The sequence below is a fragment of the Beta vulgaris genome, chromosome 4 (genome assembly GCF_026745355.1).
Source record: "Beta vulgaris subsp. vulgaris cultivar EL10 chromosome 4, EL10.2, whole genome shotgun sequence".
In the NCBI taxonomy this organism is placed as follows: domain Eukaryota; kingdom Viridiplantae; phylum Streptophyta; class Magnoliopsida; order Caryophyllales; family Amaranthaceae; genus Beta; species Beta vulgaris.
Window position 1 is genome coordinate 45904774 of NC_079205.1, and position 72089 is coordinate 45976862.

The 72089-nt window shown below is 36.0% G+C and overlaps 3 protein-coding genes across 5 annotated transcripts; all 3 read left to right on the forward strand.

Annotated features, from left to right (window-relative positions):
• The first annotated feature begins 12310 nt into the window (after positions 1-12310).
• Positions 12311-31943, forward strand: LOC104891143 (uncharacterized). The gene is made up of 14 exons (XM_048643200.2): positions 12311-12438; positions 18548-18598; positions 18687-18749; positions 18838-19008; positions 19746-19877; positions 20111-20250; positions 25279-25365; positions 25591-25716; positions 29007-29159; positions 30098-30160; positions 30708-30809; positions 31009-31179; positions 31260-31339; positions 31428-31943. The coding sequence occupies exons 2-14, from the start codon at positions 18568-18570 to the stop codon at positions 31477-31479; spliced, it is 1371 nt and encodes a 456-aa protein (XP_048499157.1). The 5' UTR covers positions 12311-12438; positions 18548-18567; the 3' UTR covers positions 31480-31943.
• A 1820-nt stretch (positions 31944-33763) lies between these two features.
• LOC104891142 (peptide deformylase 1B, chloroplastic/mitochondrial) lies at positions 33764-39808 on the forward strand. Of its 2 annotated transcripts, XM_048643202.2 has the most exons (7): positions 33764-34045; positions 34155-34293; positions 35479-35671; positions 37335-37445; positions 38862-38924; positions 39377-39539; positions 39671-39808. In XM_048643202.2, exons 1-6 carry the CDS (start codon positions 33775-33777, stop codon positions 39497-39499), a joined length of 900 nt encoding a protein of 299 aa, XP_048499159.1. In that variant the 5' UTR covers positions 33764-33774; the 3' UTR covers positions 39500-39539; positions 39671-39808. The 2 variants fall into 2 exon arrangements, with proteins under 2 accessions (XP_048499159.1, XP_010675096.2); XM_010676794.4 differs by having other exon boundaries at positions 39377-39808.
• Positions 39809-47569: 7761 nt separating this feature from the next.
• LOC104891140 (protein PALE CRESS, chloroplastic) lies at positions 47570-58512 on the forward strand. Of its 2 annotated transcripts, none has more exons than XM_048643203.2 (7): positions 47570-47963; positions 48054-48139; positions 55509-55703; positions 56046-56132; positions 56776-56826; positions 57660-57839; positions 58037-58512. In XM_048643203.2, the coding sequence occupies exons 1-7, from the start codon at positions 47840-47842 to the stop codon at positions 58268-58270; spliced, it is 957 nt and encodes a 318-aa protein (XP_048499160.1). In that variant the 5' UTR covers positions 47570-47839; the 3' UTR covers positions 58271-58512. The 2 variants fall into 2 exon arrangements, with proteins under 2 accessions (XP_048499160.1, XP_010675095.2); XM_010676793.4 differs by having other exon boundaries at positions 48057-48139.
• Positions 58513-72089: the final 13577 nt, after the last annotated feature.

Below are 72089 nucleotides of genomic sequence, written 5' to 3' on the forward strand. Positions count from 1 at the left end.
AATTGGCTTATGACCCGTTAACATTGTATAATTATGATTTTTGTAAAATGAACTTCATATCTGAAAATTTTGTTAACTACATTTGAATTGGCTATAATTACTAATTACATATTACTATCAATGTCATTCACTATAGCCAATGCCTTTAGATTTTGGGAACTCCATGAAAATAATTCTATCTAAATTTCAAAACTCGTAACTTGTTTAAATTTACGATCTCATATTGAGAATAACTAAAATTGACTTATGACCCATACATTGTACAGTTCTGGTTTTTTAAAAATGGACTTCATATTTGAAAATTTTGTTTAATACTTTTGAATTGACAATATGAAATATTTTCTACATACTACTATCAATGTCATTCACTATATTTAATACTTATAGACTTTGAGAACTCTATGAGAATAATTTTATCTAAATTTCAAAACTCATAACTTGTGATTTAAATTTTATGATATTATATTTAAAATAACTAAAATTGACTTTTTGACCTGTACGTTGTACAATTATAATTTTCATAAAATGAACTTGATATTTGAAAATTTTGTTCATAGGATATATATAGACTCATTCCCATGTATCAAGCCCCAAACCTTAGAGTTGCATTATACATTAAAACACTTGTGAATTTGTGTTGCTACTAATACTTATAATACCGATGTATCTTATTTGCAAAATATATTCTCAATGTAGTGTTTACCTTTTCATCCTTTATTCAAGTTTAATTTGCTATATATTTATATATATTCTATAATTCAATTTTGTTCTTCTATTGTAGCTACTTATAATTACCCATCTTTTGTCTTAATACTTTATACTCCCTCCGTCCCATAATAAAGTGCTTGTTTCTTTTTTACACGATCTCCAAGACGTAACTTTGACCTTTAATATCTTCAATTCCGTATTAATAGAAAATATAAAAATTTGATATTATGAAACTACACATTGAGACGAATCTAACAAGATTATGTTTTTTTTATATATACAAATGAGAATATTCGGTCAAAGATTTTAAAGTTTGACCCACTAAAAATGAAGTAGACACTATATTATAGGACGGAGGGAGTATTATATAGTCTTTGTTGGATTGTAGTCTGCTGCAATGCACTTGGTATTAGCTTATGTTGCTTTACATTTGTAAACAGCTTGAACTTTGGATCTCTTACCTCCATAAGTTCTTGGTGCTCAATTGCTTATACTCGGATTTGAACATTGTCTTGAGTAATATTGGTGCTGAATAATAAAAGGAACGGACCCCAACATTCCTTCTCTTTCTCAATATACATAAACTTATTAATTCATACCATGATTTGTCCTGCAGATATTAGTAGCTAGTCATTAATGGAATTTGAAGTCATATAATTACACCCTTAGCTGATTATATGATCTAGTGCTTGGGCTTTGAAACTTCAATTTTGCTGCTTCCTTATTAGTAGAAGTGTTTTAGGGCCTTCTAGCTAAAGATTTTCCGTTATTGTATTTGGTGTATTTTTTTTAAAGGGATTGTATTTGGTGTATTTTTTTTAAAGGGATTGTATTTGGTGTCTTAATATCTTTTAGAAGTGGTTTGTTTTTTGTTTTTTTTGGTAGCAAAAATCATTTCCAATTATGGTTTGAAAATTACCCATGAATTTCAAATTCTGAATGCAGACAATTAATTGAAATTTACCGGCTACCATAATGAAAGGAATGATTTAAAACTTACCAAATTTATGTGATTGTAAGTAATCTCTTTTCTATCTATATATATTCTAAATCATTCCTTTTAAAGCACTTGTTATTGATTTCCGAAAATTATTAAGCAAGTATGCACACTCATACTTTATTTGTGGAAGCGACACATTAGCCGATTTGGAGCTGGACATTACACGTGGCATTGAACATGTGAAGATCATTTTAGAGACAACATTTGGCGAAATAAATAATAGCTTGACATGTAGGATTTATGTACCTAGTTATATATATATAGAAAGATAATCATATACTCAAAAAGGGAAAAGCATAAATTGCATAGGAAGAATGTCTTATAATATAACAACACAAACCAGAAAAAGGATAAATGAATAAAGGAAGCAAAACAAAGTAGGAGGTTGTAATATTGAAGAATAGTTTCATCCAAAATTGAGGACTAGCTTCAAAAATTAACCATCAACCACTATTATTAGTATTTACTAGCATTTTTTCCACGCGATGCGTGCTTCGATTGTTTCGAGACAAAACTTCAATTTTATTTGACGTAAGAGTCAAAATTCGAACATTAGACATATGAAGTATAATTGTTTTTAGTTGCAAAATTTGATTGGTTTAGTCTCTATCACTTAAGTCTCTCACCAGTCTTTTTTTTTTACTTTTCAAAGTCAAATTCTATGAACAATATAGAAATTTTATTGAATTTATTTATAATTTCTAATATTTTAATTTTTTAGTTGATTTTCGAATTAAGTACACTACTCATAGATTGTGAAGAAAGTGGACACTTTCATTTCAAGTCAATTTTTTGTGAATATTTTTGTGAGTATGTATTGACGTTGTAGTGTATTGGTTGTATTTTGTAAGTGAATTTTTTTAGTTTTGTAAAATTTCCTCATTTGAGTGATTTGTATAATGTAAATTATGCAGTTCTATGATTTTAGTTCACTTGTGAGTGATTATTATAATTTTATTTCCAGTATTTTTGTTTGAAGCCCCTTTTCGTCATTTGTAAGTGAAATTTGTAATTTAGAAAGAGAAGGGGGTAAAATAGTCTCTTCATTCAAAGACACTATAACTCCCCTTCCCTTATACTTCCTCCGTTTAGAAATAGTTGCACCATTTCTATTTTGTGCACTATTCACATCTTACACTTAGATTGTCTTTGGTGATTTATATTTTAGGAAAAACATAGTTATGTGGGATCTTGTTAGATTTGTCTCGATGTAAAATTTTTTAATATCAACTTTTTATAATTTTTACTTATTGATAATTAAAGATATTAATGGTTGAAATCATACATCGGCATGCGTGAAAAGTAGAAACGGTGCAACTATTTCTAAACGGAGGAAGTATAATAGAGATCTACACCAAACGTGATCAAATGACTTTAGTCAAATAAAAAAACGACATTTCTTCGGAAAATTGGCAATACGTCTGCTAGCAATTCAAATCAAATTCATTTAATCTAACTTAGTCGCAACTTGTAAGCATGTTGTTCCTAATAAAGTATGTACATAGTACACTTACTGCAACATCCACAACCAATTTCATTAGAAAATAACATAAGCTTCCAAAAAGCATATATTACAGATTTGTTATTTACAAATTGGCTTAATAAATGCATCTTAATTGTTTGTAAACATCTCGAATAGAATTCCGAGATGTTCAATACACCACCAGTAGCTCTTTATGCCTACTAATGAGTGACCCGATATAGCTGGCGCAAAATTTATAAATTAAAAGTAGCACATAAACTAAGGACAACTTTTTTGCATATTGAACAAAATGTCAAAGGTTTTTTATAAATCATACAAAACAATACTTTATCTACCAATGCTGAAAGTGAGTTTTAGGATGATAAATCAACATCTCTCTCCACATTAGACCTCTTAGCTTTATCTCCCCGATATTTGAATCAAGATCAATATTAATTTTCAACAGTTTTGGAGCAAGAGAAGGTTCATACAATGCTGAGATGTAAGGGTGTTGAAGTGCTTCAGATATTGTAATCCTTTTATCTGGGTTGAATACAAGCATTTTTTCTAGCAAGTCCAAGTCCATGTCCAAAGCATCACACTTAAATAATGTTGTGTTTTTATGTAGTTTATTGTTCTTAAATCTTCAATAAAATCAAGATCATAATTATCACGAGGAGTTCCAAAAATGTTGAGGATGGGTTTCAGTTGAGTAAGACTATCTCGACTAGGGATGGGTCTGCACCCCCGACATTTTAGCGAAAATACATCTAACCACCCACATAAATTGATGCAGTGTAATTATCACCAACGGGTTACAACATATTCAGTCATAGATTCTAGTTCTTGCTAGGCCGAAATCGCAAATCTTCAGGGCATAGTTTGAGATTACTGGGAGATTTGCAAGTTTTAGATCTCCGTGTAGGATGTTAGCTGATTGGAGATGATTTAGGCATCAGAGTAACTACAAGAGGGGAAAAAACGTGGATCAATTTGGAAAAAAAAAATCAAATTATAACATTCTTCCTTCAAGGCTTTTATAAACTTGCAAATTTTTTAACTTTTATGATTGTCAATACACAACTTTGACAATAAGTATCTTGAATTATATATTAATGAAAATAATCAAACAAATTTATATAATGTAAAATTATATATTAATGAAAATAATCAAACAAATTTATATAATGTAAAATATGTGTAGTGTTAAGTCCAACATGTCACATATAAAAACTTGTTTTATATATGAGTTAATTCTTTCCAACTAAATTTAATATATGAATAGTGCAAAAATCAAAGAGTTGCAACTATTAAGAAAACGAAGAAGAAGAAAAAAAATAAAAACGAAGCAAAAATCAAGAACTAAGAATATAATACCTTAACCAAAAATAACTCGCAGTGATTATTGGTGAGAGGTTGAGGTGACCGAATAATCCGATCAAGATCAATCTCCATAAGCTCATAAAACAAATAAACATTTTAAAGGAGTGTTTGGGAGAACTAATCACAACGTTCTTTCCTCCCTTAGTGTTCTCATTCCATTAATTCGATTTTCAAAAACATTTATGATGTTTTTTATGGTAATCTTCCATTAGTTTTTGTATAAAGAGAAGAACAAACAATCTCATAAGATTCCTTTCCGGTAAGTTTTATTCATACTTATCGTCAACGTCAAATATGGTATTCCATATTCTAAAGTATGTCTCTCGTTGAATATCATCCTTAATAAACTTTCTTACAAGATTTGAAGAAGATGAAAATTCAATGAATAGATGAATCGGACAACTAGAAGTAGTGTTAGTTCCTTCTGTGTAACTTTGCCTTTACATTTTGCTTTTACGTATAAGAATGACTTTATTTGTAATGTGTACTTCCGAAATACATACCTCACACTCAATCTGACTAGGTTTATGATTATCTACTTATTTTTAATTGGTTTAAACTTAAATAGAGATAATGATACATTGAAAATAAAATAAAATAAAATATTTAATGCATATTTAGAGCTTGAGTAATATCAACCATAGAATAAAAAAAATCAATGTTTCATATACATTTTTCCAAACCCCTTTATTTTTCTCATTAAAATTCACACTTTTATTTTCCCCTTCCCACCAATATGGTCCTTTGACTTTGTAATATAATGACTGATCTAATATATGATATATTAATAGGCATTTATAATCAAGGAATTACACCACATGGCGCTATCTCTTGTAGTATTTACACACTAAAGTATTAACCACCAAATTAAGTAATGTTTTGGTGTTATATTTATAAAGTAAAATATTAATAAATGTAAAATTATAATTACTTGTGACATAGGGTCTGTTCACTTCAGCATAAAACAGCTGAACAGAACTGAACTGAGATGAGCTGAACTGAACTGAACTGAACTGAATTGAATTGAGTTAAACTGGAATGAACTGAACTAAATTAAATTGAATTGAATTAAACTGAATTGAATTAAATTGAATTTAATAAATATATAAATAATATTTAAACAATAATAATATGAATATTAAATAATTATTATAATGATAAGTAATAATAATAATTAATAATGAATAATAATAATAGTCTTTTGGATATTTTTAAATGATAGTTATAAATAAATAATATTAATAATCATAAATTAATAATAATAATAATTAATGATAATGATGATGATTAATAATAATTATTTTTTATTATTTGTATTAATATATTAATAGTTGATGATGATTATATAATAACAATAATATCTAAGAAGTAAATTAATATTACTATTTTAATAATTAGATCTAATTATATAATAATATTTAGTAATAAAAATAATGATGGGTCGGACCGCGCAAATTGCACAATAAACCATTTTGACGCGATTTGATTGGTTTATGGTCTAAAAAATGTGGGTTTTTTTTTGCTTTTGACCTATACCATGTTCCTCCTAATAATAATAGTAATAATAATGAGTAAAGCTATAATAAATAAAATAATATATAATCAACACTTAAAAACTCATATTGAAAATATCCTCTCAAGGCGCACGTTAAGGTGAACCGCTAACGTGCACCTCCCTGAGCTCCATGGGGAGAAAGAAGAAGGCGATGACGCCGATTTTAAGTGCTCCAGGATCGGAAGATCCTGTAGATGACTCTCGCAGCAATGAGGTTGAGAAACAAGTTTCTACGAGCAACGATATCAATGGAACAGTAACTTACACTAAAGTGTTACACCCAGAAAATCTGCCATTAATGGTGAGCTCCAAGCTGGTGGAAAATGATGCGATGCTAAAATGGAAGACATTCACAGCACAAAGTAGAATCTCTAATAAAGGTATGGGCCTTAAATTCATTGCTCCAGTAGTTATGAATGGTACCCCTGTTGCTGAACTGGATAAAACTGAGGTGAACAAGCTGAGTGAAATATGGATTAACTCAATCATTGTCTATGTTATTGGACAATTTCCTACATTAACAGCTATGACTTCATATATTAGAACTCATTGGAACGTTTCTACTGAGCCTAAAATCTTTAAACATGAAGAGGGTTATTTTATGGTGAAGCTTGAGTCTAAAACTGAAAGAGATGCTATATCGCTTGTTGGGCCTCATCTGTTTTATGGAAAATCAATTATAGTTAAACAATGGGCACCTAGCTTTAACTTTCATAGTGGAGTATTGAAAATAATCCATATTTGGGTCAAATTTCCTAACCTTCCACTACACTACTGGAGCAGTGATTCTCTTAGTAGGATTGGTAGCTTGTTAGGGGTCCCAATATATGCAGATGAATGTATTACTTCTAAGGCATTAAGAGTCTCCTTTGCTAGGGTTCTTATTGATATGGATGTAATATAAAAGATTCCTAATGAGATTCATATTGAAGAGCCTAATGGATCCACCTTCAATCAGAAAGTGGTCTATGATTGGTGGCCTCCATACTACAAAAAATGTCTCAAAGTTGGTCATAATTGTGAAGTTCATGTGGGTAAACCTAAGGGTGTGCCTAAGACTGTGCAGAAGTGGGTGCCAAAAGTTCAAATAGTTGCTGATAAAGGGCCTATTACAGAACAAAGTACTCCTATTGGTGATCCTCCAGTATTAGTATATCCTAGTGAACCTATTGAGGTAACTGGTGATCCTAATATTGCAGTAGATCTAAGTAGTGAGATTACTCCTGTAACTACCCCTATTACACACCACACAGATAACAAAGAGAATGAGGAGGAAGGAGTATGGAAAGTGGTTACTAGTAAGTCCAAGGACAAGGAGAACTGCTTATCAAGTTGTCAAGGTTGTAAGCTTTTATCAAAGTGGACAAATTTCAGGTGGTCTTGGAGGTGCTAAGGGACCTAATCATTATTTGTCTTGATGATAATTGCCACTTGAAATATGAGAGGGCTGAATGACCCTCTTAAGCAGAAAGAGGTTAAAAGCTTCTTAAATAAATATCACATTAGTTGCATTGCTCTTTATGAAACCAGAGTTAGAAAAAATAATGTTTACAAAGCTAGGAAAATGTTTGGATTGGCTTGGAAGTGGGAGGATAATAATGATTATTCTCCTAGGGGAAGAATTTGGTTTGGATGGAAACCAGGAGAAGTTAATGCTCAGGTCGTGTCTAAATCTGAACAACTTATTTTCATGAATGTTGAAAACATGCTAGGCAATATCCAATTCCATATAGCTGATGTATATGGTCTTCACACCATTCAAGATAGGAATGGGCTTTGGAGGGAGCTATTGCAACACACTACTGAGTGTAATACTCCCCTAATTCTCATAAGAGACTTTAATGATGTAGGTCATGCTCAAGATAGGCTTAATGGTGCTCCAATAACAGACCATGAAACACAAGATCTTACAGACTTTATTATGGAAGGGCAGGTGATGGAAGCTCCTAGCAGTGGATTGTTCTATTCATGGTTTAATAACAGTATTAGCCCTGATAGAGTCTCTAGCAGAAATGATAGCGCTTATGTGAATGATAGATGAGCCTTCAAATATCCTGAAGTTCATGTGAAGTTTCTTCCTAGTGGGATATCAGATCACACTCCCCTACTGCTTGACTTTGGAGGAAATGAAACTAGAGAAGGTAGACCCTTTAAGTTTCATAATATTTTAACTGAGCATGATCAGTTCCTTGATATAGTTAGTGCAGCTTGGCACTCAACAACAGGAGAGTTCCATATGTAGAAGGTGTGGAAGAAGCTGATGGCGGTTAAGAAGGCAATGAAAGAGCTTCATTCTAGATCTTTCTCTCTGATGATTATAGACAAAAGCTAGCTCATCTACAAAGTCACTCTGATATCCAGTATAAAGAGCAGTTGCAAAATGAAGAAAGGTAGACCTATAAGCAATACAGACATTGTAATAGAATTGATGATAGCATCTTGAAGCAAAGGCAAGAATTGATTGGCTTACTCATGGGGATACCAATTCTAGGTTTTTCTTCACTGCAGCAAAAGTCAGAAAAGTTAAGAATAATATCACCTTGCTTTATAGTGATCAGGGAGACTTGTTAACAAGGCCTGATGAGATTCAAGGGGAACTTGTGGGGTTCTATAGAAACCTCCTTGGCACTGCTGCTCCAGTTTTACAAGCTATTGATATGCAGACTGCAAGACTTAGTCCAGCTGCTGGTATAATGTTGATTCAGCCCATTACTACTCAAGAAATTAATAGTGCTTTGAACAACATCAAAGATACTAAGGCTCCAGGGATAGATGGTTTCAACTCTTTCTTCTATAAGAAAAGTTGGCATATAATCAAAGATGATGTTTATAGAGCAGTGCATGAATTCTTTAAGAAAGCTAATCTCCATAAGCCTATTAATGTTACTGCTATCACTCTTATCCCTAAAATAGAGAATGCTACTAAGGCAAAGGAGATTAGGCCTATAGCCTATTGTAATGTCATGTATTAAATAATCTCTATGATTATTACAAGGAGTCATAAGTGAAGTAGTTGTTGATTCACAAACAGGTTTCATGTCTGATAGACACATCTCTGAAAACATTCTTCTTGCTACAAAATTGATCAGGGGTTATAACAGGAATGGTGTGTCACCTAGATGTTGTCTTAAAGTGGACATCAAAAAGGCTTATGACTCAGTGGATTGGCCTTTTTTGAGTAGTATGCTAGAGGAACTAGGCTTCCCTAGCAAATTTAATGGCTGGATAATGGCTTGTGTGCAAAGTGTGAGCTACTCTATCTTAGTTAATGGCGAGTCATCTACCCCATTCACTGCTAAGAAGGGTCTGAGGCAAGGGGACCATCTCTCTCCCTTCCTCTTTGCCCTTAGCATGGAGTATATAAGCAGGTGCTCGGGCGAGTTCAATAATAATCCAGACTTCAATTATCACCCCAAGTGTGAAAGATTACAACTTACACATTTGATGTTTGCAGATGACCTGCTCCTATTCTATAGAGCAGATCATAGTTTTGTTTCCAAGATCTGTACTGCTCTTGAGAAATTTTATGCTGCTTCAGGGCTTCATGCTAGTCCTAAAAAGAGTAATATTTATTTGGCCGGAGTAACTTCAGAGGAAGCAACAAACCTTGCAAAGGTCAGCAATATGAATTTAGGCACTCTTCCTTTTAGGTATCCGAGGATACCTCTGAGTGCAAAGAAGCTCACATACTCTCAGTGCAAACCTTTAATTGAGAGAATCACATCTAGAGCTCAGAAAAGGATTGTCAAATTACTCTCTTATGCAGGAAGACTTCAATTGGTTAGGAGTATCCTTAGTAGTATGCAAAACTACTGGGGGCATATTTCTCCCTTACCAAAGAAGATGATCAAGGCTGTTGAGGCTACTTGTAGAAGATTTTTGTGGACATGTAATACTATTGACTCAAAAAAGGCTCCTATAGCTTGGAACAAATTCTATGAGACTAAAACATGTGGTGGATGGAATTTGATCAACATGGCTATATGGAACAAAGCAGCTATGCTCAAGCTATTATGGGTTGTTGCTTTCAAATCAGATAGGTTGTGGGTTAAATAGATTCATGCCTATTATATTAAAAGGTTAACCTACTCTACTGTGAATATCACTGCCACCTCTTCCTGGTTACTAAGGAAGATTATTGACAGTAGAGACATACTGAATCTTATGGGTGGATGGAATGCCATTAGTAAAGATGGCAAGTTCAGTATCAAGCAAGCTTACAAGATGCTACAGGGGAGACTCAAAGTGTCAACTGGAAGAGGCTAATTTGTAATAACCAGGCAACTCCTAAAAGAAAGTTTATCCTATGACTGGCATTACACAATAGACTTGCTACCACTGATAGGTTAAGCAAGTGGAATGTCCCTTGTAGAATCACTTGTAGCCTTTGTGACTGTGCTGATGAGAGTGTCCAACACTTGTTTTTTGAGTGCTCTTATGCTGCAACTATCTGGAGAGGTGTTTGTCATATCTTACATGTCACATATCAGTGTAACACTTTTGAGGAAGAATGTAGCAAAATCGTTGCTGAAGCAAAGGGTAGTACTAGACTTGCCAGGATCTATACTATGTGCTTCATTGAAACAGTTTATGCAGTGTGGAAACAAAGGAACCACAAGATTTTTAATGGGAGATGTGCTGATAGCAATCAAGTAGTTAAGGAGATCATTTATAAGGTAGCTTGTTTATGTAAAGAAGATGATAGAAAACTGTTAATTTACTAAGCCTTCTGTTGAAGCTTTTCTCTTGCCTTCATGTAGAAATTTGTTCTACAATTGGTTGTAGAGCCTGTTCTACAGTGGTTGAGTTCTTGTGACTGGTTGTAACCTTACCATATTTTTTTGGTAGTCAATAACAATTTTGAATTGCCAAAAATATATATATATAAATAATGATAATAATAATACTTAATAATAATTCCGCTCAAAAAAAAAAATAATACTTAATAATAATGATATAAAAATAAATAATAATAATAATAATAATAAGTAAAATAAATTAGACCAACATAATAATAATATTTAACAAAATGGTTGTAAAAGAATGATAGCTGAACCAAGCTAAAAATAAATTGGGGAGAACAGACCCATAGCCCGAACCTAAAAACTATTGAATTAATGAAAAAAAAATTGTACTTTATATAGTACTCCATAATCTATAAACATTTAGGGGGCGTTTGGTTGGTTGAGTGGAAAGGGAAAGGGTTTGAGAAAGGGTTACAAGGAGAATGGAAAGGTTTACCCTTTGATTTTCAAAGTTGTTTGTTTAGATATTATCAAAGGAAACCCTAGTATTTCCCACCACCACAACTTTTCCCCTAAAACTACCACCACCCATGTAAAACTACTAACTTTCCCCCTCCTCCACCTTCCCCTCCCCGCCGCCGCCGTCGCTCTTCCCCTTCCCTGTCGCCGGTGCGCCGCCCCTTTCCCTCCTCCGTCGCCGGCGCGCCCCCCTTTCCCTCCTCCGTCGCCCCTTCTCCTTCCCTTCGCGGCCACTGATTTTTACGGTAAATCATCTTTTCTCTTTCCTCCTCTCTTGTAGATCTAGACTTTTTCGGCAAGGAAGAGGTGTTTTCCATGGATGGTGGTGGTTTTCGTGTGGATTGTGGTGGTTTTCGTGTGGATGTGGTGGTTTTTCGGGTAGTGGTGGTTAATTTCGGGTTGATGGTGGTGCTTTTAGGTGGTGGTTTTGGGTGTGGATTGGTGGTGGGGTGGTGGTTTTAGGTGTGGAGCGGTGGTGGGCTGGTGGTTTTGGGTTGATGGTGGTGGTTTTAGGTGGTGGTTTTGGGTGTGGATTGGTGGTGGGGTGGTGGTTTCGGGTGTGGAGCGGCGGTGGGGTGGTGGTTCAGGTTGATGGTGGTGGTTTTAGGTGGTGGAGTGGTGGTTTCCGGTGGAGGGGTTCTAGGGTGGTGGTTCCCGTGGCAAAGTGGTTGTGGTCAAATATGATGGTCAAGGTTTTCCATGCCCCCATTTAAGTGGAGGGGGAGTGGGGAATCAAAATAGAAGGATTTGGGGTAATGGAGAGGAAAAGAGGGGAAACAAAACCCCCAATCCAAACAAGTTTTAAGGGAATGGAATCAACTAATTCCCTTACCCTTTCTTGTAACCCCCTAACCAAACGCCCCCTTCCAAACAAGTTTTAAGGGAATGGAATCAACTAATTCCAAACAAGTTTCTACCAACAAAGTAACAAAAGCTGAAGCTGAAGCTGAAGCCCTCAAAAAAAAAAGTAGCAAGCTGAAGAGTACTCTACCCACGTCAAAATTCCCTCTTCAAACTCAAAAATCTTCTTTTTCCCTCTTCTCATCATACCGCTCTACTCAGCTATGTTGGATAATTTAGAGTATTTGGTTGATTGAGTTCATGTAACGTATAACTTGAATAACTTGGTTAAGGTGTCGTTGTTCAAGTTACGTTAAATATACACGTAGATTGTTTATGGTGTAGTAAACAATAAGATTTGAAGGAATAAAGAAACCGCAAACAAGTACAAATGTTACTTGAATCAATATGTATAATGCATACTATGCTTGGTGGTTATAGCTAAGCATGGTGCAGCAAAGCAGTAGCATGTATACTCGCACATACTAGCACAAGCAGCGCACAGGCAGCGAGCAACATCGCAGCGCACAGGCGAGCAGGCATCGCAGCGCACAGGCGAGCAGCATCGCGACTCGCGATGCTTGTCGCGACTCGCGACAGGCCCGCTCGCGACTCGCGAGCTCTGTCGCGGCTCGCGACGAGAGCCTGTCTCTTGTCGTGGCTTTGTGCGGTTTTTGACGGTTTTGTTATTTGCGTGTATAATAGTGATTAGTACCACAGATGAAAGCGAGAGTTTTTCAGAATATTTCTCTCAAAAACAAGCACTCTCTCTCAAGTCTAGAGAAGATTAATCATCAAACACAAACACAAATCTTATTCTCATTTTGACAAGATTCATACGAGCGTGACTCTTGTTGTTCTTCTTTGTATCTCGAAATTGAATTCCGTGCAACCCGTGCTTCGTATAGGGTCGGAATATCACTTTTGGGAAAGTGTCTACACACGCCTAGAAGATTCGTATTTCATAGTATTCATCTTCTTCACCCTTTTTCTAGTTCTAATAATCCAAAAGTGATATTCGTTGAAGATGGCTACGGTACGTGAAATGACTTCGAATTTTCAGAAACTTGAAAAGTTTGAGGGTGTGGGATTCCGTAGATGGCAAAAGAAGATGCATTTTCTTCTCACTTCTCTTTCGGTGGCATATGTTTTGAGTACTCCAAAACCCGAGTTTGTGGAAGAGGAAACTTTGGAGGCCTCAAGGAGAAGGAACAAGTGGGAGAATGACGATTATATATGTCGTGGTCACATTTTAAACGGTATGTCTGACACTTTATTTGATGTTTATCAATTTTATGAATCCGCTAAAATGCTTTGGGATGACCTTGAGTCAAAGTACATGGCCGAAGATGCATCTAGTAAGAAGTTCTTAGTTAGTAATTTCAATAACTTTAAGATGAATGAAACAAGGCCTGTGATGGAACAATTCCATGAAATTCAAAGGATTTTAGGAAGTTTTAAACAACACAATATTAGTATGGATGAAACTTTTATTGTATCTTCAATAATAGACAAATTACCACCAAGTTGGAAGGATGTTAGAAATACTCTTAAACATAGGAAAGATGATATAAATGTGGAACAATTGGGTGCTCATCTTCGGATTGAAGAGGGCATTCGGGTTCAAGATGGACAAAAGGAGGTAAATCCTAATTCTTCTACCATTAACATGGTGGAGGATGGAAAGTTCAAAGACTCAAATCCTAAGAAGAGGGCTAATAATTTCACCAAAGGCAACAACTTTAAGAAGCCTAAGAATGGTGGAGGTGTTCAACAACGTGGTTGTTGGGAGTGTGGCAAGCCCGGACACTTCAAAAAGGATTGCTTCCTATGGAAGAGGAAAATGAACAAAAAGAATGAGCAAGGTGGAGGGAAAGGCGAGTCTAGCCAATCCCAAGCCAAACAAGGTACTTGTACACAACTTTCATGTAATTCAAGTTTGAATTATATGTGTATGATTTCTGAAATCTTTTGTGTACAGGATGATTGTTCATGGTATATCGATTCAGGAGCTTCAAGCATGTGTGCAAGGAGCGGTCTTCATTCAAAACCTTCAAGGAGGTGGACAATGGAGAAGTTCTATACATGGGGAATGACTCTACAGCTCAAGTTCTCGGTGTAGGACAAGTAGAGTTGGTCTTTAGTTCCGGCAAATCTCTAGTGTTAAGAGATGTTGTATTTGCTCCGGAACTTAGGCGTAATCTAGTGTCAGGAGCTATCTTGAATCGAATAGGTTTTAAAATGGTTTTTGAGTCGGACAAATTTATATTATCTAAGGTGGTTTGTTTGTTGGACTTGGTTATTTGTGTAATGGTATGTTTAAACTTAGCATTTCAAATGCTTTAGTAACAATGTGTGTGTTATTAATGATAATTCTTCTCTTTGGCATTTAAGACTTGGTCATGTTAATTATAGAAAATTATATTCTATGGCTAAGGATGATTTAATTCCTTCTTTTGATCCAAGTATTGAGAAGTGTAGAACATGCATGCTTACCAAAATAACTAGGTGTTCTTTCCCTAATAATGTGGAAAGAGATACTAAATTGCTTGATTTGGTACATAGTGATCTTTGTGATTTTCATAGTACACCTTCTTTAGGAAACAAAAAATATATAGTAACATTTATTGATGATCATTCACGATTTTGTTATGTATATCTATTGTCTACTAAAGATGAAGCCCTAGAAAAATTTGAGATCTATAAAAATGAAGTAGAATTGCAACTAAGTGACAAGGTTAAACGGTTTAGAACCGATAGAGGTGGTGAATTTCATAATCCTAGTTATTTCCAAGCTTTAGGAATAATACATGAAACAACCGCGGCTTATACACCACAACAAAATGGTGTAGCGGAAAGAAAAAATAGAACTTTACAAGAAATGGTAAATTCTATGTTATCCTACTCGGGTTTGAGTGATGGTTTTTGGGGTGAAGCGGTTTTAACCGCTTGTTACATCTTAACGTGTTCCTATGAAAAAGAACAAGTTACCCCTTATGAATTATGGTACAAAAGAAAACCAAATCTAAGTTACATTAGAGTTTGGGGATGTAGGGCAATAGTGAAAGTGCCGGAACCTAAACGTAAAAAGTTAGGTGAAAGAGGAGTTGAATGCATCTTTATAGGATATGCTTCTCATAGCAAATCCTATAGGTTCTATGTTATAGAACAAAACGACTTTTGGTCGGTTCACACTATTGTGGAGTCAAGGGATGCAATTTTTGATGAAAATAGATATTCATCGGTTCCTAGACCAAAGGATATAACTCCAAGTACCGAAATTCAAGAGATTGATCAAAATGATGATCATAGTTAGATGAACAAATTCTAGATGAAAATGTTGCATCTACATCAACTCAACCAAGGAGAAGTAAACGGGTTAGGAAAGAGAAATCTTTTGGCCCGGATTTTCATGTATATTTGGTTGAAGGATCAAGAGATAGTGTTTTGACTAAATTTCCATATGTCTATAATGTGGAAGGGATCCTTTAACATATGATGAGGCCATGCAATCTCAAGATGCTTCATTTTGGAAAGAAGCTATTGATGATGAAATGGACTCAATCATGGGGAATAACACATGGGTTTTAGCGGACCTACCTCCTAAATGTAAACCAATAGGGTGCAAATGGATTTTCAAGAAGAAAATGAAAATCGATGGAACTATTGACAAGTTCAAAGCCCGGTTAGTGGCACAAGGCTTTTCTCAAAAGCCGGGTATCGATTATTTCGATACATATGCACCTGTAGCTCGAATCTCCACTATAAGATTATTGATTGCCCTTGCAGCAATTCATAATCTTGTGATCCATCAAATGGATGTCAAGACTGCGTTCTTGTATGGAGAATTAGATGAGGAGGTTTACATGAGACAACCGGTTGGATTTGTTGTCAAAGGTCAAGAACAAAAAGTTTGCAAACTAATTAGATCTTTGTATGGGCTAAAACAAGCACCTAAGCAATGGCATCAAAAATTTGATGAGGTAGTGTTGTCTAATGGATTCAAATTGAACAATTCAGATAAGTGTGTATATAGCAAATTTGATGACAATGGTCATGGTGTTATGATTTGCTTATATGTAGATGACATGCTAATTTTTGGAACTGATTTATCCCAAGTTGAGTGGACTAAATCTTTTCTATCGTCTAAGTTCTCAATGAAAGATTTGGGGGAGGCGGATGTCATTCTAGGAATTAGAATTAAAAGAAGCAAAGGTAAATTGAGTTTGTCTCAATCTCACTACATCGAAAAGGTTCTTAAGAAATTCGATGTTAGTGGTTGCTCTTTTGTGTCAACTCCAATGGACCCTAGTGAGAAATTACTACCTAATGTGGGTAGTGCTGTATCTCAACTTGAGTATTCAAGGGTGATTGGATGTTTGATGTATGCTATGACGAGTACTAGGCCGGATATCGCATTTGCGGTAGGCAAACTTAGTAGGTATACTAGTAATCCTAGTGTACAACATTGGCAAGCTATTCGTCGGTTTAAGGTATTTAGGAAAAACCAAGGACTATGGTTTATCCTACAGTGGATATCCTTCGGTTTTAGAAGGGTATTCGGATGCAAGTTGGATCTCTAATAAAGAGGATCACTCTCCACAAGTGGATGGGTATTTCTACTTGGGGGAGGTGCTATATCTTGGGCTTCCAAGAAACAAACTTGCATAGCGGATTCCTCCATGACTTCGGAATTCATTGCTTTATCTTCCGCAAGCAAAGAGGCGGAGTGGTTGAAGAATCTCATGATTGAGATTCCTTTGTTGCCAAAACCATATCGCCCATAGCGATTCATTGTGATAACGATGCTGCTTTGGCAAGAGCATATAGTCAAGTCTATAATGGTAAGTCAAGACATATTGGTGTGCGGCATAGCTACATCCAAGGACTTATCAAGGATAGTGTAATCACTGTTGACTATGTACGTACAACGTATAATCTAGCGGATTGTTTTACAAAGGCCTTGGCTAGAGATAATGTAAAGAGGATGGCAATCGGTTTAGGATTGGAGCCCCTCGAGAATCACGAATGAGGGAATCTTAACTTAACGCCCAATATGACGTTGGGTCTTAAGTTCAATAAGATTAATTTCTTCATTTAGATGATTGTAGAACTTTTATTCATCCTAAGTTTATAGTTCTATAACTGTGTTGTATAAGGAGGTTGTATAACTTAATAGGTCTCTTGTTTATGCTTTTCACAGTAGCATGTATTTTAGAGATCTACCTATGTAAGTGTGAAGTTTAGCCGCTTCAAAGAGCTATTGGGGCATAGCTTTGATACACTTATGAATAGATATGGACACAAGGCTTTATATGTCGGTTTATAATGAGTTTAAGTAATTTATCTTGTGTGTATTGTATCTTCGGGTTTCCATTATGTATTGAAATTGGTTCAATCGTTATCGACACCAATTGGATACGGATACTTGGAATGTGTACTTTACTATATGAAAGTTCAAGTTTTATACACTTTCATTTATGCATGAGATGTTTGTTTGATGATGTTTAGTGCTATTATCTTTTAGAATACTCTAAATGGGGGAGGATTGTTGGATAATTTAGAGTATTTGGTTGATTGAGTTCATGTAACGTATAACTTGAATAACTTGGTTAGGTGTCGTTGTTCAAGTTACGTTAAATATACACGTAGATTGTTTATGGTGTAGTAAACAATAAGATTTGAAGGAATAAAGAAACCGCAAACAAGTACAAATGTTACTTGAATCAATATGTATAATGCATACTATGCTTGGTGGTTATAGCTAAGCATGGTGCAGCAAAGCAGTAGCATGTATACTCGCACATACTAGCACAAGCAGCGCACAGGCAGCGAGCAACATCGCAGCGCACAGGCGAGCAGGCATCGCAGCGCACAGGCGAGCAGCATCGCGACTCGCGATGCTTGTCGCGACTCGCGACAGGCCCGCTCGCGACTCGCGAGCTCTGTCGCGGCTCGCGACGAGAGCCTGTCTCTTGTCGTGGCTTTGTGCGGTTTTTGACGGTTTTGTTATTTTGCGTGTATAATAGTGATTAGTACCACAGATGAAAGCGAGAGTTTTTCAGAATATTTCTCTCAAAAACAAGCACTCTCTCTCAAGTCTAAGAGAAGATTAATCATCAAACACAAAACACAAATCTTATTCTCATTTTGACAAGATTCATACGAGCGTGACTCTTGTTGTTCTTCTTTGTATCTCGAAATTGAATTCCGTGAAACCCGTGCTTCGTATAGGGTCGGAATATCACTTTTGGGAAAGTGTCTACACACGCCTAGAAGATTCGTATTTCATAGTATTCATCTTCTTCACCCTTTTTCTAGTTCTAATAAGCTAGGGTTTACATCTTCTTCATCAATGGCTGCCGATGGTACTGTTGCACTCGCAGGTCCGCTTTCTCTTCTTCTTCTCTCTTTCTTCACACTATTATTGCTACTATACTTAGTTCCTTCCATTTTTTATTTTTTAATTTATAGTGAGGCAGAAGGTGCAAGATTTTCTAAATGCTGCCATTACTGGAAATCTGGATTACTTGAAGAGTAAGTTTTTCCTTAATTTAGTTGATATTTCTTTTGTTTTAATTTGTTGATGATGTGAATTAGAGCTGGAAGTTAATGTTAATTGTAGAAATGGCGGAACAATTGGATGACGGGGAAGGGTTATCGAAGACAGTGAGCAGTGTTAAGGATGCCAATGATCGAACCGCCCTTCATTTCGCGGCCCGAGAAGGGCAAACTGAAGTTTGCAAGTACTTGTTGGAGGAAATGAAGCATGATGTTAATGTGAAAGATGCTGATGGTATGTATAAGTTATATTCTCAGTTCTCACATTGCAATTCTTTGAATTGGAGATTTTTTTTTATGTTTTTGAAACTTATAGTGGAGTTTTTGAGGAAGATTACAGTAGTTTAGTTTTGATTAATTACTCTATTAAGTGAGTGTAACTTAAAAAAAGATCGCAGTTTATCATGATTAGAAAGAACAGATTGTTGGGTGATTTGGTCACATTTTAGTAGCTAGGCTGGTTGATCAAAACTTAAGCTTGTGATATGGTGCAATTTTTTCACAGGTTACGATTTCATCTAACCACATGTACTTTTCGCTGATTTCCTTTTTTTTTTCCTTAGCAACTTTGCAACGTTTAATACTATGTGGTATAGATGAAATTCATTTTGGCTGATGTTGTTTTACATTGTTTTCTGTTGCTGATAATATGGAATCAGCTTTACTTTTGACTCTTGAGGATGTGCCAAGTATGTAATATCACATAGCATTTTGTTTGTGTATGCATTTTATTACATTTAGCAGAGTACATTTTGTGCTGCGTCTTATATGTAAGTAATTCATGTGCATTATGCCATTTGTGTTTGTGATGAGTACGGATAGAGTAATTAGAGAAACACGAAGAAATTTTGCAGTTAGGACGAACGATTGTAACCAAAATTACATAGGTAGTTGGGCGCTGTTCCTCTAAAAATGAGCAATTATTGGAGTTGAAGAATGCATAATTGATGTTGATGTTTTGACGGTTTGCAGGAGAGACTCCTTTGATTCATGCTGCCAGACAAGGACATACTACTACTGTCAGTTATCTTCTTGAGCATGGTGCAGATCCTGCAATTTCTAGTGATTTAGGGGCTACAGCTTTACATCATGCTGCTGGAGTAGGTATGCTGTTTTAATATTAATGAAACTATATATTGTGGTGACATGGGGGAAAATTGCCTACAAACTCTGGAAATTTTCATATTTTAGCGGAATCGTATATGAACTATGAAGGAGTCTGTGGCTTGACTAATGGATCTTTCAAAAGTATGAACCTGTCTGCTGCCTGTTGAAGTTTCTAATGCTTCCATGATTTCTGTAATAATATGCTCAGTAGAAAACTCACTTGCTTGCAGGAAATATTGAATTGATAAAGTTACTACTTTCAAAGGGTGCTGCTATTGATTCGCAAAGTGATTCTGGCACTCCTTTGATTTGGGCTGCTGGGCATGTACAGGAAAATGCTGTAGAGGTTCTGTTAGAGAACCATGCTAATGTAAGTATGCAGCTGCCTAGCATTTGAGAAAACTTTTCTAGTTTACAATAGTTGGATAAATGCGTTGATAGTTTGTTAGCTTTCTCCATTGGTTTGATATGTTGTTGTGCATGTTATGCCTTTTGTCTTCTGCTCATGTTTTCTTCCCCAATGTGTTGCTTTCTAGTAACTGAGACGCAATCTAGGTAAGATTTGCTAACAATAACTTACACAGATCGACACTTTCAATATCAATATTTTAGGCCCAAAATAGCATTTACTTTTTGCTTATACTCAGCATTATGAGCTCATATATAATTGAACCTGTTTTGCTAGTAAGGAAGCCCGAAACTGAAAATCTCTGTTTCATATAGCTTTTCTATTTTAAAATAGTGATCCTTAGCAGAACACTAAAATTGAGTAGAATTTTTTTGTCAAAAGGGACCTTTTAAAACATTTTAGTTGTGAGCAAGGACCCATAAAAGAATTAATTGAGACCTAATAACATAAGTACTTTGTTTGTTGTTTAGGACCCAATGGTCATATTCCGAGTCCAGCAATAAAGTCAACTTTCCGGCGGTTGACTTTATTTAATCACCTCTTCTCCTCCTCAATTTCTTGTGTGAGATACTGATAGGCTAAAGTCGTATCACCTAATCAAAAATAACCTAAGGTCCACTAACTAGTAGTCAGGGAAGTCAGGATCGAATCCACAGGGAGAAGTTATAATATCGTATCTGAACTCTAATATTACACTAACGAAATCAGATGAATGGTTGTGTTACTAAACTAAGCAGATAGCAGAATTAAATATGAAGGTGTAAATATATAATAAAGTACTAGAATCATGGATCACTATGCATACAATTCGGAAATCAGGGATAAATAATAACCACCTAGTAAGTCAACTGTCTAGGGCACATGTAATTTCTCTCGAACATTACCTCCCTCAAAGATCACCCAGCCGCTCTCGCATAGTCAAGGGTCACTTTGCCTAATAATTGAAAGCCTATACGGTATCTCTCCTCTCGAAGTAGATTCAGTATTGCAACAATAGAAATATAAATCAGGCCTAACTTATAATCCTAGCATGAAGAATCAATCAAAGGAAACAGTTGAAATACAAGATAATCAAACTAATCTATCAATCCCTCATTGCATACATAGATCTCCACAATTCTAGATATAGAACTACTCACTCATAATCATGAAAACAATAACAAAAGTCATATAAAAACTCATACTTTGAAACATGGCAAACAAAGAAAATAATCTAATTAACAATGGAAGAAATAACAAGAAATAATGAAGAAAGATTACCGAATTATATTGAACTATGAATAAGCAAAAGGTTTGATCTTGAATTGAAATCACAAAGCACTAAATTAAGGTTCTTGAAACATCTCTAGAGAAAACTAATAATAAAAACAAAGAAGCTAATAATTCTGATTTTTCTATTTATACAAGCCCTAAAACAATAGCCAAAAGTCTCGAAAAAGGGCCCGCATTCATTAAAAAATCGCGTCTCGTCAGTCGCCCGATCGGGCCGGAGATGCCCGATGCAATCGGGCTCCAAAACTGAAGATCCTGGCCAAATTCCAGAGGCACCCGATACCATCGGGCGGCCTATAAAGGTGGCACCACAGCAGTTGGCAGAGGCGCTCGACGTCGGGCCAGGTCGCCCGATCGGGCGAGACACCGAATCACGACTGGGCGTCTGACGCCCGATCGGGCCCGCAACAGAAATATGGAACCTGCTTCTTCACCCGATCGGGCTGGGCCGCCCGATGCTGTTGGGCCGATCAGTTTAATCTCGTTTTTTGTTCTTCCTCTGCTCAAAGTCCCGAAAAGCATCCTCGGGATCTAGAAACTCAGCGTCCAACCTCTCTAATCCAGTGTGCAATCATATAAAGTAGGTAATAACTCCCTAAAACCTACAATCCAATACAAAACAGCAAACCACAACTAGATAGAGCGAGTTAGTACCAAATGGCTCCTAAGAGCACCATAACCATAACTTTAGCACATAAATAGGGGAGAAAACTCTATATAAAATCATAACATCAGATACACCCTCGTGATCCTCCTAACTTTCATTTTTTCCCCCTTAATTCCCCCCACGTCTCTCTTGACTTCAGCTTCCTTCATAATGAAAATGGTGGCTTCAATTTGTCGCATACACTCAAAGCCCCCGAAAAGGGCCCAACAACAATTTCAACACCTCCAAACTCAACTGCAAAAACGGCTTAATCTCGTCTAAAAAAGCAAATAAAATATGATAAGTAACCCCATTACCGACCCATTATCCCCCATTATGTCATCATCCTCAAAGAAAAAAGCCCTCTTCTCCAAGCCCCAACAAATTTACCGAGACAAATCCCGATTCAAATTCTTCACAAGAAACAAATTCCTAACAAAATAACAAATTAAATGGTAGGTTTATCTAACCAGAGGTGATTGATTTCGGGCCATTCCCTTCGCATGGTGAGAAGAAGGTGGGAGAAGTAGGAGAGAGAGACACACTGAAAATTGGAGATTGGGGAGGAGAGAGGAAAGACGTTGATGAGATTGGTTTGATCTTGAATCTTGTCGCAGTGGTAAATGTACTAAGAAGAATTTCCTTAGTTTTTTTTTGTAATCACCTACTTTCCCACTTTCTTCGGACTTTGTACATGTGCACCATTGATGATGACTGCTTTGCAAGTTTCATTTGATTTTTTTTTGGACTCTTTTCACTTGGGTTTGTTAGATTTTGAGTAATGATGTGACGGTAAAATTGGGATTTTTTTCCCGAAAAAATTCATAAATGATACCGTGAGCGCGTTAAGGCTCCCGCAAGATATGTTTTCAAATACTGCTATACAATTACAACCTGTCTTCGCTCAATGGATACAAAACACCCATGCTTTAGCGCCGAGAGCAATGGCTCGGGTGCAACAAGCACCAGTTTGATTTGGGGGGTGGTAATTTAGTAGCAGTGAGTGGAAAACTAGCTTCTAACCCATTCCATTAGGGACTAGCCTCACCCCGCCTCCAGGGAGTATCATCAAATAAGAACGGTGCATTCCAAGGTGTGAAGTGGGAGAGAAGGGATGACATAATTGGGGTTCTGAATAAGATGAGCTTTTCGTTTTTTTTTTTTCTTTAGAGGGGATTTGAGGGAGAGGGAGAAAGATGATGAAATCTATGGTTGCAGAAGAAGAATGGAGGGAGATGGAGAAGGAGATGAGTTGCGAAATAGAAGATTTGCCATGGCTGAAAGAGGAGAGAGAAAGGGGTAGAGGGGTTTGTGATTAGAAAGGAGTGGAGGGGTTTGTGATCTTTCATGAGATTGAGGACAGGAAGATGTGATTAAATGAAGTCCAGCGTCGGAAAGTTGACTTCATTGTGTGGATATGACTATTAGGTCCTAAACAACAAAGAAAATGTGTTATTGGGTCCCCGTTCACATTAAGTTTTTTTGGGTCCTTGCTCACAACAAAAATGCTCTAAAAGGTCCCTTTTGACAAAAAATTCAAGTAAATACTAGAAGGAGCTATAATTTAACATTGACAAATTATTTGCCATAGTTGAAACCAATATTAGGTATTAGAAACCGGAACTTAGTGTTGGAGATATTAAAGTTCTCCCTAAGCAAGATCACAAAGCTGGATTTGGTCGACCTAAAAATAAGAATGAGACATTGGTTCTACGTTCTCTTGTTTCTTGGTTTGCTAAAAGTTCTTCACATTCAATCTACGCAATAAGAAGCTCAATTACAACTTAAAGCTTCGATATGGAATTTTCTAAAATCTTGAAGATGAAGCATGTTAGCCGACCCCAATCACCTTGGGAATAAGGCTTAGTTGTTGTTGTTGTTGTTCTTGAAGATGAAGCATAAAATAATAGGAAAAATTGATATGAATAATCCCAACTTTCACCGGACTCTTCAAAATAACCCAACTTTGAATTATTTTAGAATAATCCTAACTTCAGGGTGTACCTTCTCAAAATAATATGAACAATTAAATTTCTACATATTATAGACCTAAAATGGATTAGTGCGGGCAAGGAAGAAGATAGTTTGGCTTATTTTGAGAAGGTCCCCTCAAAAGTTGGGATTATTTTAGAATAATCTTAAGTTGGGAGTATTTTGGGAAGAGGGATGAAAGTTGAGATTATTCATGTGGATTTTTCCAAAATAATATCCCTAAGTTGGATTAATAGAGGAAACAATAATTTTGCAAGTTGGCAAATATCGAGGTGGATATAACCTTTGTTGTTTTCCATATAAGCTGAAACACTCACTATTTTTTAATAGCTATATCTAAATTAGCTTGCCTGCTGCTCTATCGGTGGCAAATCAATTCAAGCTTCAACTAACCAATTCATCTTCTTTTCATAATCAAACTTATGAAGGAAGCCAATGATATTTTTCTTTTTTTTTTTATTTTTTTTTTTTGGGGGGGGGGGGGGGGGGGGTTTGATGTGGTTGACACTCTTAGTAAAAAGTCATTGGAGAAAATTTTAGTGCAATGATTATGATCTCTTAGATGTAGGTAAGGAGGGAGAGGCGGTGGGTATTTATTATTTGGAGTTCGCAGATGATTCTATTCCTTCCTCTTGGATGACATTGCTGTCTTCAAGGCTTACTTTTCTCTTGGTTTTTTCCTTTTAGATTAACAAAAGGTCCAACTTACAGATTTGCAATATGAAAAGGATTAGTGTTTCGTATGGAAGGTCGAAACCTATTTAGTCCTCTCAATGTGCTTGCTTAAACAATAGGACAATGTTGAACTTCTTATGATATTTGGCTCCTGAAACGTTTCAGGGATGAAGAAGAATGAGTGACAGTTATTGGTTTGTGTTTATGGCTGTACTGGCGATATTGTTGTATATATTCACTGTAATATTTCACTGATGAGATTATGTCATCTTTTCTATACGTTTTTTGTCTTTTTGTTTGCTATATCATACATCCATGAGTCATGACGATTGAAGAGTGACTTGTGAGACTAAACTTTATGGATATTTGGGTTAATCAGTATCATTTGTGTATTCTTTTTGCAGCCAAATTGTAAAACTGATGAAGGTATAACGCCCTTGTTGTCAGCTGTGGCGGCTGGTGCACTGGCATGCCTAGAACAATTAATTCAGGTCCGCTTGTTAATCATTATAATATTATAAATTTGGTTGTAATTTAGTATTCTTTTTTTTTTCTCTGCAGCTTCATGCAATATGTCTACTCTTTGAAAAAGATATTCAAAAAATAAAAATAAATAAGTGCTAGTTATCTCCAAATAACATAATAGACATACAATTGTTTTTCATTCATACCATTATTGTTGTTCACCAGCTAACATTTGCTTCTGTTTTGTTCAGGCAGGTGCAAATGTCAATATCTTTGCAGGTGGCACAACGCCATTACATATTGCTGCCGATAATGGCAGTACAGATCTTGTCAATTGCTTGTTGAAAGCTGGGGCTGATCCAAATGCTACAGATGAGGTCAGATACTCAGATCAGTTATACTTGTGTAGTCATATCATATAGTTGTGATATAACTTTTTTCACCACTCTTGGCACTTGTGTTTCTTTTTGTCTAGATTGTGACCTTGTCATATGTCTTTTATTCTTTCTCCATCCGCTCTTCCTCTTGGCTTCTAATGATGAGAAATGACAAAGTCCAAATATAGGCCCTCCTTGCTGATTTTAGAATTGATTATAGTTGTTCAATATTGGCCTCCCCGCCTCTTCAACCAGTAAGAAAGGAAACTTAATGTACAAAATGAAAGAACAAAAAACAACAAGCGAAATCGTTAAGGAGATACCTTTTAGAACAAATTGAACAAAACACAGCATATCTGAAGCTGGATACTAGTGATTTACATCATACTGAAAAGGGACAAAGTTAAGAAGTAACTAAGCATATTACTTCACTATCATCCTCTATGTGCTCTAACTTTTTAAAGGATAATCTTGAATTGGGCAGCTTAATAACCTGTTCAACTTTGTCACGTGCTTGCTGCAGTAAGGTGCTGAAGCTTGCTTTCTAAAGCTTCCTTCTTTTGCCTCCAAAATTGTACATGCGAAGAAGACACACCAGAAGCTTCATTTTTTGAACCCAGCTGCCGCAAAATCTTCTCTGTACTCATCTGCTGCACTTGAACAACTTACAGACTCTGCTTTTGTTCTATAACTAATTCTGAAACGCATAACAACATATGTAGCTATAAGTGAAATAAAAGATGTGATCAATTATGCTAGTTTTATAGACATACAACTACAAGGGTGTCGGTCATCATCATAGATCTTAATTGCTTTTCTATCTAATTCTCAAGTTTCAGTTTATTTTATACACAGTGATGCAGATCTATCTATGAATAACTTGGGGCCCGGCGGACAGTTAATTATATTCACTGGACATCTTAATTCTTAAATACCTTGAAGGTATGTTTTGTCTTAACCCCCTTGAAAGAGGTCCCTGGCCTACCAGTATCACATGCCAAGCTAGCATTTGCTACTGTGCTCAAGCTCACCGTCCTTGCCTTGCAGAGTTTCATGCCATGTGATCCACTTATCTCATCTATAGCATGTCAGTCTTTAGCAATGTTGCAGTCCGAGCGTAATCTTTTCATGGCTGCTAAGTTCTTTGCTGCTATTAGGTACAATGTTTAATCCCAAGAAACCATAAACTTTCAACTTGTCTACTAGGTTTCAACTCCCAATCTACATAGCGAGATCTAGGACTTATAGACTATTGCTTTCCCCACACTATAAGAAGTTCCTGCAAATATTCTTTTTTTTTTAGCCTTTGAACCCTATATCTTGTTCATCAAAATGGAACAATCTGAGGCATTGTTTTTTGTTTTGTTTGGATTTTTATTTGCTAAAGAAAATATTTTAGGTACCTGAAAGTAAAGGTACCTAAGGCAAATATAGGTGTATTACAGATCCTCGTCATCTTATAATCCTTCACATTGCATCAATAGAGGATAGATTCCAGAATTGACATCCAAATCACTGTAGACAGAGGGAGAGAAAGTAGCAAAGCCTCTCATTTAAAGCTAGACAGAATGACAGTGACTTTTGCAAAACAGTAATTGTTCATGAGCAAAACGCAAACTGCACAACTTAAGAGGAACTCATGTTGTTTGAGATCAAACCTGTTTCCTTCATTGCTGTAGAGTCTAGCCTTTTACAGGACTCGTACAAATACTCATGCAAAGCACAGGAAGAGTGTGATTGTCACCATGTCTCAAAACGTTTTCTTTTGGGAAAACCCATAATGCAATAATTCATGCTCGGAGAAATCCTTAATACATGAATGAGTGAAGCAAGAAAATGTTGAGAGTAGTGATGCAACTTATTATCCATTCTATGCAGGAACTTCAAAGTTCAGACCCTGCAAAATTTTCTCAGGGGAAGCTCATTTGAGGTCATTGTATCGTAATCTTTCTTGAGTTTACTTTTGATTAAGGATTTGGCTCACATATTTTCATCCAAAAAATTAAGTAGATCTTCTAAATAGGCATCTTTAGAGGGAGTGATGAGACCGCAAAGTAAATCTTTAATCTGCTACAAAGGATTTTCTTTGAACATTGGTATATGATAACGCACCATGTAAATAATAGGTCTATATTCAGAGAAAGGGGTATGCTGATTAGCTATGGCAACTACCGAGAGTTGTGGTATTAATCTCTCTCAAGAGCTTGGGGGTTTGAAAAAGCGTTCACAATAGCAACATAAAAATCATTACCCACAACTCACAAAGTAACTTAGTAATTTGGCTATTTAACCTTTCTGGAGTTGCAAAGGTTTTATATAGCAATTTTTACATCCACGTACGAAAAGGGGGTCATATATTACAAGCTTGAACATAAGAGACTTAAATTTTTGTAGAGAACTGTAGTACACATGAAATATGTTGTTAGCTCTCCCCTGAAAAGGATTAGTAGTATCTTTTGGAGTTCTTATCATTTGCCTAACGGCATCTGTGCAAAGTAAACAAAATTCTGTTACTTTCTCATCTTTATGATTTTGCTGAAAATCGCAGTACTACAACGCCCCTCCTCCAGCGAATAGACTTACTCTTATTGGGATAAGCAGCTGTCACAGGCCTTTCTCATGACTCTGAGAGCTTCTCTGCAGCCTTCTCTTTTGCAGCTGAGGTGGCATCCCTGGTTTATCATGGAATTGCTTTTAGCTCATACAGATTGTCCTTTGCATTTATCTTCTGCCAAAATGCTAGAAAGGCCTCTTCTCCCCCCCTCCCCCTCCTCTCTCTCTCTCTCTCTCTCTCTCTTTCTCTCTCTGTCTTTAAACCGAAACTTTAAATCTTTTTAGCTTTATCACTAGTTAATGTATTGGGACAACTGGAACACCGTTTGGCTACTCTTTTTCAGCAGTGTCAAGAAACCCAGGATGATAAGTCCAGATGTTTGAACAGTCTTGAATGTTCGAGGTTTCTACGCTGCAACTGTATGATTGTTAAAGTAGGTAAAGCTTTGATGATGATTTAAGGATGATGGATTAACTAAGACCCATAAGGGACTGAATTACTGGAGACAGGGTAGAGACAATTCCTACCTCGATCCAGCGTGCCCTATAAATTGACATTTACAAGGGGAGCCACAGCTTTGCAATAGTATAGAAAAACATAAGTTCGAAGGAGAGGAGTCCTTTTTGTCTCCAGCACTATGGGTGATGTGCATCTTTTTGTGTACTATATTTAATTACTCTATTTTATACATAACCCATGTGCCTCATTCTGAAATTAATTTTTATTCAACAAACAGGATGGCCAGAAGGCAGTAGAGGTTGCTGCTACAAGAGGGAATAGAGGTGCAGTTGAGATACTACTTCCCTTGACCACACCAGTTCCATCTGTTCCTGACTGGACTATTGATGGAATAATCCAATATATGCAGTCTGAAACTCAAAAACAAGAGGTATCCATTTATTTCTTATTAACTCTGGTCCTCCTGCAGAGGTTCAGGGCAAGGCTGTGTACATCATAATTCGTACCCAAGTCCATAGGTTTTTTTTTTCCCGTAATATTAACCTGTGCAACTTTGTGATTCGGAATCGTCAAGCTCCTTCGGCATTACTATATAGGCTTTAATTTTGTTAAAAAAAGGCTCTTACAGCTGTCTTTTTTCTTTGAGGTGCAATATGAACTACATAAGAGAATGAAGATTTTTGGGTCATGGGGGCTGGGAGGAGTGGGAAGACTAGTGTGGATATGGAGTTTTTTCTGTACATCTTCTCTTGCAGTTGTGTGTGTGCTCTAGATGCTTGCTTTCTGTTTTTCTAGCTGTATTTTATGCAATAAATATCTGGTTAAGGTTATAGTTTTCCAGAAAAGTTTGATGGCAATGCTATGAATAACTCTATATGGTCCAACTGATATTTAAGTAAGATAAATATTAGGGATTGCAAATAGCCCATATACTCATGCATCAGGCATTTATGCTTTTACCGTGATGTGAGGTCTGTGCAGTTTCTGTAGGAGTTTGGCCATATTGATCTAGGGTATAACCTGTTACCAAAACTGCAAATTACATGTGGGGCATCAGATGTTGGAAGAATCATTAACTTGTGTTGTTTTATATACCTTGCTTTTGTCTTTGTATAATGAAGCTAATTGAAATACGTGATATCATGTTGTCCTTGGTCTTACTTGATGTAGTGTGCTGTATAAGGAATGTAAGTTCCTGCTGTTGCATGATATTGCTTAGGGTTTGTGATCTTATTTCATCCATCATTTGCCTCTCTATCAAGTTTACTCTAAATTTTTTCAAGGTGTGGACTGTTGTTAGCTTTCTTGTTCTGCTTCAACTTGCTGCCTGTCAAGTGATTTTATTTATTTTTTGAAATGGAATTGTAGGAGCTCGCGAGAAACATAAAAGAAGTTAACCTTACAGACTTACCAAGACAAGATCTGCCGGAGGTACATTTATCAGTTACCACTTCCTGCTTTACTTACTCTATTGTGATGTTATGGTGGACCTTCATTAAAAAAAAATTATTAGAATTGCTCATGAGTTGACTTGTATCATTCTTTAACTATAGAATAAGGTACAAACATACAGATTTCTCATCTTTCCTGTTAAAATCAAACTCAGGAGGTTTTCAATTGATTTAGGGAATTATTGCATGTTCTGCTGTCATCTGAAAAAGTTCAGTTGTAAAAACTATTTTCTGGAACTGTGTTAATATGGTTACTGAAACAGGATTTGTACATTGTGCAACTTGAAGATTATGTTTCATCTCAAATCTAAGTTCAGTTGTAAAAACTATTTTGTGGAACTGTGTGTTGCTTAAAATCTGAGATTTGTTTTTGTTAGAAGTTGGCTTATTACTTAAAACCTTAGTGCTGCACTGAACTTACCTCTGTAGATTGATTTTGTGGTCATATATGAATACTGCATCTTGCATGAATCTAGGCTAGCTGTTTGGTTCCCTAATGATACTGACATTGTGTTCAAATTATACAGGTGACACCTGAGGCAAAGCAGAAAGCTGCAGAAGCAAAGTCAAGAGGACATGATGCTTTCAAGAGGAAAGATTATGCATTAGCTATAGATGCATACACTCAGGTAAATAGTGGCTTCTTTTTGTTGGTTTCTGCTCTATGATGATTCTAAAAGTTTCTTTGTGCAACATGTCTTTGAAATGTATTCAGCTGCGGGGGGATGGGGATTTGTCTGTTTCTTCTGTTGTTCCATCTTATCAGCGCTTGTAAAAGCATCCTTGTCTATATCATTGCATAATTCTTGGTTTTTGATTATTGGACAGGCTATTGATCTAGACCCTACTGATGCAACATTGTTCTCTAATAGAAGTCTCTGTTGGATTTATCTGGGTCAAGCTGAGCAAGCGCTTTCCGACGCTAAGACTTGCAGATCACTAAGACCAAACTGGGCCAAGGCTTGCTACCGTGAGGGTGCAGCACTACGTCTGTTGCTGGTATGGCTCTATATTGTATGTTCTAATTACATATACTAAAGCTTGTAAGATTGTTGTAATCCGTTCTTTATGTATTTCAGAGGTTTGAGGAAGCAGCCAATGCATTTTACGATGGTGTGCAGCTTGACCCCGAAAATAGGGAGCTAGTTACTGCTTTTAGGTAAATTTTGAAGTTCATTCTTCCTCTTCCTAATATATTGCTTCTCAAGCTTGATGTTGCCAAATTATTGAATTCGTAATTTTCACAGGGAGGCAATTGAGGCTGGCAGGAAATTTCACGCAAAAGATCAAGCAAAATAAGAGGGCATTTCAGCATCCTGAACAAGGAAATAGTTTGAGAGAGTTTACAGATGGAGTTTTGTGTAGCTACCACCATTTTGCTCATAGGGAGAGAAACTTTGTCAAAGATTCAATATTTTTCTATATATGTGCAATAGTTTCTCTTGTTCAGCTTCTCCCATCCTGATCTGTTCTATAAGCTTTTTTGCATTTCTTTCTTCTTTTTGGCTGAATTTTGCATATTTAGGAAAATGGTTTGGAGCTCATTGAAGACACGGATTTTTCAATTGAAAAGTTCATTAGTAATGTGAGTGATCACCAAAAACCAAGATTCTTTCCAAGGCTGTAGGAGCAATGTAGTAATACACTGTCAACTAGAATTGCCTAGGAATTTCGAAGCAATGAACAATGAACATTCAGCCTTTGGAATATTATTTCCTATTATAATTATATTTGTCTATAGTGGCAAAGCCTGATTTCATTTATACCGTTTTGTTGGAGTTTGGGGGTGACAATTCATACAATAGCCCAGTAGGCAGTAGCTAAATTTGTAATTCGTGATAGTTAAGGATACAATGATGATATAACTGTGTGAAGGTCCATGGAAGCAACTATGGGTGGAGAATATGATGATAATAATAATAAATGATTATTATTAGGGACATGTATTCTAACTCCTAACAACATGATAATATAAAGTCCTTTCTAGCTTGTTTCACAAAATTAGCCATAGTCTTTAGTTCATGTGCAACCGTTTCTTATGACATACTACCATTTTATAGGACGATACTTGGAAAAACGATTCATATTTGAATATCGTTGTTTCTGGATTATATGCCATTTTTGTAAATGTCATTTTTTAAGCAAAATTTGTCATTTGTACAAGTGTTAGTTTTCATAACTTCAATTTCATTTTTCTAGTTATGTGTCATTTTTACGAGGTATCATTCTTATAACTTATAAGGTACCATTTTCATAACGTATTCCTTGTCATTATTCAAACATTTAGTGTCATTTTTATAAGGTGTTGGTGTTTTTTTAGTTCGGTATCAGGTTTGTTATAATGTGTTTTGTATCATTTTTCAAGCATTATGTGTCATTCTAATGAGATGCCACTGTCATTTTTTCAATTTTCTAGGCTATTTAAAACTTTCAATATAATATCAATTCTCTACATCATGCCATGAATTAAGAAAAATACAAGTATCTACAATCTTGTCATCATTGATATAAGGTGAATAAAACCATTGCATTTAGATGATTTAATACTCCGTAATGCTTCTCACTCTTTATAGAATTGATGACCATTCGACATCGACAAGAGAATGATTAACATTAGATTTGAAAGATACACCTCAATTTCTTTGACATCTATCCATTTATTGTTCATGTGGTAAAAATAGAAAATTTTGATGGTATGTTTCATTTTATATTTGATTAAAATGATTTGTACATAACATCTTGCTAAATATATTGTAATATTTACCAAAAAGAAACAAATGTCCATAATTTTTGTTAGTATGTAATTGGAAATATTAATGATCATAGATGTGCTTTGAGAAGACCTTGAGCGAACAAATAGGTAAAAGTATTTATTTACACCAAAAAACTTGAAACACCTAATTATATATTTAATTTACACCCAAAACTTAAAAAGCTAGAAAATATGAATATAAATTGACCTAGTCGTCACTCGATCTAACTTAACCTAGGTTTGATTAAACCCAAATTACATCAAATAAAAATAAAAATAAGCCTATGTCGATATTCAATTCAAGACATAAACCAAGAAATCATGAAAAGGCAATGTAGAGGGAGAGGAGCTACTTCATCCTAAAAATAAGCTCAGTGAAGTACCACCTCGAATTTCAGGACATTGCCCAGAGTTCGAATCCTCATCACAACAATATATTGGGCATTTACTTTTAAGTTGTTTAGCCTTATACACAGCCTTTAAATTACCCTGCTCTGCAGGCTAGTAGCCTAGCAGAAATTGGTTTCCGGACCAATTATCTTTGATGATATAAAAACTAAAGAAAAAAAGAAAAGGAAAGGCAATGTAACATCTACTCCCAAGTCCCAACAATATATTGGGAATTTACTTTTAGGTTGTTTAGCCTTATATCCAATTTCTAAATTGACCTGCTCTACAAGCTAATAGCTTAGCATAGATTGGTCTTCGGATCAATTATCTTTCATAATAAACAAAAAACTAAAGAAAAAAAATGAAAAGGCAATGTAACATACTAACATGTACTCCAGTCCCAAGTCCCAATTCCTAACCATAAAAGCAAGTCACCACATAAACATGAGAGCATGTTGCACCAAACAAAAAAAAATAAACATCAGAGCATAAGAAAGCAGCGAAGAATGCTTAGCTCAAGCAGACTCCATCATCCACTTCAATGGACACAATTTTACTCTCTCTCCTCCCGTTTTGCTCTTCTCTCCTTCCCCAATTCTTCCTTCTCCCCACTTCTTCGCCCTTCTAACAACCCTTCACTCAAACTTCACTCCATCACAAATCCCAAAGTTCATGCCATGGGAAAAACAACTTTATCCCCCAAAGAAACCGACTTTGCTTCAAGTATGTCTCATATTACCCCTCAAATTTCATACTTCAATTGCAATATTTTGTGGGTTTTTTGTTTTTTTTGAATTGTTTTCTTTTTCTTTGTTCGTATGATTTTGCGAAGGTGCTGATTTGCAGTTTGAGTCACCGTTAAAAATAGTGGAGTATCCAGACCCAAGACTTCGAGCGAAGAATAAACCAATTGATAAATTTGATGACAATTTGAAGAAGTTGGTTAGTGAAATGTTTGATGTTATGTACAAGTAAGTTTTCAGGATTAGTTGTCATAAACTGCTATGTTTTTCTTTTTTGTTTTCAATTTTTTTTGGGTAATGAATAACTAGAACCTACTTGATTATGGTCTTTCCTAACATTAAGCTTGCAATTATTAGAAATTGAGATGAAGAAGCTACATTATTTTATCTTCTGCTTCTGGTTTTTGTAGAATTCTGATTGCTTGTTTAGAATATGGGATTGTCTCGATAGATGACTTATATTTGAGTTGTCCATAGGTCTTTGCATGACTTAACATGTCTGGTTGTCGTAATTTGCACTTGGTTGGCGTCGTTTTTGAACGTATATATGCAGAGTTGGACACTTGGACACGTACCCTTGTCTGATAAGAATACCCGAGTCCAAGTATCGTTGTATATGTTTCATGTCGTAATACACTTGTACTACTAATGTTATGGTGGGTGGAATGAGGACCCAATGAATCAATGATCAACATGTGTGGCTATGTAGCATGGGTACTTCTTCTAGGTCGCGTACTTGTACCCGCACCCGATACGATAGGTATCCTGTATGGGTACGCATACCCTTTCGTAAAATTTCAAAATCTTGCCGTTTTCTATCCCCGTACCCGAATCCGCATCCGGACTTGTATCTGTCTATGTGCAACCTAGATGTGTGGTAAACTTTATAGGATGAATTGACAATGTACAAACTCACACATTCTGTCCAGGTCTATGATCAGAGTTATTGGGAAGCTCAAATTGTTGAAGGATGAGGATTCATTATAGTTAGTTTACGATTTTGAGGGGCTTTTGACTTTTGTGAAGTCTTTTCATAACTCAAATGCTTAAGTGAGGGAACCTTGGAGTGGCTCAAGGTAGGAGGTGGTAGTATCGTTAGACTTCTTTTATAAATGGAATGATTGTTTAGTGGCTAATATAGAGATGATGTTATTTATCGCTAGAGCTCTAACCTTCTTTGTCTTCTGAAGGTCACTAGTATCGCCATCCCACTTGTGTGTATAAGGCTAGTCTAAGGACTAATAACGTTTGATTACTTTTTCTTACCACCATTTGGTGCTGTATTTTGACTTGTGACGTGATAGATTCAAGAAAAGGAGTATGTTCTTGTAAGGAGGTGAGTAATTATAATTTTAGGTCATGACTTCAATATATAGGGTTGTGAACAATACTTGATTGCTTCGTTTTCCACAGAACTGATGGGATTGGACTCTCTGCTCCTCAAGTAGGCATTAATGTCCAGCTCATGGTATTTAATCCTGTTGGCGAACGTGGTGAGGGGGAAGAAATTGTTCTTATAAATCCAAGTGTGAGCAAGTACTCGCTAAAGACGAGAGATTTTGAAGAAGGCTGTTTATCATTTCCTGGATTATATGCTAATGTACAGGTACTTTCTCCTACCTAGATGATGCGGTTTCTTGTGCTATACTCTAGTGGTGCATTTGCGACTTATATTTTACCATTGAAGAGTTATTCAACTGGTGTAACAAACTATCATCCAATTAACCGATACAATTGCCTGTGAGAGGGTCATGCCTGGACTATTGATCTTTTTCAAGTTGGGAAAAGAATTTAGATTTCAGACTAGGAATGATAATGAATGTGGGACATCCTAAAATTTGTTATCACATTTATTCTATTCATTGTTACTCAGTGATAATAATTAGGATATCTACTCGATCACGTATTAGAGCTCCATGGCAAGTTTCTTAGATAGATTGTACAAGTGTTTGATGAAGCATTATAAACCATTTTGGTAGTTTGTCGAGCTAGGTTTAGAAATTGTGGTGTGACAAGTTGTGGAGTAGTGAAGGGTGTCTTCTTGCACGCCATGTAGTGTGTGAATTCTACAATGTTTCTCTAGGGAGGCAGAAACTAAATGAATGGTGTGCAAGCACTCATATGGATGAGCAAAACTACCTTGAATAATGCTAAGCTTGTTTGAATCTTTTTTTCGGTTCACCTTTGTTTCATTTCTCTATAGAGGTAAAAGTGGCTCCTGGTACAGTCAATATCAGGCCTTTGATCTTGGGCTAGGTTGGCACTCAGTATGGTGTTTTAAACTCGCACAAATATAGAGTTTCTCCAACCATGAAAATGCAAGTACTTGACATTAACGTCCAACCTCATGGTTGGAGCTTTGAAGTGTGGCAGCTCTACTACTTGGTCTTGCATGAAATCCCCCTATGCTCTTTCTGGAAATGAGAGCATGTGCTAATAAACTGGCAGGAAACTGAAGCATCAAAGGCACAGGTCAATTAGATAGAATTTCTAATTCAATGGCTCTAGGAGAAACTAAGGCATTCTTAAAGTTTCTATGCAAAATCAAATCTTAACTACAGCTGGTGAGCAAGGTGATAAAACAAAGAGCTAAAGTTGATTGGTCATCACAGCTTGGTGTGGTTAGTTCTAGAGCAAAATGCAGCTGAGCAGTGGAGACTGGCATGGCTTACTATATTGCTATGCAGATCTTAATTCATGTGCAGTGTCTGTAGCCATAAGCCAATATTATGTCCTTACTGCTTTAGAATACAGCAGAATGAACTTGTTAAACCTTCTTGGAGTTACATATTAGCCTCAACTTCTATCATCTGCTGTAAGGTAAAATTGTGGTGGTTGAGCATTATTAATGGAGGGAATAGGCTGTCTAACATCAGTAGAACTAAAGTTCTAGTACTTACCCGTCAACCATCTGCTCTTATGAAAAAAATGGAAAATCAGATGGCAACCATGTGTCTTCCTAGTCTTTCTTATTAAAGACTTCTTATGTTTCTCTTCAAGAATTTCTTCTCTTCCCTCTTCTAAATGATCAAGTTGCATGAGAGAAACATTTGGACATGATTTGATTCACAATCTTTGTACCTTGTACTTCAGGATTCTTTACCTGCCTTGGTAAAACAAACTTTTTAACTACCAATGGCCACTGAATGGAATGTATCTGTCTCTACATGTTTTAAGTTGTCGTATTTCTGCATTGCTTTATGCTATCATTTTTTTAAAGTTGGCCTATATATTGATCTGAATCGAATGACTATGATATTTGTTTGCAGAGACCAGAATCTGTCAAGATTGATGCCAAGGATATAAGTGGTTCAAGATTTTCAGTTACTTTGTCAAGCCTTCCTGCTCGTGTATTCCAGCATGAGTTTGACCATTTGCAGGTGGTCCATCTTATCTGTTGCTGCTTTTCCTACTGTTGTTGATCAATGCAAACCTTCTTCAACTTATGAAGCATGTAGCATTGTTTAGAAGTAAATAGGAAAAAAATAATCATATGGGAATTTGAATGAGGAGTCTCCAGGGCCAAGTCAAACATATAGATAAATGAGCAACTGATATCAATTATTGGTGAGAAACAAGTGTCGCGTGCCCTGCTACCCTATATTTTTGTTGGACTACCTGCCATATCTTATTTAATGGATTCTTTAATGTAACTCATTAAGAGTTTCCATGTCTACCCAGCCTTTTTTGGAATTTACTAATTTGTATCACTTTTGATCAATGATTAGTTATTAAACAAACGTTTTGATGCCAGAAGTCCAGATTTGTTCCTGGTAAGGTACAACTCTGCCACATCTGAAGTAGAAGCATCTGTAAACTTTTTATGTTTTTAACCAATAATCCCTTGTTTAAAACTCTTTTTTTCCGCTGGCGTGGTTAGATGATACTCTGAGTTTTCTCTTCAATTTGTCACATCAAAGTCTCTGAACTTGATCTTTTATTCTGACAGCATTAAGGATTGGTATCCTCTTCTTTCTTGCTATATCTAATAAATTTCAAGCATTAACTTCATTCAATTCATACCTTCGACACTTACCATCACTGCCATATTCTTTTCTACGAGCTGAAGACATTTTAAACACCTTGAGTTGCCTCTTCTATCTTCTGATATATAATCATATATATTACAAAGATAGACATTCATGCAGTTCAACTACAGTCTTTTGAGTACTGCATATGGTATTGGTTGGACATGATCCACTATCTTTCAGATTATTTCTTCTGATTTAACTGCTTTATGACAAAGAATCCCTACAGTTTCTCTTCTCACATTCTTGGGTCTCGACTGAACTTTGATGCCTCTTATCTCCAAAATGTTTGACAGTGGAATGTTGCAATGAAAGAATGGTTAGAGAGTATACAACACATGCTGTGATTGCCTATAAGTTTGCATACATCTAAGATACAAAGCAGAGTTCCAGCCTCGTTGAGTTTCTAGAAATTTCCCTCTTAATAAAGATTGGTTTATATCGGTTAAATGGTAATAACCTTTCAAGTGAAATATCTAGGAGTTCACCTCCCTGCACTGAAAATACAAGCAAGGTCTTAAATAGATATACTTAGTGAGAATGAAGAGATGACAATTTTGTGAATATTTTATCTTCGGTACATATCTACTTGGGGAAAGAGCTTTCTTAAAGCAAACAATTATTACCATTTTTCAAATTGTCGTAGATATCAGGATAGAGACTGAGCAGCTACTTGCACTTGTTCTTTGAAAATTTACTTTTCTATGTAATACTATTGTTTTCTATAGTTGTATCTTACATTCTCTAAACCTCATAACAAAATTTCAGGGTGTCCTCTTCTTTGAGAGAATGACAGAAGAAGTTCTTGACACTATACGTGAAGGGTTAAAGGTAATCTGACCTCTGAACATTCTTCGTATCTCTAAGCTCATGGGGCTTTTCCTATGTTGTCCTTTCCAGAAATATCTGTTTTCAATTTGGTTGACTTTTAGCCCCCTTCTATATGTTTTATGGTAGTAGAAACCCTTTAAAGTATGATGAAATATGAGGCGTTTAGGCTGTTAAGACTCTAGGACTACTAGAAGTAGACGGTGTTCTGGTTTATTAGATTAGAGATATGTCCAGTTCATATATGGTACTATACTAGTACAATTTTGGGTTTGTTTTGGTACTTTAGCATTATATGTGGAATATATTCTGATGGATTTCTATACGCGTAACACTCCAAGTGCTGGGTCTTGTGGTAGGGCTGGCCAATGGACTTCCTTGTAGCAAATGGGCGCTGAAAGAAAAAAATATTTCAGTAGTGTTTTTTCATACCCATTCTGTGTTTTTGTTACCAGGCATTGGAGATGAATTATGAGAAAAATACCGGATTGCCAAGTCCTGAGAAAATTGAAGCTCGTCCCAAGAAGATTGAAACTCGGATCAGAAGGAATGCCGGTGTTGGCTTTGGAAAATCTTGATTATAGACATTGTCCGAGGGATCTCCGTCAAATTTTGAAGGTTGATTATCCTTCATAGCCTAAGTTTCCTTCTCTTCTAAACCTCTTTTAGCCAAAATTATGTTCTAAGCTTAAACATTCTTATAATCCACTACCAGATAAAGTACTAAGCTAATGTTGTTAGGTTTTTAGGAGCGGGTGTTGGTGAAAAAGTGTATATCATATGGTGCTCCTCCAGATATAGACTGCCATAAGTTTGAGATTCAGCAATTGTACATTTACTATAGATTTCAATTCTTTTTGTTAATATATGCTTATTTATTTGCCTTAGTTATATATTGACAGGAATTGTGAAACATAAAGCAGTGTTTTTCTCCTGCCAATTCTTGTATTTTTCATCCTGTTTAACCTCATTCTCCTGTCCAAAGAAGGATTTATTATAATTGACTTTTAAGTACACTTTATGTACACATTTTAGCAACTTTACTGTTAAGCACCAATACAATGGTTAGACTAAATCTTGGGACCTTTTCTCTCCTCTTTGGGACTAAGGATTCTCACCTTTGGAGGTCCTCTTATATCGACCAATCTACTATCATAGCAAATGAATAAAAAGGGAACTAACCAATAACTAGTTTAATATACCAATCTAATTTTTCGAGATGTTTAACTATTGATTGGTAGTTGTTTTACTTGGGTGGTTTGGTTAGCGTGTTGCATTGGTTGGTTATATTATATATCAATGTGTATTTGTGAAATCAAGTGTTGATAATGGTTGTTTAACGCAAAACGAAAGCAAAAAAGTAAAAGCCAATATGAAAAATCTAGCAGTTCCAAATTTTCAACTTTCGGTAAACAATCTAGCTTTTTAGCTATATACAAAATTATTCACCTCTAATCTATCCAAAAAGTCATTTGACATACATTTTTTAGCTATTCAAAATTACTTACCATGTACTTAGATCACATGAAAAAGGCTAAAGGCTGATACAAAGGCCATCCAAGAGCCATTAACTAAAATCCTTTTGTCTTCCTTCTATGTCTTCATCCCAGTAGCCTATAAAAATCCATTATTCATAGAAGATTGTGAAAAAAAATAACGCAATGGAGTGAGATAGTAAGTTGATGTTACCCTAGTGAAATAAAGCATGTAACAAAATATACTCATATACCTCCATTTTTTTTATATGGACACATTATACATACTTTTAATGATATTTCTTTCCCCGAAAACTTACATACTTTATACAAGGAAGAATTGTGGAGTGCCAGGGTTGTCCCAAAATTTCAAAAGAATGGCCGTCGTGTCGGATTTGGTCAAGCCTTTGCCGTGCCATGGGTCCCGCCATAAAATTTTATATATCTTTCTTATAAGTTGAAATTGAGCAAGTCGAGAGGCGGGCCAGTCAGTCTTGCCTGTGTTGGGCTCATGCCAGATTATGAGAATGTTGTCCACGAGTGGCCCATGACCCATCACCAGACCTCTTGTGTCGAGCCAAGCTAGTAAAAGGCTCTAGTTGGATCAAGCAAAGTTATGTCATATCAGAAGAAGAGGCAAGTCGATCAGGCTTGACGACCAGAACAAGCAATGAATTCAAACTTCTCCTAAATAGTCTGATCATTGACCTGTGAAGAATTGTATTACTGCATTAAAATTAGCGGGGAAAAAAAATCTTCCAAAACTGTAGCTCCGGTAACAACACCAGGTTTAGACAACAAAAAATCGTAGCATGGGACCATGTCTGCCGATCGAGTTAAATGCACAACTCTATACCTAGATATCTTTGACTTGAAAAAATAACTTAAAAATAGAAAAGTGAGCTAGCAATTCCATGACGAGCAACAACACCTTGTAACTTGACTTGACACATCAACTTTTTAAACAATATTGTTTTCTTGCTACAAAGTCTGCTAATGGTAGGCTACAAAATATTGTTGCTTGTATAGTCCCACGTGTCAATTAATATTTTCAACCTTAATTTTTTTTATTCAATCATAATTAGGAACAAAACAAAAAACATTTGTACCTTTATTGTTGATGGAGATGCACTTACCAATCATATGTAAGTGTGAACATCAACTCCCTTTTTCCAATCTCAAATCATATTGCCTTTTTGAAGTCAAACAACTAGCTTGGTGGAGTAGGTTCAGCTCTCAAGCAGGTATCAATTATCTCGCTCCATTGATTGAACAACTTGCTTACTTCTTTCAAACATGGAATTTTCACAAAAAACTGAAACTGAAAAATCATACCGAAAAATCGATCTAGATGGGTGGTACTCGTACCGATAAAAGAATGTTTTACCGGTACAGTTACCGAACTGATAAAGTGACGTTTAAACGACACGTTATAGTTATGATTTGTGAGTGAATGATTAACTGAAATACCGACATATATTTTTTCTCTATTTAATAATTGACTTATGGTGAAACATTTTGCAATGATTACATACATTCTAATAAATGTTACTAAGTTATGACAATTAGAGGAAGTATGTGATTATATGGACACTCTAGTACTAAAATAAACATTATTAATTAGGAAAATGGAGTGAATTATTAGTATTAGTTATGTTTTTCGATAGATGTATTATACACTTTAAAATACATTTTATATTAGAGTATATATATATATACATATATATATACATATATATACATATATATACATATATATATATATACATATATATATATATACATACATATATATATATACATACATATTATATATACATATATATATATATACATACATACATATATATATACATACATATATATATACATATACATACATATATATATATATATATACATATATATATATATGTGTGTGTGTGTGTGTGTGTGTGTGTGAAAGAGGCGAGTATTATTAATGTAAATCAAGATCCACCAAAGTAGAATTTCATTGTTTGGTTTACATTCTCATCTAACTAAAAAATTAGCAACTACATTACCCGACCTCTTAACATGAAATCTCAAAAGAACTACAAGAGTATGGGATATTAATAATATCCTTGTAAATAAGAAAGATTGGGGTCATGGGAACATATATATTTTTCTCTATTTAATTATTGTGAAATATTTTACAACGATTACATTCATTCTAATATTTGCTACTAAGTTAAAACAATGGAGTCAAGTATGTGACTATGTGGAAACTCTAATAATAAAATAAACACTATAATTAAAAAATGGATTGGATTATTAGTCTTAGTTAAGTTTTCCAATGTATTTATCATCCAATTTATCATCCAATATATATATATATATATATATATATATATATACTATTATTATTATTAAAGTATATGCACAAAAAGTAGAATATATATATGCATATTAAGTAAAATATAATAGGATAACTTAAATAACGGTTAATGGTTAACCGAAAAATCATACGGAAAAAAGGTTGGGTTAGCCGTTTAGGTGGTAACTAGTCTAAACGGTTACAATTTATGTTCACAAAAAAAAAAAAGCGAACCGAAATATTAACTACCTATTACCGAACCGAAATGTTAACTACCTATAAACTCCTCTAGCCACAAGGTATAAATTAAAATTTTCAAGATTTCATATAAAAAAAAATGAAAAATGTAACACAACAAGATTCTATTTGGAAGTTTCATATAAGGATAGATATAAGATAGAGATAATCATGTAAAATCTTTTTAGTTTGACTGGATTTTGAAATGAAAACTTTTTATATAGTGATTTTTGATACTTAATTTATATCTTGTGGCATAGATTAGAAAAATACTTTAAATGGCCGTGTGGTTTACATGAGAAGTCAAAATTCTCATGAAATCGCAACTCATAGGAAATAAATTACTTAATCAAATTCACGAAAAAATGGTTAAATTGTTTGTTTAACAATGAGGGAATTAAATTTTCATAGGAATTGTTACTTACCTAGGGGACTTAAGTAAGTAATTCCTCCATTTTGTGATCAAAATTCATAAGAATTTCTTACTATTTTGCTATTTTATTGTCAATCAACTTAGCAAATTTTAAATTTCAAAGAATTTCTATTTCTCATGCAACCACTTAAACATTAACCTATCACTATTTGTCGTCCGTATTTACTAAAAATCGACCGTACTTTTTCCTTTATATTCCCCCCTTGCCCCTCCCACTTCACTGCACTCATCCACTCTTACTCACTTCCCTTAGTTTGTCACTTGGCCGACCACCACCTGACCACCACCACCACCATCACCACTATTTCCTGGGCGTACTTGAACACCACCACCACCCGTGAGCAACACCACCACCGAAGCACTACCACCATTTTCTGGGCGTACTTGAACACCACCACTACTTGGGGCCAACTTGAGCACCACCACCGGGAGCCAACATCACCATCATCGGAGCCACCACTATCGTGACAATATCCGACGAAGAACCGTCAACACTGCCATCAACATCTAGACGTAATGTGGTTAGCATTGATTTTTTTTTCCGGCCATCACGCTTGGTAACATTCCAAAATTTCGTTTCCTCCACCGAGGAAATAAAATTTTTTTCGGTTTCCTCCACGGAGAGACGAAATGTTTTTTGGTTTCCTCCATGGAGGAAACCACAAAACATTTCGTCTCTCCGTGGAGGAAAGTTGGGATGAAGAATCGGACCAGGAATACCCTGGACATAACCCAACTGTCGTATTACCCTGTCTGGGTTGTACGGCTCAATAATGTCTCGGTAGCGTATGCAACCGACAAACAACTTCATCAGCACCGTCCTAGCAGGATCATCGTCGTATAGCATCTAAATGACTCGAAAATTGAAAATATGAATTAATTTGAATAGTTTAATGTACTAATAATATTAGACTACAGTAATAAATGAACAAATTGCGTACCTCTGAAGCTTGAAGGGTGTCCAACCGTATGTGTATCAAGTGGAGTCGAACAGGATCCTTGTTGACGATGTAATAATATAATCCCACTTCCTACACCGTGGATCGTGATCAGAAACCGCTAGACTATCTCTCTGAGGCCGAAAACACGGGAAGTACTCGTATATCCAAGCATGTAAAAGTGTGAGACACCCAGCAATCTATTTGGCCGATTGCCTACTCGCCACTCCTAGATGACGATATAGAAAGGCCAAAGTCGCTGATCCCCATGAATAAGTATGTACAGAATCAAGGTCATCCAACTCTATGATGTTCTGCAAAGCGAACCTAGTACCACTCTTATCAGTGAACTATGTACATCCAAGTGTGATGAACAGAAGAGCGCGGATCTTCACATCAGCGAGACAATCAGCACGTCCGCATCTGTCAAAGATCTCGCTAACAATAACACCACTGTTCTTCCAAATAGGTGTTGGGTCCTGAAATAGCTCATCACGAGTAACCTAGAGTAACTCCTCAAAGCGAACATACAACTCATCATATGACAAACCACCCCTCACTATCCGACCATCCACATGAACTCGTATAATCTGCCAAACGTCATGCAACATGATCGTTATCTCCCTGAAAGGCAAGTGGAACGTGTTCGTGTCGGGGAACTAACGTTCTATAAACGCTGAAATCAATGGAAAGTCCAAGTGCGAATACATGGTGAATGGGAAATTGGCAATACAAGACACATGTATATGATAATGCGACTGGGGATCGAAGTTCCAGTTCCTCAAAGTATCAACCACACCAGCACGGTTATGGCACATCATCATTTTAGCAGCATACAGATCATCGTAGATACGTGCACTAAGGTGAGCCGAAAACTCAGAATCACGCTGCCGTCCAGAGGTCCGCAAGGCATAAACTCCATACTAACCAGGAAGTATCACTAGCAGCTTTGGCCCTGATCGAAGTCCGACTAAGTGCGAAACCTGACGATTCCGAAACGAACCTCCCTCCTTTACCCTTCCGTACAATCATACGGGAAGTGGCTTCCGCTGCACCACCACTCAGGGCATTTTCCAACTCCTCCTCATCCCGGGTATCCCAACCCGGACTATGAGGCGCATCCTCTGGAATAGGTTCTGGTATAACGCGCTCTTCTGCCCTCGCCTTCCTACTCGAGGCATTGACACCACGAGATCGAGTCTGTCGGGGCCCAGAGCCCTCAAGACCCACACTCTCGTCGCCTAAAGCCCTTGACTGAGCATAATTTTCAATTTTTTAGTCATTATTTAATTAATTTACACTATTTAATAGTGATCGTAGCACATTCGTCGTTAATTTAATTATTAACATTAATATAACATGCTAATTTCACAAAATTAGTAACATACTTCATCTAATTAATATAATTATCCATTATTAACATACTATATTTAATTAATATAATTATAAAATTATTAACATATTATATTTAATTAATATAATTATAAAATTATTAACATATTACATTTAACTAATACATCTAATTTTACTACATCTAACTAATACATCTAATAATTTAACTAATACATCTAATATGTTAATATATCTTAACTATTAACATACTACATTAACATATATAAAATCTAACTAATTATAAAATTATTACCATACTACATCTAACTAATTCATCTAATAATTTAACTAATTACATTTAACATGCTACATATAATTATTATATAAAAATTCTAACATAGTAATTAACATGTTAATATTACTAAATATTCGAAATTAAAAAAAAAAATATGTAACAAAAAATTACATATAACACATAATAATTACTAAATATTCGAAATTAAATAAAACATGTAACAAAAAATATAAAAAACAAAACGCATGCAACAACGAAAACAACCACGCATAACAAAAAATATTCGAAATTCATATCTGCTGGGGAAACGAACCAATTTTTCGGTTCCTCCACCAAGGAAACGAAGATCCACAGAGGAAACAAAAAAACGGTGGAGAAAACGAAAAAAATTCGTTTCCTCAATAGCCAAGGAAACGAAAAGGACTTTTGATGGCCGGATGTGATGGCGGGTTTTTCCGGCGACATTACAAAGAAAATAATAGGAAAGATTCATTACCTGGCTTGATGATTCTCCAACTTCTTTCACCTTCTTTCTTGGACCAATGCTCCTCGCTAGCATCCCGTCGATGGTGGTGGTTGAGGTGGTTTTGTGGTTAACCGGATCTCCTTGCAATGGTGGTGGTGGAGGGAAATTCTGTTGGTGGTGGTTGCGGTGGTGGCAGTGGTGTGGTGGTTGTGATGGTGGTGGTGGTGATGGTTGTGGTTGTAGTGGTGGTTGGTTGGGAGGTTAGAGTGAGGTGAGAGAGAATAGTGAGTGTGAGTGAGATTGAGATTGAGATTGAGAGTGGGGGTTAGGAATGGCAACGGGTCGGACTTGGACCGGATTATGCATAATCCGATTCCGACCATACAAAAAGTCGGATTTTAAATCTGAGTCCGAGTCGACTCAGACATCTGACTTTGAAAATCCGAATCCGACCCGACTTAAAATCCGAACATCCGACTCCGAGATCCGACCCGACTTAAAATCCGAACATCCAACTCCGAACCTGATCCGACTTATTTTTCTTCCAATTTTTTTTATAATAGAATAGTCTTCTATAATACAATAATTTAATCATTACAATTTATTCTAATCATCATATGGAAATCTTATATAGTACAAATAATTTGATTATTACTATTATTTTTAACAATTTTTTTTTTCTATGGGAAAATCCTATATAATACAATTGGCTGAAGTCGGAGTCAGATTATACATAAATAATACATTACATAAATAAGAAAAAAGGATTGATTGACTCAAAGTCGGAGTCGGATTCGGATGTCGGATTCGGATGTCGGATTATTTTATGAGATCCGACTCCGACCCTTCTCCGACTCGGAGTCAGATTTTTTAAACGGAGTCGGAGTCGGATTACTTTTTTGCCGGAGTCAACTCGGATTTTTTCCTTAGGATCGGAGCGGACTAGGGTCGGATTCTGGTTGGATTGCCATCCCTAGTAGGGGTGGATGGTATTTGTAATGATAGTTTATGAACGTGTGAGTAAAATACGAATGATTTTTAATATTATACGGACAGTAAATAGTAACTCCCTATCATTACTACAAGTAGGTCTAAAATTATAACCATACAGTTTTGGAATCGAAGTAGACTGTAGAGTGAAGACTGTAGTAGAACTACTTAATTTCTCTCTCGCACCGCAACGCAGCCTCGCACTTGGTAATGTGACTACTGCTTCCTCCTCGGTGGAATATCATCTTTCCAGACTTCGCTCCCTCCAAATTCCAATAGTCAAATCTTCAAAATTTCTCAAAACTCAACTATCCAATTCTAAAGATAACAAAGAAACACGGGTTTACAACAGATAAAATCGGGCAGATTTTGTACACATAAAAAAACACCCCATTTAAGCTTCTGAATCCAGCAGTAATGGCAGCAAAAGGGTTCCATTTGACTTACCCATTTCTCTCACACCATCAGATTACACACTTTGCTACGCCACTCATTACAATCAATCTCTCTCCTCTTGTTAAGCAACAAATTTCTTCTCCTGGTGAGTAAAAATCCTACTTTTTTAAAAAACTTCTCTTTTGCCTTTTTTTTTTGTCTCCAATTTCTTATACACTGTTCTTAAAAAAAAAAGCAGCACTTTTGAGGTGGACAAAGAAAAACGAAGAGCAAGATTTGCAGGAATTACCCCCAGGTTTATCTCCAGAGTTTTATGATGATGTATGTTTGTGCTTTTTCCTATCTGGGTATCTCTTACTTTGCCTTTTTTTTTTATATATTGAAATTGTATAATTAGAATTATTTATCTTTAGTTTTACTGAAAAATAGCTGGCCCCTGTTTGAATTGGCTGTAAGTTTAATTATACTTAACATGTTCATAAATAATCTGAATTGAACATGAATTGCATAGGCGGAAGCTTTAAAGTAGATGAGAATTACCTCCAGCCATTGCTAACTTGTTGCCTGCTTCTTCTTGCGCGAACTAGTTTACCCAATTGATTTTGATTTTCTGAATTTCGGTGCCAAACCCTCACTCTCTCTGTATAGATGGTGTTCTTTTTATTTTTAGAGAGTAGATTTAGTGACCTCTATTTTCAAAATAAAACCCTATTTTTATATTGAGTCTTGCCATCAAAGGCCCTAAAAAATGGTGAACGTTGTGAGTGGTTAGCAGAAGTGGGGAGAGAATCATGGGAGTTCCTTGATCATGGGTAACTATCCACATAAAATGGACCACTAAATATTTTGAAAACTAAATATTAATTAACAAAATATATTTAATTTTTTCAAAATTTCCAACATTCCCCCACTTGGTCCATTTTAACGAGAAAACTTCATATATGAATCATGGCGATAAAATTCCCTTTAGAACGAGAATCTATCTTCCATATATCACAATATACTTTGTCTTTTACCACTCATACTAATTAATGAGTAAACCTTATGTTTATGACATAATGATATTTTCTCGAATAACAAAAAAAACATGTACATACATAACTTGAATAGAAATATCAAACTGAATGAAAAGTTACAACATAACTCAAGTAGTGTTTTAAATGATAGGACTAAGTCCCATGCTCTCTACATGACCCTTGAAAACTTTAATTTGCATGCCTTTTGTCAATGGGTCAGCAATCATTAATCCAGTGTTAATATGTTCTATGATCACTTTCTTTTCTTGAACACGTTCTTTTATGGCTCGAAACTTAATGTCGATGTGCTTAATTCGACTTCCACTCTTATTGTTCTTAGCCATAAAAACAACAACTGAATTATTACAAAACATTATTATCGGCCGACAAATAGAGTCAACGACTACAAGTCCAGATATGAAACTTTTCAGCCATACACCATGTGAGGTAGCCTCAAAACAAGAGACGAACTCAGTCTCCATAGTTGAAGTAGCAGTTAAGGTCTGTTTTGCACTCCTCCAAGAAACTGCACCATGGGCTAACATAAACACATATCCAGAGGTGGATTTTCTTGAGTCAATGCAGCCACCGTAGTCGGAGTCAGAATAACAACTACTTGGAGATTATCAGTCTGTCTGTACATAAGCATGTAGTCCTTAGTACCCTAAAGATATCTCAACACTTTCTTTGCAGCCTTCCAGTGATCAGGACCTGGACCTGGATTACTCTGATATCTTCCCAATACTCAAACATCATATGTAATGTCAGGTCTAGTGCAAACTTGAGCATACATAATGCTTCCAGAAGCATAAGGAACATTTTTCATTGGTCTAAACTGAACCGGTCACCTTTCACAATGGGTGCTACACTTGGTGAACAATTTTTCATATAAAATCTATCAAATACCTTGTTGATATAGGTCTCTTGAGACAAATCCAAAATGCCTCGGAATCTATCTCTATGGATCTTAATGCCAATGACATAAGATGCCTCACCCATATCTTTCATATCAAAGTTACATGAAAGAAATTGTTTCACTTCATATAACCCTTTATCATTGGTTGCTAGCAAAATATCGTCCACATATAACACAAGGAAACAAATCTTACTCCCACTGACCTTATGGTATATACATTGATCCATGATGTTTTCTTCAAAACCGAATGAAGTTATCACTTGATGGAACTTCATATACCATTGACGAGAAGCCTGTTTCAATCCATATATGGATTTATTTAGCTTACAAACCAAATGCTCACCCTTTTTAGAGAAGAATCCTTCGGGTTGTTTCATGTAAACTTCTTCTTCTAAATCACCATTGAGAAATGTCGTTTTCACGTCCATTTCTTCTTCTAAATCACCATTGAGAAATGTCGTTTTCACGTCCATTTTATGTAACTCATAGTCAAAATGAGCTACTAATGCCATAATAACTCGAAGGGAATCTTTCTTTGATACAGGAGAAAAGGTCTCCGTGTAGTCGATTCCTTCCCTTTGAGTAAACCCTTTGGCAACGAGTCTAGCCTTATGTCTCTCAATGTTGCCTGCTGAGTCTTTCTTTGTCTTGAAGACCCATCTACATCCAATGGCTTTAACACCATTAGGCAACTCGACGAGATCCCAAACTCTGTTTGATGCCATAGAGTTTATCTCATCTTTCATGGCATTCATCCACAATTCAGTTGCTCTTGAACTTGTGGCTTGTGAAAACGTAATTGGATCATTGTCAGCTTCATCATTACAATCCGATTCTTGCAAATACACCTCATAATCATCAGAAATGGCTGATTTCCTCATTCTAACAGATCTCCTTAAAGGAACTTGATCAATCTGTTGATCATCCAAATGTTCCTCATTCTCATTATGATCTATTAGATTATCATCAACATTTTGTGGAATTTCTGTCACTGGTTGTCTAACGCCTAGTTTATCTTGAGGAGCGTGAACAACAACCAGCCTATCACTTAAAATATCACTCAAGTCAGGGGGTGAAACTTTGTCGTGATCCTGTTCAGAAACAATGTCTCGAATTTGATCACTCCCACTAACTAAGTCATTTTCAAGAAATTTTGCATTTCTTGATTCCACAATTCTGGTGCTGTGAGACGGACAATAGAATCTATAACCCTTAGATTTCTCGGGATATCCATTGAAATACCCACTAATAGTTCTTGGGTCAAGCTTCTTTTCATGTGGGTTGTAAACTCTTACTTCTGAAGGGCATTCCCAAATGCGCATATGGTGCAAACTCGGTTTCCATCCTTTGAATAACTCAAAAGGCGTCTTTGGGACTGCCTTGGAAGGAACCCGGTTTAATATATACGCCGCCGTCTTAAGAGTTTCAATCCACAAAAATAATGGAAGTTTAGTGTTACTCTGCATACTTTTCACCATGTCCATTAGGGTCCTATTTCTTTTTTCTGCTACACCATTTTGGTCTGGAGAACCAGGCATAGTGTATTGGGCAACGATCCCATTTTCTTGAAGAAATTTTGCAAATGGTCCTAATGCTTGTCCATTCTCGGTGTATCTACCATAGTACTCTCCACCTCTATCTGATCTCACGATCTTAATGTCCTTACCACATTGTTTCTCTACTTGAGCCTTGAACAATTTAAAGGCATCTAAAGCTTCGTCTTTGGAACGAAGTAAGTAGAGATACATGTATCGTGAATAATCATCAATAAAGGTGATAAAGTATTTCGGATCTTTAGCGTTCATGTCCGGACAACAAATATCCGCATGTATGATCTCTAATAGGTCGGAGCTCCTCTTAGCACCCTTTTTAGATTTGTTGGTTTGCTTTCCCTTAATACAACCAACACAAGTCTCAAAATCAGCAAAGTCTAGAGCATCAAGTACTCCTTCCTTTACCAATCTCTTAACTCTTTCAATGGAGATATGTCCCAATCTCCGGTGCCATAACATAGAGGACTCTTCATTCACAATACAACGCTTAAAACCAGTATTAACATGCAAGGAACTATTAGCGATATTATTTTGCAATTCAAGACGATATAATCCATCACACAAAATACCATAACCAATAATTTCATAATCTTTAATTAAACTGAAACCAGAGTCTGAAAAATTAAAGGAAATTCTTGAAGGTACAAGTCTTGAAACTGAAATCAAATTTCTAGAGAAATTTGGAACATAAAATGTTCTCACTAAATGCAAAATAAAACCACTACTTAAAGTTAAAGTGGTATGTCCCAACGGCATCTACATGCGAACTCATTTGGTTGCCTGAATAGATGTGATGTTCACTCCTCATTGGTTTCCTTAGGTTTGTCATACCCTGCAAGGTATTCGAAACATGGATTGTAGTACCAGAGTCAATCCACCATGTATCGTGATTAACACTAACCATATTAGATTCATAACAAACAAACGTAAGAAAATTATCTTTTTTCTTAAGCCAAACTTTACACAGTCTTTCTTCATGTGTCCCTTCTTCTTACAGAAAAAACACGAAGACTCTTTCTTGATGGCTTGATTTGCTGGAATCTGACCCTTTTCCTTATCCTTATCCTTAGTGTGATCCTTCTTCTTCTTTGCAGAAGTAGTAAAGTTCACCTTTTCACCCTCCTCCATCACCAATCTCCCCTCCTCTTGCACACATGGTCATGAGCTCATTAATTGACCATTTATCCTTATGTGTGTTGTAAGAGACCTTGAAAGAGCCATATTGGTGAGGAAGAGTGCACAAAATGCACAAGGAAAGTGTCAGAAATGGTAACATCCAAGTCCTTAAGCTGAGGTGCAATATCCCTCATGCGCATGATATGATCACGCACTCCCTTAATCTCAGTGAGCCTTATGGATGAGAATTGCATAATTAAGGTGCTAGCAAGAGCTTTGTCAGAAGATGCAAACTGCTCATCGATGGCCTTAAGAAGATCCTTGACTTTGGTATGCTTATCGACGAAACCACGAATACTAGCACTGATCTTGGTCTTTATGAACCTAACAGAGAGGCGATTAGACCTCTCCCACTTTTCATAAAGATCAACTGCATCTGGAGTGCTAGTCTCGGTAATGCCAATCGATTCGTCTTTCCTAATAGCATAGTCAATATCCATCCATCCCAACTGCAGTAGCACTCTCTCTTTCCACACCTTATAGTTATCACCCTTTAATTCAGGAAAGTCACATCTAATATCAAGAGCCATGTTTTCCTCTGCCTTGTTTTCCATTAACAGTCTGCATATATATTAATTGTGTTGCGTATTGGTTAATTTGGTGGGCTCATGATTGGATTATTGAGTTCGAGGCCTTTGCGTCCTTTTGATGTACTTGTAAGATTGTATTTCGTGGCTGTTTTTTTTTTTTTCCTTTTTTATCATGCTTTAGATTTTTAAAATCAATGAGGAAGATGAAGTTTGCTACTGTATAGTGGTTTTTTGTTTTTTTTTGTCTTTTCTCTGCCTGCCCCTATTTGCATTCATTGTCATTATTTTTTATTTATTTTTTATTTTTTTTAATGACAATAATGTTCTTATGGAGTATGATGGCACTAGTGGAATATTTTGGAGGTGTTTGTCAGATATGTTGATCCAGCGTGGTCATTATAATAGTATGTTGGTTTAGAATAAAATAAAATTTGGATATTTAGACCTTTTAGTTTTCGGTCAAAGATAATTTATATACATTGTGTTTAGTATATAAAATCAAGTAAAAGTTGAGTGGTTCAAAATTTTATTAGTTGGGGAGTAGCCACAGCACCTCTAATTATTAAAATTTTGTTTTTGGAATCATATGTGGATACTAGATTTTTGTTATAGTTAATTGCATATGATAGAATAAAACTTACCCACAGGAATTTTATTGTGTTTGAACAATTAATTGGGGTGAAATGTAAATTTTGTTTCTTAAGCATCCCACAGGTTAAGAAATTGATACAGTTTATTAGTTTCACCATATGGTTATTACTATAAATCTAATTGAGTAAACTTTAGCCCACAAGCAAGTTTTATGTCACTAGATTCATATTTTACATGATTTACATTGGTAAAACATGGTTAATGTTAAAGGTCTCAAATTTATTAATAAGCATGATTATTTCTAAGTGTAATTTATTTTTGCAGTAGTTTTACCTGGGAATAGCTCTGATACCAAATGTAAGTTTAATTATACTTAACATGTTCATAAATAATCTGAATTGAACATGAATTGCATAGGCGGAAGCTTTAAAGTAGATGAGAATTACTTCCAGGCATTGCTAACTTGTTGCTTGCTTCTTCTTGCGCGAACTAGTGTACCCAATTGATTTTGATTTTCTGAATTTCAGTGCCAAACCCTCACTCTCTCTGTATAGATGGTGTTCTTTTATTTTTAGAGAGTAGATTTAGTGACCTCTATTTTAAAATAAAACACCTATTTTTATATTAGAGTCTTGACATCAAAAAGCCCTAAGAAAATGGTGAACGTTATGAGTGGTTAGCAGAAGTAGGGAGAGAATCATGGGAGTTCCTTGATCATGGGTAACTATCCACATAAAATGGACCACTAAATATTTTGGAAACTAAATATTAATTAACAAAATATATTTAATTTTTTCAAAATTTCCAACATTGGCCACTAGTGATGTGAATTTCTCATTTGGGTATCTATAGTATGCCCAACATTGGATCAAATCTCGTCTATATCATTTGCACTTGTGGCTCTATTTACACCTAAAATATACCATCTCCATTCTATTTATTTTGTTGGGTCTTTTTTTTCTTTATTGAATCAAAGTTGTCTGAAGGCCTCTGGTTTCAATTTGTTTATACTTTATAGTACTAAAGAGTGGTTCCAGTTAGCAAACAATATTCTGTTAGTGGCATATCTTATGTGTTCCACAGGATAATCAACCTTCTATCCAGCTGTGTGTATCTTTTGTTGCTGTGTAAATCCAAAACTTGTAGAAGTAAACATATGTAGTTCGATTGATTGTGTTTTAGACATTGGTCGATATATGATCATTGACATATTTGTAGTTATATGTTTTCGTATCATTTTTTGTTCATCGGATATGATATATACTTGTTGGGTCTTTTGCTCTTTCATCAAGTTGTAGCCTGTGGGCTGTGTGTGTTGTGATTTGAATCATAACTGGATCTGAATATGAAAACTGCTGTCTTCAGAAGTCAGAATCCTATTATCCTATACTCGAAGTACTTTTGCGCTCTTTGGTTGCAAACAAATGTCAGAGTTATTGTTTTTACCGACCATGAGAATATCTTGAGGTGGAGTGGCTTTGTGTGGTGGCATAGTTGGGTTATCTGACCTATAATATAGTCCTGCTGAATTTGTGTGTCATACATGACGAGGAACTGAGCTTGCCAAGTGTGGCATAAATCTTTTGTTTTGTATGAAATGAGCAAATTTAATTATCTTATAACCTTCAACAATTTGACACTGGAATTCAGCATGGAAAATATTCTGAGAATGTGATATGATATGGGTAAATTATGCATTACTAGTTGAAAATAGACACATATCTTAAAATTGTGTGCTTTGCAGCACTTGATCATGTACAAATATTTAAACAGCTGTAAATTACAGTTGCAAGTTTTAGCTTCATATATTTGACCTTTTTATTATAATGCAAGGCTAGTAGTCAACATGGACTTGGTAAAGAGTAGTAGTGTCATTACGTGATTGAAGCTGACATTATCTTATAACAGAATTGGCAGGCACAACAGCGCGAAAAGACCAAAGAACTTCATAGAAAACGCCTAGAAGAGGATGAAGAAGAGGAAAAGAAGGTCCAAGAATACCGTGAAATTGGCACACGTCTGAAAAGCTTCCCAGATGAAGATGTTAGAAAAGCAAGAAAACTGGTTTCAAGCTTTATCAGGGCTGAAGAAGAAGTAGAAGAGGTAATACATCATTTGGCAGTATCCCCAGCTTTAGAACATGCCAAACAGCATTATCCTTGGAATGCGCTGGCTGTATCAAAAGCGAAATTATTAATTTTTGAATAACATCACTGGTGCATGAACTTGGTATGCCTTAAATTTTTTTTTTTTTTTGAGATATGGTATGCCTTAAATTAGATGGGCCATTTTGCAAGTATTGGACCAAATTGCTGTATAATCGATACACTCAACCTCATCCCAACTCTTTTAAAGCTGCTTCCTGGATTTATATGTATCTAGAAACCTGTAAAATTTTAGATCTAATAATTATTGGAACATTTTATATTTCTTTCCATCTTGTAGAAAATTGAAGAAGCTGCTGAGAGAGGGGAGCTCGACGAACTTGTGCTAATGGTCATCTGGAATCGACTTGATCTTGCTAGAAGAGATGTATGTTTTTGTTTATGCCTTCTGTTTATTCTGGAATGGAACTGCTCGTTCATCTGCCAATTATTTAATTTTCTGGTGTGCTGGTTATTGTAGTGTTTTGTCATGAGTGTTACCTAATGCAGCCACTTGCTTCCCTTCTCTCGTTTGCATGAAAAGAAATTGTTTGGGGCCTTTCTTCTCAAACCTAGGATCATTTTTGTTGCAATAAACAAATTTCAGGGTTTTTTAAAGGTAAGGTAAAGAAGTTCATCACAGAAAGGATTATCTAATGAATGAATTGATAGACTCTGTGTGTTAAAACTTTGGTAAGTAACTACAAGAGAATTAATTTCATATCACTGTAATATGTGAAAGCATTAATATTTTGGACTTTCATTTTTTAAAATTCTCTTTCCAAATTGAGGAATGGTTTGTTGGATCTCCCTCTAAAGTGCTTTTCCTCCCACCCAAACAATTACACAAGGAAAATAAATAAAACATGAATTTCTTCAGCCAATTATTTTCACCTACACTTGTTTATAGAAAGAAAACACTTGGAGAAACAAATTATTCTTACCTGCACTTGGTTCTCCTTGCTTACTATTGCCCTTTGTTAGCCCCTCTGGTTTCATTTTTGCTAAGATGTATTCACATATTTATACAGGAGGAGAAGGACGCAATCAGAAGTTTGGATCTCCTGTACAGGAGGGTTGAGGTATGCTTTGTCCTTGTTATATTTGTAATTAAGGAACACTCATTATTGATCTAGGACACTTATCATCATATCACTATATAAGTGTCAAAAAAAGTGTCAGATGCAGATCACAAACACAATTTTAAGTGGTTATAACGTGCAATGAGTAAACGGCTAAGCCAAAATATAAGAAGGATCATGATTTCATTTCTTTTTGCAGTCAATTCATGAGTTCACCCAAAAGAAATCCAGAAAACACCTTCTGATTTCTTAGTTGAATTTCCTTATAACCATGTTTGTTTTAATGTGAATATCAACAAAAAACGAAATTATGTAAAACGATGAAGACATCTTACAAACTGTAGAATAAGTATGAAATTGAGTCCCTATGCATGCAGTCCATATTTTGGAAAGGGACATGACATCAATCATTACACTTTACAAACACGTTGAAGCTTTAGAGTTCAAACCATTGAAAAAGTTGGGATCTAAGCTAGATTTATGCTTTAGCTTTAGTGGCTGAAAATGGTTCCCTGTATCTAGAAATAGTTGGGACATTGCACCAACTTTTCTTTTTCTGGATTTAACTTGCTTTTTTCAAAAATAACAATTGTAATAGTTGTATACTTGCCGCCCTTTTTTCCATGGGTATTCTAAATGAGGTTTTCATGGAAAAACCATCACTATTCTAGGAAGTGACAACTTTTCTCAGACATTCTCAAGTAGTATATGTGACTATAATTTCCAGATAGAGGGAGGATAAATTTTCATTTTTTATGCACTATTCATTATTGTTCTTCCTTTTGTCATCCTTGCCCAAGATGATTGTTTAATTAGAGTCTACCAAAGTTTAGACTGAGATTTTGAAACGAGAGGCTTCACCTGCCATGAGATTGCTCAACGATCTTTTGAATATGCACGATGGATTTGATGATGAAGGCTGGCTAAAGGAGTGTAAGAAGCTCATGATTAAGACATTTCCTCGAGAGGATCCTTTCAGCATCATTGTTCCCACAGGTTTCAACATAGAAGAGGTATTGACAACTCCAAAACTTGTTTCTACAACTTTCGTTTGGTTCCTAACAATTTCTTTTGGAATGGGGATGGGGGTTTCCTCTCCATTTCTTAGATCAATGGTTGGGAATGTATAAAAGGGAAAGGTGGTGTTTTGGGAATTTTTTTTTATGTATTTATTGAAGCCGATTCTAATAGACTAATTCGGCTAATCCAGCATCAAGGCCCATTACGTCCACCATTGGAGACTGACGAGGTTTTTTTGAGGGTAGATTTCGTAAGAGAGGTTAATGTGTTGCTACAAGAGGTGAGAGCGGAACAACAGGAAGTACAGAATGCACAAGGTTTTGATCCAGAATCTATAGCAGCTCGGTTGAAGCACCAAGAGAAGCAACGAGCTATTCGACAAGTCGAATTGCTGCTAGAGCTTGCCATCAACTTGCAATGGTAATGGACAGATCCTCTCCGTCCTGAAGGACATAAATGGTTGGACTTGTACAGAAACTTGACATAGCTCCCCTCTTAAATCAGAAATTTAGTGGTATATTACTGCTTGAAATGTTTGTAAAATTAATTGTGAGCTTTCATTGTTTCACTAGCCACTAGGAGTTTAGTTTAGAATCTTTTTCATATATTATATATATATAGTCATGTTTCTACAAGCTTACAAAGAAGGTACGTTTTCTTTTCTAACATTGAGAAAAACGCTCGTCATTTAGGATTGTTTCAATAACAAAGAATTTTCACTTTCTATATTTCCACTGAGAGGTTGTGGCTTGTGTGGGGATGGAATCGGAAGAAATATATACCTTAGTATTCTCCACCTTATATCATCTAAAGCACATTACTTTTCGAGTGTCTTAAAATATAGTTCTCATTTCCTTTTCGAGTGTCCCAAAATATAGTTCTCATTTCCATATTTAGTTTCACATTTTTCCGTAATTTGTCTAGAAAAACCGTGTCCCATCATTTATTTGCTTCTTGAATTTTGTTTTTTCCTTTGTTTATTCAACCAAAAAGTTATAATTAATGTTTTTTCACCAATTATTTTCCATTCTCTCTCCTAAAATTATCTTTTCCCATACAACATCTATTTAAATAAACAAAAAAATCTTTATTATCCCTCTTAGATTCTACTTGCATAATTTACCGTGAAAAAAGGGAAATGAGAACTATATTTTGAGACGGAGGGAGTGTTATTTTTCGTCTAACTTCACTACTAAATGCATGTATAGTTCGCCATTTTGAAAATAAAGCTCATTTGAGCAATCCTCATAGTGGTTCAAATTTGTATGTACACTTATCTCAGTTCTAGTAACTTGAAACCTCTTTATAATAAAACATCGGTCTCATGGAACCTCTAATTGAATCAAATGAATAACATCTAGGTCTTGTAGTTTAAGATTAGATATTATGAATTTCTCCTATTAAGGGCTCCTTTATTAGAAGAAAATTAACCTCTCGGACAATTTAGTGATAGCAGCTACTAATTATATACGGTTTTTTCATCAGGTACTCCTGAAGTTTCTTAATATTCACCTAATACCCTCACATTTTCCAAAATTCATCGGGTATTCCTGTGGTTTGGAAAAATACCTGACGTGACCTTACCGTCAACTTTCTGTTAAATATATCCCTAAAAAAACTTAATTAACTTTAACTTGTAACCCTATACTAACCCTAGTCCCTAACCTTCCCACCACCCCCCTCCCACCACCCCTGCCCCTTCCCACCGCAGCCCCTCCCCCCCGTTGAAAATCAACTCAGGGGAGGCATTGCGCGAAATTTGACGGGGGTGGGGGAGGGGAGCGTGAAATTCGACGGGGTGGGGGGAGGCGTTGCGTGAGGGATGGGGTGGGGGAGGGGCAGGGGTGGTGGGAGGGTTTTGGGTGGTGGTGTTTGGGTGGTTAGGACATTAGGGGTGAGGTGGGGTCAGGTGGTGGGGTTAGGGGTTAGGGAGGAAGATAGGTTAATTAGGATTCAAAAGTATTAATTAGGATGAATTAGTATTAATTAGTTTAGTTAGGGATTAATTTCGTTGATTTAGCCTTAATGACTAACAGAGTTGATAGCCGTTAGTCATTAAGGGTATTCTGATGATTTTTCCAAACCATAAGGGTACTTGGTGAATTTTGGAAAACACATGGGTACCAGGTGATTATTAAGAAACCTGAGAGGTACCTGGTGAAAAAATCGAATTATATAAGGACATTTCCCCAACTTTTTGTTTTTGTTTTTCTGGGCGTATTATCTGAAGTTAGTGAACAACAATACAAGATATAGAGTCCTAAGGGCATGTTATCCCCAACTTATTTTTAGTTCAGTTCAGCTTAGCTCTGGACAATACTTTTACTCTCACATATCACTATTCAGTACAATTCCGTTCAATTCAATTCAATTCAGTTTAATTTAGTTCAATTGTTTTATGTCGAAAGAACAAGTTGTAACAGATTTTCTATTATACCTTCCAACCTGAAACCAATATTTAGTTCAAAGTAGTCTCTTCTCCCAAAAAAAAGAACACAACCTATCAGTTCAATATTCAAGTTCCTGAAATATAAGACCAACGCTATACCCATCAGGTTAGAAATGGACCTTGTGGAAGAAAAAATATTTATTAGAGAACTAATGCTAAAGGGAACTACTCTTTGATGATTAAACACATAAAATCAATAAACACATGCTGTTAATGATAGACGTTGACCTCTTCAACTCTATCTTCTTTTGGTGGTTGTATTATAGGATAATACTTACGGTTGTTAGGATTATTCTATCTATATTCCATATCTTGTGTAATCTTATATTCTTATCTTTTGTATATTACGTAGAGTGCTAACAAACTGTAATATATATATACTTCTTCATCGAATGAGAATATATAACTTTTCCCAAACTTACATGGTATCACAGCAAACGATCTCTCCTCATTTTTTTTTCTCGGCCATGGCTAACAACACCCACTCCCTTGCCAACTCCATCGAGCCCTCCGAACCCCTCACCATTATGAACGCTCACTCCGTCCAAAAACTCACCTCCTCTAACTACATAATCTGGAAAGCTCAACTTGAAGCTCTCCTCATTGGCTATGACCTCCATCAATTCATTGATGGTTCCTCTATGGCTCCCCCTACCAAAATTTCCAATGCCGACAGTCAATCTATTCTAAACCCCGCCCATGTTACTTGGGTTCGCCAAGATAAACTTCTCTTTGGTGCCCTTGTTGGCACTCTCTCTCCTACCCTTGGCCCTCTAATCTCTCGTGCCACTACCTCCAAGGAGGCGTGGGACATCCTTGCACTCACGTATGCAAAGCCCTCCCGCGGCCATATTAAACAACTCAAAGCTCAACTTAAACAGCTTACCAAAGGACCCTCCACTGTTGATGAATATATCCAAAAATATTGCCGCATTATTGATGAACTTGCCCTTCTCGGGGCACCCCTTGACCCAGAGGACATCACCGACCATGTCCTTGATGGCCTCGACTCCACCTACAAACCCCTCAAAGATGGTATTCACCAACGTGACACCCCCATCTCCTTCGACGAGCTTCATGAAAAGCTCCTTCGCTTTGACCTCGCCACTCCCTCCACCATCCCTCCTCCCACGCCCTCCTTCCCTGCTACTGTCCATGCCACGCACACTCGCCCTAATCCTTCTCGTCCACCCTCTTCCAACCCTCCTAACCAAAACCCTCGTAACCCATTCAAAGGACGTTGCCAATGGTGCAACGTCCAAGGTCACACCCTCACCTACTGCCCCACCTTCAAAGACCTTCATCCCACAATTCGCCCCCCACCTCGCCCCTTTCGCCCAGCTACCTCGTCTCCCCAAGCCAACGCTGCTCTCGTCTCATCTCCCTCTCCACCTACAACTTGGCTTCTCGACAGTGGTGCTTCGCACCACGTCACTTCGGATCTTGCCAACCTTTCTCTCCATCACCCCTATGATGGTTCGGATGAAATCGTGATTGGCGACGGCTCAGGTCTTCCCATCACTCACATTGGTTCTACTCTCCTCTCTACTTTCTCACACCCTCTCTCTCTTTCTAATATTCTTTATGCTCCTCATATGCACAAAAATATCATCTCTATCTCTCAACTTTGTCGTGAAAATAATGTCTATGTTGATTTCTTACCCTCTTCCTTTTCTGTCAAGGATCAGGTGACTAATTCTACTCTCCTCACTGGCCCAGCTCGCGACGGTGTTTATCACTGGCCCGTCTCCTCCGTCGCCCCGCTAGCACTCGCTGCCTCCATCACCCATGTTGATTGGCATCATAAACGCCGCCACCCTTCTCTTAGCATTCTAAATAAGCTACTGTCATCTTTAAATCTCCGTAGTTGCTCCTCTTTACATTGTAACTCATGTTCTATTAATAAAAGTCACAAGCTTCCATTTGGAGCTTCTTCTCTTACTACTACTTTCCCCCTTGAAGTTATTTTTAGTGATGTATGGTCCTCCCCTGTTTATTCCATTGATGCCTACAAATATTATCTTGTATTTGTTGATCATTACACTCACTATATCTGGCTCTACCCTTTGAAAAAGAATCTGACACTGCTGACGTTTTTCTTAAGTTTAAATCCTTAGTTGAAAAACAATTTAGCCGCCCTATCCTAACTCTCTACTCGGATAATGGCGGCGAATTTCAAAAACTTGATCCATTCCTTGCCACCCATGGCATCTCCCACTTCACATCTCCACCTCATACACCCGAGCATAATGGCTTTGCCGAGCGCCGTCATCGGCATATCGCTGAAACAAGCCTTGCTCTACTTACTCACGCCTCCATGCCCCTCACTTACTCGCCGTATGCCTTTCACACCGCCGCCTACCTCATTAATCGCCTTCCCACGCCCACCCTCTCCAACAACTCTCCCTTCTCCTCCATCTTCGGCAAACAGCCCACCTATACCGCTCTTCACAGCTTCGGGTGCCTCTGCTACTCGTGGCTGCACCCATACACCCCTCACAAACTAGCCCCAAGGTTCATACCCTGCGTTTTCGTGGGTTACTCCCTCACTCAGCATGCTTACCTTTGCCTCGACCCAGCTACCAACCGCGTCTACTCTTCACGCCACGTGAAGTTTGTCGACAACACCTACCCCTTTGCTACAAATCCACCTGCATCTCCCTCGCCTCTCTCGCCCAGCACTGATGAATGGTGCGCCTTCTCTTGCCCGCTTCTCTCACCATCCAGCCCTACTCCCCCTCCTCCCTCTCCGCCTCTCTCCCAGCCTCCTACTCCCAACCCCTCCCCTCCACATGCTTCCGCTCCACCCTCACCTCCACCCCCGCCACCCCCCTCTCATCCCTACAACACTCAAGCTTCCAACCATATTCGTAAACCTATCCGCAAACTCAACCTCACCGCCCAACTCACTCCCACCGAACCTACCACCACAAAACAAACCCTCGCCCAACCCCTTTGGAAACAAGCCATGGCTGTGCAATATCAAGCGCTCATTACTAATGGTACTTGGGAACTTGTACCACCCTCTCCCACTCAAAATATTGTGGGTTGTAAATGGGTCTTTCGAACCAAATACAACCCCGATGGCTCCCTCGACAAACATAAGGCTCGTCTCGTGGCCAAGGGCTTTCACCAACGCCCTGGTCTCGACTACACATAAACATTCTCCCCTGTCATCAAACCGGCCACTGTTCGACTTCTCCTCAGTCTTGCTGTCACCAACCACTGGCCTTTGCGCCAGCTCGATATCAACGACGCCTTCTTGCAAGGCACGCTAACGGAAGATGTGTTCATGGCTCAGCCTCCCGGTTTTGTTGACCCTGATCGTCCTCATCATGTATGCCATCTCCGCAAAGCTATATATGGTCTTAAACAAGCCCCGAGGGCCTGGTATAACGAGCTTCGCACCTACCTCCTCAGCACGGGTTTTAAGAACTCCGTGTCCGACACTTCCCTTTTCTTTACTACTGGTGCTCATCCTCTTTATGTCCTTGTTTACGTCGATGATATCATTATCACCGGCTCCTCCCCTCACTCAGTCTCTACATTTATTTCTGCACTTGGTAAACGGTTCTCTCTCAAAGATTTGGGTAACTTGTCGTACTTTCTCGGTGTCGAAGTTCAACCCACCCCCTCTGGCTTATTTCTCAGCCAACGCAAGTACATGATGGCTCTCCTCTCTCGTGCCAACATGTCCGATGCAAAACCGGTCGCTACACCCATGGAGGCTAACACCTCCCTCACTCTTGGTACAGGTACTGCGCTCGACAACCCCACTGAGTATCGCGCGCTTGTCGGCAGCCTTCAATATCTTAGCGTCACTCGGCCAGATGTTGCCTTCACAGTTAACCGCCTCTCTCAGTTTATGCATCGTCCAACTTGTGCTCATTGGAAGGCCCTCAAACGTCTCCTCCGGTATCTGCTCGATACTCTTCACTATGGGCTCAACTTGTTTCGAGATTCTCCCAACACCTTGCACGCCTTCTCTGATGCGGATTGGGCTGGTGACAAGGATGACTTCATTAGCACTGGTGCTTACATTGTGTACTTGGGTCGTAATGTTATTTCTTGGAGTTCGAAGAAGCAGCGCTCGGTGGCTCGCTCGTCCACCGAAGCTGAATATCGCTCGGTTGCCCACACTACTGCTGAACTTGCTTGGCTCAGCAATGTTCTTCTTGAGCTTCAGCTCCCTCTCACTACTACACCCACTATTTACTGTGACAATGTTGGTGCCACCACTCTTGCTGCTAACCCCGTGTTCCACTCTCGCATGAAGCATCTCGCCCTTGACTACTACTTCATTCGTGAAAAGGTTCAGGCTGGCACCCTTCGTGTTACTCGTGTGGTTAATGATGATCAGCTTGCGGATGTCTTAACGAAGCCTCTTGCTCGGCCTCGCCTGCACATGTTGTTGTCCAAGATTGGACTTACTCCGCGGCCGTCCATCTTGCGGGGGGATGTTAATGATAGACGTTGACCTCTTCAACTCTATCTTCTTTTGGTTGTTGTATTATAGGATAATACTTACGGTTGTTAGGATTATTCTATCTATATTTCATATCTTGTGTAATCTTATATTCTTATCTTTTGTATATTACGTAGATTGCTAACAAACTGTAATATATATATATATACTTCTTCATCTAATGAGAATATATAACTTTTCCCAAACTTACACATGCAACAATAACAATATAGAGCACAAGAAATTACTTAAAATTACATCAAAAATAGTTAAAATAATCACTAAGCAACATTTGATACTCCAATAAAGATTAAAGTTTGAAATCCAAACTAGAACACTATATAAATGCATGTTCAATTAGAAATTAAGTTCGAACAGATGTAAATATATATTTAACAAACCGGCCAGAAGAGGATTGATTTGTAAGCAATTGTACGTAAGAAACCTAGCTAGCTTATTCCATATATCCTAGCTTAAACCTTTAATTCCTAAAAAATATTAATTAATATATCCAAAGAATTAATTTGAAGCGCAAGATTCCTCATCATCACAGTCATTATACTTTTTTGCTAAGTAAGCAAGAACTTCATCAGTGTCATAATGATCATAATCAACATCGTCATTATTGTCTTCTTCTTCATTATCATAAGCACCATCAATGCACCAAAGATTTACAAGGCCCAAAACATCATAAGCAGCAGCATCATTATCCTTGAGAAGTTTGATGAATTGGTGGTTCTTGATTATGGTGTCCATCGTTAGAATTGTGGGAGGCTTCGACCGGCACGCCGATACACGTCCCGATCTCTTGTATATCCGTGCGAGGCCTAATCGATTGAGGTTATGTTCAATTCACCTTATTTTTGTTTATTTTAGATCTAATCAGAAAAAATAAGTTCAGATCAGATCAGTTCAGATGATGCTTATATTTAAAAATTATTATTACTTTTAATATCTTTCATTAAATATTAGTAAAAATTATAATAATTGAATATTAATAAAGTACTCATTGAGACGAATCAAACAAGACCCCACATGACTATATTTTTTCTTATATATTGAGAAAAATCTAAAAGATAAGATCTTGTAAATCAGATCAGATCAGAAAAAATAAGTTCCGATCAGATCAGATAAGTTCAAATCAGAAAATTTCAGGTGAACTAAATATAGCCTCATGAGATGAGGTTGATTAACATATATAAGATGAACGGGAAGGGTATGTGGTTTGCGGTTGGGTTTGGAATTTGACTTTGCTGGTTTAGGGTCGCCATATTAGTTAGGGCTTGTTCTCTTCGGCATAAAACAGCTCAACTGAACTGAACTGAATTAAATGGAATGGAATTAGATTGAATGTAATAAATATATAATTAATATTTAAACAATAATAATATGAATATTTTTTGCGGGGATATGCCAGGATAATAGGGGATTTTGTGGGGATATACCTCACTAAATTTTTTTTGTCGGGATATACCAACCTAAATTTAAGTTTTGTTAAAATGTATCAAAAACACTATTTTTGGCAAGAAAGTTAAATTCTTAGCCTTTGACTTGCTTAATTACGCTTTGTATAGTGTGTGACATTCAATTGCATCAATTACATTCATTTTACTCCAATTTCCTCACTGTCACTTTATGGCTTATTCACGAGTTCCAACCAAGTCAAAGACCGAAAATTTGACTTTTTTTGCTGAAAATAGTGTTGTTGGTACCTTTTAACAAAACTTAAATTTAGGTTGGTATATCCCCACAAAAAAAGTTTAGTGAGGTACATCCCCACAAAATGCCCTATTACTATGGTATATCCCCACAAAAAACTCAAATAATTATTATAATGATAAGTAATAATAATGAATAATGAATAATAATAATAGTCTTTTTAAATGATAGATATAAATAAATAATATTAATAATAATTAGGGGTGTGCAAAAATATCCGATCCGAAAATCCGTCGATCCGATCCGATATTTCGGATATCCGATCTGATTTTAAGATTTTGGATATTTCGGATCGGGTATCCGGAAAAATTTTTGGGTTTTCGGATCGAATACGGATCGGGATTTTTTAAAAATTTCAACGATTCCGATCCGAAAAGCCGGTGATCCGATCCGAAAAGTTCGGATATCCGAAAATTTCGGATCACAATTTCCCCGATCCAAAATTTTCGGATATCCGAATTTTCGAATCGGATCTGATCCGATATCCGACATTGAACACCCCTAATAATAATAATAATAACAATAATAATAATAATTGATGATAATAATGATAATTAATAATAATTACTTTATATTATTTGTATTAAAATATTAATATTTGATGATGATAATAATACTTGATGATGGTTATATAATAACAATAATACCTAAGAAGTAAATTAATATTATTATTTTAATAATTCGATTTAATAATATAATAATGTTTAGTAATAAAAATAATGATTTGGTCGGACCGCGCAAAATTGCATCATAACCCGTTTTGACGCGATTTGATTGGTTTATGGGATAAAAACGTGAGTTTATTTGTGCTTTTGACCTAAATCATATTCCTCCTAATAATAATAGTAATAATATGAGTAAAGCTATAATAAACAAAATAATATATAATAATAATAATAATAATAATAATAATAATAATAATAATAATAATACTTAATAAGAAGAAGAAGAATAAGAAGAAGAAGAAGAAGATCTAAGAAGAAGAATTAGTAAAATAAATTAGACCAACATAATAATAATATTTAACAAAATGGTTATAAAATAATAGAGCTGAGCTGAACAAAATGGTTATAAAAGAATAGAGCTGAGTTGAACTGAACTGAACTGAGCTGAACTAAACTGAACTGAAAATAAGTTGGGGAGAACAGGCCCTTAGTGATTATTCGGATATGACTTAGGTTGCTATATATCTCTACTAGCAATATATGCACGCGATGTGTGCGACAGTATATTAATATTAATAGTAACATCAAAAAAGGTTAATAAACTAACTTAATAGTGTAATATTTATGGTGAATATTGATGAGCATTATGATTTTTTATTTGCATTTCTAATGTAAAGAGTAGTGTTTTTCAAAAAGGACTAAGTCGATGTAGGATACGTTATCTTGTATTTGGTAGAATATTCAAAAACTATCCTTTTAAAAAATGATATAGATTATGTTATTTATTTATTTCAAATATATATATTTTACAGGCATATTTTATGAGTAGTAGTGCAATTTAATTTCACTGGGTAATAGAGGTTTTTTGGCATACTATGGTGAGTAATGCTTCAATAAAAATAATAAGTTATAAATTGATATTATTTGAAGCTGTATGTTTATATCTTTAATTATTTATTATCCCAACTAATTGTAATTCCCCAAAAAAAATTCAAAATGAATATTCTCTAGTTAAGTTTTTTAATTCTTTTATGGGTTGTTAATAGATGTTATTTGAAATCGTTATTGCAACTTGAAATTTAGATAGTGAGAATCTCTATGAATCTTTCATTTTTATAATTGTTCGAAAATTGATTTAGTCACCAATTTATATTTTCAATTGGCGATTTTTCTTTTACACATTTTTATGTATTCTTTTTGGTAATGCAAAACTTTCTTTATTGCCCATATGTGTAAATGAGGAAAGAATTAAGAAGATTTTTTTGTGAAGGGTATATAAGTATTTTCAAGATAGGACACCATAGCTTCCCCCTTGGCTTATATAATAGAGATTATATAAGCCAAGAGGAGAGCTATGGTGTCCCCCCTTTGAAAAGACTTTTTAACCCTTCATTCAATAAAAAATATTACCTATTAAGATTTCGAGATTTTCCTCAGTCATAGCACTTTCTAATTTAAAATATGTATATCAAAGGAAGTCCAAAGTAGCTAAAATAAACTTTCATAAAAATATGTGTAGTGAAAGAAAAAGTTTTTGATTGAAGAACAAATTAACAAAACTAAAGCAGTTTTCAAATCAATTACAAAACCAAAGACATAAAATTTTAATTTTATCTAAACTTTAAAATGCAATAACAATGCCAACATCCATTGAGTAATAAAAATACCAAGAAAACAACTTTTTCATCAAGTAATTTTTATATTTTGTATTTACACCACATGATATTTCATTAGAACTAATTATGATTGTAAATTACATCCTTCAAAATTACATTTAGATGAAATTTAATAATAATCGCCAAAATTATTCACGCACGCATCGCGTGCAAAGAAGGCTAGTTTATGGTAATCAAAGGGAAGCTATCGTATTTTCTATATTTCACTTCAATATGCCCTGTTGAATGCATATAATCTCTATTATCTAAGCCAAGGGGGAGCAACGGTGTCCCTCTTGAAATATACTTAAATGCCCCTCACTACACATAGATTATATATTCCTATTTTCCACAAACAACCTTCTGACAGCTAATCAACCCCAATCCCATGCATGAACTTGCCAAAACAAATAAAATCAATAAAATTTCTATTAACCCAATTAAGTCATATAATGCTCAATCACATAAACTTGCTAATAAAAAATTCAATCAAAAGGATTCACTATCAATAACTTACCAAATATTAATACAACATACATAACAAAAAAAAAATCATGAGCCTCTCAAATCAAATTTTCTAGAACACAAACTCCAAACAAAAAATCAATTTTCTTCATATATTAGAGCTTCACAACATTCTCAGATAGAAAACTCTCAAATTTGTCGATTCTTACTGTTAATCAGGTACACAGTTATATAGCGCAAACCACAACTAAATGAACTCATCGAAATAAAGTCATGTGTACTGTTTTATGGTCAGTAAATCTTAAAAATATGAAATATGTTCGCGTAAATCAAACTCAAATTACAACAACTATTAAGAATATGTTTTGTATTAAATTTTCTTCAAAAAAAAAAATAACTTCAAATATAGTTTATTTAGAATTCAATTCGAAAATAGTTGAAATTCAAATTAAGATTACATCATAAATGCTAGAAAAAAAATGAAATTTCGTCAATAATGATTTTTTTTTTTGTCAAAAATTTCAACAAAATATGAGAAATCGAATAGTTTTTATGCCCATATATTAAAAAGAAATGAAATTTCGTTTAAAATTCAACGAAAAATTGAGACAAAATATGAGAACTCGAATTAGTATGTGCCCATATATTAAAAAGAGTTTGAGATAAAATACTTAAACTCGTATATTGAGATCAAAAAATATTTTTTAAGAACTTGATAGCATTTTTGCAAATGCACAATTATCAAGGAAAAAAAGTTGTCAAGAACAAAGGTGATTAATTTTTTTAAAAAAAATAAAACTTCCTAACATATTTATAGAATAATGACTACACTAAGAACATTACATATGCTACGATATAGATTTATAATGGACGACTTTGAAGTGCAAATAACGCAAGAACGTAAGACTAGATGGATGGAAATAAAAGGCAACAAAGAAATTCAATAACCCCTGAACAAAGAGATTCTGGAAATGCAAGAAGACAAGCTAGACGAGGAAATGATAGTGTAACGCCTCTAAATATTCAATTTTCGTTTTTGATTTGTTTTACTACTGAGTAATTAGTTATCCCCAACAATGTCGTCGCACGCATCGCGTGCATAAAAAACTAGTACATATATATACCAAGTACTCCTTCCGTTTCAAAATATAAGGCATTCACGCTTTACGAAAATTTATTTTGACCAAAAATATTCTCATAATATGGTAAACAAAAATTATAAAAATTATACCATTGGATCCGTCTCGAAAAATACTACTTCCTCCGTTTTAAATTACTCGCTAGACTTCTCAACTCACAGACTCCTAGGCAATTTTTGGAGAAGAAAGAGGTATAGAGTAAAAAGAAAAGGGACCCATGTGAGAGGAGAGAGATAGAGAGAGTATATTTCCCAAAAAGGAATTGTAGCAAGTAATGTGAAACTTCTCACAATAAAAATTGTAGCGAGTATCATGCAATGGAGGAAGTATAATAATATTATTTTTATAAAAAGTTTATCAACGTAGATTGATAGTAATTAGTGGTCAAAGTCCGACCTCGAACATCATGCGTAACGGATGGAGTAATACTTGGTCTAGTGGTTTGGTTTGTATCTCACAACCTAGAGGTTGTGCGATCAAACCCCACTATAGGCACTTTGGGGGTGGGGATTTTCCCTTAACATTCCCCCTTACTTCCAAGGGGCCTTGCCTGCAAATCCGAGTTGGGTCGATTTGTGTGGTTCCGGTCCAGTTAGGGCGCCTTCTCCCTCCCTTTTAAAAAAAAAATATAATACGTATATATACAATATACTATTATATTAAAACACCAAATCCTAGGATGCTTGGAAGAATAACTCAATATTGTGGGGCAAGCCAATAGTCTCCTACTCTCCTTCTACTAATATACTTCCTTCGTTTAGAAATAGTTGCACCATTACATGTTTGCCAATGTATTATTTGACATTAATATCTCTAATTATCATTAAGTAAAAATTATTAAAAGTTGATATTAAAGTAATATACATTGAGACGAATCTAACAAGATCTCATATGACTATATTTTTCCTAAAATATAAATCATCAAAGACAATCAAAGTGCAAGATGTGAATAATAAACACTATACAAATGGTGCAACTATTTCTAAACGAAGGAAGTAATAAGTAAAAATTCAACATAGGGTACTATTTATTTTTTCTCGTGAACACGGGCAAAATCAAGTACCAACAAAAGAAAATTAATGAAAGAGCTACGAAGGATATAGTAGGAAAATAGGTTTTCTTTTGGAAGTTTGTATTATATATCCCTTAATTACTTTCTCTAAATTTATTTACTTGGTCGAGAAAAATAGTAGTTGAGGCGTTGCAAAGCCCACCCCTGCTGGTTGGGTAACATAAGAGACCCTACCTATAAGGTGGCAACGCCATTCAAAATCTCGAATTGCCAGCTCAAGGGGACCCTTCAGATACCCACTACTAGCCTTTCACAGCGTCAGGTCAGTATACAACCAAATCCAGTTACTATATTCTCTCTCAAAAACAAGAAATCTGCAGCATGAACCCCCATCGCGAGTCAAAATTTTTTCGACTCCTCTGAAGTCTGAACATCATGCCTAAATGGAAACTCTTTTTTTGGAAGCTATGGCACAACTGTCTTGCTGTTGCTTCCAACCTTCGCCATCGAGGAATTGACATTTCAGAATTATGCCAACTATGCTCTAGTGGTCCAGAGGATTGTCCACATCTCTTTCGACTATGTCCCCTCGCTTCTGGTGCCTTGCGTACGGGTTCCCTTGGTATCTGCTCTCAAACAACGACCTACATTCCTTATAAAGAATGGATTCTTGC

Excerpts from the sequence above, each read along its gene's own strand:
- LOC104891143 (XM_048643200.2), top strand. The coding sequence starts at position 18,568 with ATGGCTGCCGATGGTACTGTTGCACTCGCAG. Across the intron at positions 18,599-18,686 it reads TGGTACTGTTGCACTCGCAG|TGAGGCAGAAGGTGCAAGAT; the intron begins GTCCGCTTTCTC and ends TTTAATTTATAG. Across the intron at positions 20,251-25,278 it reads TGTTAGAGAACCATGCTAAT|CCAAATTGTAAAACTGATGA; the intron begins GTAAGTATGCAG and ends TTCTTTTTGCAG.
- LOC104891142 (XM_010676794.4), top strand. The coding sequence starts at position 33,775 with ATGTTGCACCAAACAAAAAAAAATAAACATCAGAGCATAAGAAAGCAG. Across the intron at positions 35,672-37,334 it reads GATTATATGCTAATGTACAG|AGACCAGAATCTGTCAAGAT; the intron begins GTACTTTCTCCT and ends ATTTGTTTGCAG. Across the intron at positions 37,446-38,861 it reads ATGAGTTTGACCATTTGCAG|GGTGTCCTCTTCTTTGAGAG; the intron begins GTGGTCCATCTT and ends ACAAAATTTCAG.
- LOC104891140 (XM_048643203.2), top strand. The coding sequence starts at position 47,840 with ATGGCAGCAAAAGGGTTCCATTTGACTTACCCATTTCTCTCACACCAT. Across the intron at positions 48,140-55,508 it reads CTCCAGAGTTTTATGATGAT|AATTGGCAGGCACAACAGCG; the intron begins GTATGTTTGTGC and ends ATCTTATAACAG. Across the intron at positions 56,133-56,775 it reads TTGATCTTGCTAGAAGAGAT|GAGGAGAAGGACGCAATCAG; the intron begins GTATGTTTTTGT and ends ATATTTATACAG.